At 38.8% G+C, this 72,089-nt stretch overlaps 2 protein-coding genes across 4 annotated transcripts in view; both read left to right on the top strand.

The window, feature by feature from the left end:
* The first annotated feature begins 28,626 nt into the window (after positions 1-28,626).
* LOC101732853 (uromodulin) lies at positions 28,627-55,460 on the top strand. 2 transcript variants are annotated; one of them, XM_004911597.2, is made up of 11 exons: positions 28,627-28,712; positions 34,687-34,707; positions 35,152-35,334; positions 36,424-36,531; positions 36,625-36,839; positions 43,284-43,441; positions 44,168-44,416; positions 45,457-45,616; positions 50,058-50,124; positions 54,969-54,998; positions 55,095-55,460. In XM_004911597.2, the coding sequence occupies exons 1-11, from the start codon at positions 28,664-28,666 to the stop codon at positions 55,154-55,156; spliced, it is 1,302 nt and encodes a 433-aa protein (XP_004911654.1). In that variant the 5' UTR covers positions 28,627-28,663; the 3' UTR covers positions 55,157-55,460. The 2 variants fall into 2 exon arrangements, with proteins under 2 accessions (XP_004911654.1, XP_031752739.1); XM_031896879.1 differs by lacking the exon at positions 28,627-28,712 and adding an exon at positions 33,442-33,493.
* A 13,178-nt stretch (positions 55,461-68,638) lies between these two features.
* pafah2 (platelet-activating factor acetylhydrolase 2) overlaps positions 68,639-72,089 on the top strand; it is a 20,092-nt gene continuing 16,641 nt past the window's right edge. Inside the window, exons 1-2 of one of the 2 annotated variants that reach the window (XM_018091125.2) lie at positions 68,639-68,944; positions 70,814-70,967. In XM_018091125.2, coding sequence (XP_017946614.1) covers positions 68,855-68,944; positions 70,814-70,967 — 244 coding nt within the window. In that variant the 5' untranslated portion in view covers positions 68,639-68,854. The remainder of the gene's footprint in view (positions 68,945-70,813; positions 70,968-72,089) is intronic. The other variant, NM_001199894.1, reaches the window with a different exon arrangement.

Genomic DNA, 72,089 nt, shown 5'->3' with positions numbered 1-72,089 from the left:
TCAGTGTCTGACTATTATGTGGTTCTCCATCTCTTTTTAACATTTTATTCACGTTTCTCCTTAAATCACTTCTGTTTATTTACACTGGTTTTCATGGTTACTGTAGCTCATTTTGGCACCATTTCTCCTATGTAGGGTGTATATTTTGTATATGGGTTTTCATTCTGTCGGTTTGTACCCATAGGCAGAAGGGGACTTTTGTCTGGGGACGCTGAAGATGGGCCATACATAGACTGACCTAAAGCTGATGTGAGACTTTGTGGATTCGCTGCTGGCGTAAAAAATGAACCTCCCAACTACCTTGCAGTTCCCACTGACTTCCAGTGCTAATAGTAACTCTGTGTGTCTTCTCCCTAACCCACTTGGCCCCCTCCCTTAGGAATCGACTGCCTCTTGGCTTACTGAGCATGCTCAGTTCTTCTCAACTTTGGTTACCAAACACACCCTGAAGTCTGTCAGCCAGGGAAGAGATGGCACTGCTGGTCTCCATAGAAACATTGCTCTTACTGTGAACTCTTCTGGATAAACATGTTTTTTTCTCCAAACCTCTTTTACTGAGTTCAGTTTAACAAGTACAAAGCACAATCCAAGCAGGATCAAAGTAAGTTCTGTCTGAGTAAGCCTGCATTCTTTATTGCATGAGCCTTATAGCACACATGAGGGCCGATTCACTAAAGTGCGTTAAAACGTGCGCTATTTATAGCATGCGTTAAAAATTTCATAGCGTCTAATTTTTCGCGTCTTAATGCACGATTCACTAAAAGTATACTTGCGTTAATTTAGACGCGATGCTGCTTGTGTTATTTAAGTTACTATTTTAATGCGGTAATTGACGGAATGCGTGCTAATCAATGCATCGCGCACAAATAGTCGCCACATGCGAAAAAACGCACAACATATTAGCAATACACGGCATTACTTTTTTTTTTAAATGACCATTTCCCTGCAAACTGGAGGCTACATCACTCTAGGGCCAACACATACTTGAATAAATAACACTGCAAAGTCCATATTTTATTGTCAAAAGCTCATTAACTGTACTTTTCTATAATTACCGCCTGCCCCAAGTAGGTGTTATTTTTTTGCACAGACAAATGCGATATTTAGTGCATCTAAGTGTTTGTGAATCATGTGTTAGTATTATTTCTGCCCGAAAAGTAACGCAAAGCGGTAAAATTAACGCATGCGGTAGCGCAAAATTTAACACATGCAATATGCGACTTATAATACTTTAGCGAATCGCGCGTTTTTTTCCACGTCAATTTTAAAGCAAAAAAGCATGTGATATGTGTTATCGCACTTTAGTGAATCAACCCTATGCTGTTTGCAGATGTAAAAGTCACTGAAGATGTGAGGGAAAATGGTTGCCAGGTGAAAGCTGTTGTGATCATGCTGGCGAGCGGAGGGGATATATGCAATACAAATGTTGTGATTTGGATGGAGCAGATGTGCCCATACATGGTAGGGAAATATAAGGTTTACATGTTCTTTAAGGTAGTAAATGTTAATATGGAGGTAAACTTCCCCTTTAAGCAGGCAGTATTTTTTTTTATGGGTGATATGGGGTTGGATAATTTTGTGATGTCTGTGACTGTACTACCATCAAGGGTTTAAATACCAGGGAATTCCCTACCATTTGAACTGAAGAAGCCACTCTAATGAGTGGTGAAACGTTTTCAAGAAAAACTTAGAAAAGTCCAGTTGTTTTAGACTTAATTCTACTAGATACTGTATATCATGACCTGGATGAATGCTGATCTTCATAGACATTTTCCTTAAAATAGTATTCTATCTATTTATGGAGATAGGATTCATTTAGATGCCAAATGCCTTTGGAGGCTGTTATCTGAAGTCTAGTCCCTGTGATAGGGGAGTGATCAGACCAAGTTTGAGATTCTATAGTAGAATTGCATAGAAATGGAAGGAAATTTCCTGAAATCAATAGAAAATCTATTCTGCTGTATGATTTATGTGGTCGAGAATAGAAAGTATAACCTTTTTGTTTTGGGTCCAGATATCTCCATGCATGAATGATTAGTGATGGGCGAAATCTTTCGTCAGGCATGGATTCGCGGCGAATTTCCGCATTTCACCATTCGTGGATTGTTTTGTGAAACGGATGAAAAAATTTGCCGCGGAAAGATTCGCCACGCGTCCAAAAATTGTCAAAAGAATAGTCGCGTGACGAAAGAATAGCCATGGGCGACAAAGGAATAGTTGCGGGCGACAAAAGAATAGCTGCACAACGAAAGTAATGATCTTTTAAAAATGGAATAAGGTTTCTATTGGCTCTGCCTGTGGTCCTCCCCTTTCTTTGTGCTGTGCTATCTAGTTTACAGTCTAGGATTCTATTATAATCTCCTGCAAACTCCCTTTTTAATACCGGTAAATTATTATGACTGTGATTTATACAGATGCAGCATGCTTAAATTGTGCATTATGTTGTGCATACATTGCAAAGGAAGGCAACAACAAAAAATGTTTCACAGTGATGAACCAAATGTCTATTTGTATACAGATTCTGTATAATCTTTGTGAGATTAAGGATTTTTATTAATACATTTAAAAAATATTTATTGTTTTTTTCTTGCAGCTGATCATAAACTAAGGATTTAGTGGTAGAAGAGAATGGAAAATCTCTTGAAGTTCTAATCAAAGTGAGCATGTTCATCTTCTAGAACAAAATCTACATCTTCTGTAATGCTACGCTATGCCCAGCTCAAGATGGAGCAATGCATAAGGTTTGTATTTTTATTCTAATTTTAAAATGCCAGTCAGATTATCTAGGAAACTACAACAAAGATAAGAGCTTCTTGTATATTAACCTTAGGACTGCAGAGAAAATGTTGTCAAATAGAAATTTATTTTCATTTGTAGTACAGTACGTAGGAATTCTGTGTGCAACATAGGAAAGTAAGACACATTTACAATTCATACAAGAAAAAATTAAAAGATTGGTACCTAAGGAGAGAGTCCTTGTCCTTGGCAATAAGCTATTGAATAGTCTCTTGTTTATACTTTTTAAGCTCTTAGCCCCTCTGCGAGAATAGTTATTCTTGTGCCAGATGAATAGTACATACCGTGGGTATGTATTATTCATCTGGCATACCACATACCGTGGGATCAGACAATCAGTTAATTGATTAGACAGGTTAGAAAATTTCGACCTACAATGGATTTCAGGGACATCACTTTCATATGATTGTTGTCTGCCAATTTTATGTTCGTAACATCTTCCAATTTGTTATTTTTAGGACTTTATCCTACAATCTCAGTCTGAATTTTAGTTTTTGATCATTGCATTTAAGCATATGATAGATATCCGAACATTCGTCGGAAGAAGACTAAAATCTGAACATGTGTATGGCCACCTTAAGTCACTGAGCAGGTTTTGGTGGTGGTGGTATCCATAGTTAGCCCCTACCTCAATTGCTTTTCCTTTCTTTCCCTCCTCTGAGTTGACTTTTCTTTCCCTCCCGTGAGTATGGGTGGTGTAGCAGAACGCAGGGCACAGCGACAGTCTGTCAGATGATAAAATATATACACTTATACTGCTGTGCCACTGCTGCATTGCTATTTACACAAGCACCCTAGGGTTTAGATATACAGCAACTTAAAAATGTGCAAGTGCAAATTCTGCTCACTTTCTCTTTTGTTCTTGCTTTTCTGTTATTTCTGTTTTATTTTTTTAGTTTTCTTGCCTGCTTTCCTTGCCTTCTTTGCCTTTGTCTTCTCTTCTTCTTCCAGCATTTAAGCCCTTATTTGCTTTTCTGACTTTTCTTTCACGTAACAGATGTTTTTTTTTTTTTTTTTAAATCCCATATTAATCCATATTTTACCCGCACTCTCACCTGAGGTTACCAGATTTTTGAAGCAGAATTCAAAGACAGTTACTATCCTGTGGCTGCAAAATTTCTACTAGGCTATGGCCACTTTTTGTCACATCCATTTAGCCCCACCCACTCAAGGTCACAGACACATTTCACTACATATTTTTACATAGAAGATGCAGCAAAATGCAATTTTATCCTCACAATAAAAAATGGAAAACTGATACCCAGTGAGCACCAAATTATGAGAAGGCTGTTTCTTTAAATAGATGCCTTCTCAATTTGATGACTGTGGTTATGTGATGGCACACATGCTGTGAAGCATTGCTGCAAGTGTACTGAAGAGAAGCTTCAGTTTAGCACTATTTTGGTAAGTTCTGACACTACCGCAACCTCTAGTGAGAGCACAACAACTCGCAATACTAGGTTTAAAGAAAAAAAATCAGCTAGCTGGGGGCATAGATGTTAATGTGCTTAATCCAAGAACATTTTTGAAACTGAACTCCTGTGGATGAGATATAAAAAAATGGAAGTCATTGAAGCAAGAGGTTGCTGACTGGGGAGAAGGTGAGTATAAGCCGATCCGAATATAAGCCGAGGTACCTAAATTTTACCTGGGAAAACTGGAAAAACTTATTGACTCGAGTATAAGCCTAGGGTGGGAAATGCAGCAGCTACTGCTAAGTTTCAATAATAAAATAATTAATAAAGGACACTCAGCGTGACCCCCTGTGAACTCTTCATAAATATATAATGATGGCAGCTGCAGATTAAGGAAAGGTGGATGGAGGACCCTTTGACCCTCCTGCCTTGAAGTTTATGCCACATTAACAGCCTTCTCGTAATCATGCCATTGATTAAAGGCAATTCTGATTAACCTCCTTTTATCTCAAAATAATCACTATCAAAAAGACTACTTTAGAATTGTTACTAGAAAAAAGCAGAGTCTACTGAAAGGCTGTTTTTTGGGGTGTAAGGCAAGGCCCCCCCCAACCTCAGAGGGCCCCATGGGCCCTCTGAGGCACACACAGTAAGAGGCATGTCAGCACTATTCTTATTGGCAGTTGGGAAAAGCAGGGAACAGGAACCACCTGCTGATTAAGTTCAGTGCTGATATGCACAGGCTGAAATTTTTATGACCCTCTTTTCATAGGCTTTTTCAATTCCTACCGATATAATGAAATGGCACATATCAAGATCCTTGTACAAAAGAAACTTTTTCCCCTTCTGCTGTTGAGTACTTCCCCTGATAGGAATTGTCTGATTACTAGAACAGCTGAAAAACTCGGCTTATACTCGAGTATATATGGTACATGCTTGTCAATGGAAGACATTAGGAATATGCCTCTCTGGAGGAAGTTGAAGATTTAGAGCTGTAGAGTTGATGATTTACAAGTTTGGTGTATGGGCAACAAAAGAGTATATTCTTTTATAGATAATGAATGTATATCACTACTGATAGAATAAGAATTCCGAATAGAATTTTCTATCTTGTGAGTAATTAATCCTTTGAAAAAGGGAGGTAATCCTTTTTAGCAAATGATACAGCTAATATGTGACCAAGCCTATAATTTGCAGCAGGGACATCATAAAAAGAAATCCACCCAGAAATAATGCAGGATATTTCCTGAAGCTCCACTGGACAACTTCAGTGCAAAGTGACCAGCTAAGAGAAAGAGTCATTGACCACCCAAATGAAGTGAGTGAAAGGATAGGTCAGAATAGCAAGGAGTGCAAGAGACCACATAAAAGGCAATATGAGCACTAGATTTACCAACATTAATACTAAATGTAGATTTTAGTATTACAACAGCCTTGGATATTATGCTTGTTCAATAACTCATCCAAGGCATTATTAAAGGCTTTAACAACCTGCCATTACAATGTCGCTCATAAGGGCATTCCACAACCTCACTGCCCTCACAGTAAAAAAAAAACACACTGCTTTAAATGAAAGTTCTGTTCCTCTAATCTAAAGGGATGGCCTCTGGTGCGCTGATCATTTGATGGGAAAAAATGAACACCCCCTATCTGTCTAGGGGCCCTCTAATGCAATTGTACAGAGTAATCATGTCCCCTCGCAAGAGCCTTTTTTTCTAGAAAAAACAACCCCAACCATGACAGTCTAACCTCATAGTTTAAATCTTCCATCCCCTTTACCAGTTTAGATACACAGAAAGAGGTTGTGGGAGCACTCCAAGGCTAAATAGAGTATACAAATACAATGGAAGTGCGACTGATCTGGCCAAATTAACTACAAGCATACAAAAAAAGAGGGGGATTGATCAGTGCACATTCCCTGGTCCCCTGTGTTTACAAAAACAGGGGTTTTTAGTTACAAAATTATGATCATAAGATTGGTAAGCCACCATACCACATCAAGGTAAACCCCGTATGGTGGTCCTATCTATTTACCTCTGGTCATACTTTTCAAAGGCTGGCACTCCCGTGCACTGTTGCCATTCTTGACCTGGGGGCTGGTTTGAGTCAGAGGGCTTAGTCACTCCCATGCCTTCAGCTTTTATAGAGAGAGATTGCCAGGACCACAGCTTGGTTCTACAGGCTTAATCTTCCCCCACTTGCGGCTTGTAAAGGAGAAGACTGCCAGTTAACACCCATTTTATTAAAGGCATAAGACCACCATTAAAGGAACGGGTGTGGGGGTGCTAACCCACATGGAAGTTTGGCCATTCTTCCTGCAGAATAACTCTGCTAAAATACATAGATACACAGATAGGGGTTGTGGGAGCACTCCAAGGCTAAATAGAGTATACAAATACAATGGAAGTGCGACTGATCTGGCCAAATTAACTACAAGCATACAAAAAGAGAGGGGGATTGATCAATGCACATTCCCTGGTCCCCTGTTTCATAAGTAAATTATCTATGCTAGTGATAACTAAAAACCCCTGTTTTTGTAAACACATGCACTAGCATAGATAATTTACTTATGAAACAGGGGACCAGGGAATGTGCATTGATCAATCCCCCTTTACCAGTTTAAATGCACATCTATGCACTTTCTCTAGCTTATTAATATCCTTCTAATGGACTGGAGCTGAAAACTGCACTGCATACTCCAGGTGAGGCTTTACTAGCAAGAGTAGACCAATCCTGTACTACTCTGTTAGGTAAAAGCCAATTCCTTGACCCAAGTTCATCCTCATTCCTCCAGTAATATTAAAGAAGGGGGAATCAAAAAGTTAAAGGCTGCTGTCTATTTCATGGTTGTGCATCCATACACCATACATACACCATGCTATAATCTTGATCCACCAACCACCCTAAACCACATGGGTAGCATTTTCTGCAACTGCACAGACTCCTTTTACTGTGTTACTATATCACTGAGATGGGGTGGCTTTGGGGGCTAGCTAGATTTTCGTGCAGTAACTCCTTAGTAATACATGACATGTTTCTATGGATTTTTACAGGATTGTCTAAGTATCCAATTAGGTCTACTAAAAATCATTTAAACATTTAATAAACCCAATAGGATTGTTTTGGCACCAATTTGGATCCATGCATCTAAGCTGGGATCAAGTGCAAAGTCCGTAAGTCAGTTTTTAGTAGCAAGTTAATTTCTGGAGCCCTTAGTATCATTTCTTGGCAGCCAAGTTAAAACAATTCCTGAATGTTGAATGCCTTGTTTTTTGTGGGTTTTTTTTGCTTTTTTTTAATTTATTTATTCATTTAATATTATGGGGTATAGAAGGAAAAGAGGGGGCGGAGAATATATCATTTACATCTTTGCCATCATTAACATACCTATTGCTCCTTGTTTTAATGATGGTCTCCATTTTACACCATATGTTATATTGTTAATCTTACCCTCTAAAGAAGTTGTCAGTCGCTCCTGCACTGTCCAATGGAAAAAAAAATAATTTGCAAGTTGTAAGTTTTGTAGCATCCCTGACAATTTCATTTTTTACATATCTGATTACATTCAGCCAAAATAAATAATAATTAGGGAATATGACCTAAATAACTTTCATTCAACAGAGAACAGAATTTGCCACTAGCAAGAAACCTAATACAATGGAATCTGCAGTAAAAGTAGGAGCCCTGAAACAAGAGAAATTGTCTAAAAGCAGTTCAGTCAGACTTCCAATGGAATACATCTATAAAACTTGCAAACAGCATTATTTTAAAAGGGTAATTTTTCTCTTATACATAGATCTGATCAGTAAAGCAGGAACAACTGTTCAAACCTTTATCCTCCTATCTTTTCTCATTTTCTAACTCCTATATTTCCTTATTTCTCCCAATTTACCTTGATTTTTAATTTCCCTTCTTTTTTGACATAAAGGAATTCCACCATAAGTTTAGGCAAATGCAAAAAAAGATAATCTTTATATTATGACCTTTTGCATGAAAAACTTAATCCCAGATCAGCCTTTCAAGTAATGATGGACAATCGCAATGGAAGAGAGAGTATTTATTTGGGACATGTCAACAAAACTTCATTTAACAAAAGTACAGATGGTCTCTGTTATTGTTACAATTATTACCCAGATCTACAGTACGTAAAGTGTCATATGAGCTTTGTTTGTGAATTTGTGTTGTTTTGTCCTTTAGTAAAATCATAAAAATAAACCACAATTCAAATAATTTCCATTATAAACAGTTTTTTATTTTTGAAAACATGCAGCATTGTCAGTGTTTATCTCTACTGTACGCTTAGAAGTTATCACGCATCTTGCACAAAAACTGATTTCTTTTTCCAAAAGCCAGCACTTCAGATTATGTTTATTCGTGTTTACGGCCTACAACTGTTTAGCATAGCAGTCTAATTAACCCTTTAAGTGCCAGCCGAATTCGTCATTTCGGTTCCCCCCAGTGCCAGACGTTTTTTAAGCATTTTGTACTCATTCACTTTAACAATGTTTTTTGGTAGGAAAACCTCCATGAAACTAGGGAAATTATATATCGTTTTTTTCGTCACTAATTGGGCTTCGACATACATACCAAATTTTATAACTTTTCTGGAGATATGATGTGTATTTTGGGTGAAATATGTAAAAAAAAAATAAAATTATGAAAAATTTCTGTATATTTTGAGTTTTTTTTCCATAGAAAAGTTAATTTTACACACTTTTTTTTGTTGTTTGTAAAAGCCCTGATACTCCCAAGTCCAACGATACCAAATATGTGGTGGTACCCCACAGTTCCTGTCCAGAAGTAACCCCCAAACTAAAGCAATACTTTGTACAATATCACACCAGAACAAAGCAGAAAAGCGCTTGTAACAGTTAATGCAGCAAAACTTATATGTAAATCTAAAATATCCCCTCATGTTTGGTATCTTTAGAAACTACAGACCTTCAGGTTTCTAGGTGCAATGTAGTTTTCACTCAAAAGCCAAATACCTTTTGTCAGTGCATTGTGAAATTTGGAACTTTTTATGACATTTTTTTTTTTTTTCTAAAACGTAAACTTGGACGCATGATCAAATGTGGATTTGACAAAAAAAAATCTCATAAAAATTTTCTAACAAAGGCATATTTGAAAGACAAACTTCTCCTGAATAAAATGATGCCCCATATGTATGGGTGCACATAAAGACATGGGCACCAAACACTCCAAAGCAGGGGCAATGCACAAGGGCAATTACAGCTAAAAATGTGGGGGCTGCGCTCTATGTGCACTTCCTGCAAATAATCCCCACAAACTATATATTTCTGAAAAGTGCACACCTTCAGCTATTCAGAGACACCACTCTTCTCTTTCTACATGGAAAATTGTGGCCGCAGTCCCTTGCAGAAGTCAGCGCTTTGGTCAGAAATCAAGGAAAAACCAGATAAAAAACCTAGATTTCTCCCCAAAATCTCCATGGCAACTACCAAAAACTTACTAAACATCAATCTGCAAGTTCCCCTGAATAAAACGATACCCCATATGTATGGGTGCACATAAAGACGTGGCCACTAAATGCCCCAAAACAGGGGCAATGCATAAGGGCAATTTCAGTTGAAATTTTGGGGGCTGCGCTCTATGTGCACTACCTGCAGTTTTTCAGTGTTAACCCCCCCTAATTGTGAAATAACCCTCACAAACTATATATTTCTGAAAAGTGCACACCTTCAGCTATTCAGAGACGCCACTCTCCTCTTTCTACATGGAAAATTGTGGCCGTAGTTCCTTGCAGAAGTCAGCGCTTTGGTCAGAAATCAAGGAAAAAACAGATACAAACCTAGATTTCTCCCCAAAATCTCTATGGCAACTACCAAAAACTTACTAAACATCAATCTGCAAGTTCCCCTGAATAAAACGATACCCCATATGTATGGGTGCACATAAAGACGTGGCCACCAAATGCCCCAAAACAGAGGCAATGCAAAAGGGCAATTTCAGTTGAAATTTTGGGGGCTGCGCTCTATGTGCACTACCTGCAGTTTTTCAGTGTTAACCCCCCCTAATTGTGAAATAACCCTCACAAACTATATATTTCTGAAAAGTGCACACCTTCAGCTATTCAGAGACACCACTCTTCTCTTTCTACATGGAAAATTGTGGCCGCAGTCCCTTGCAGAAGTCAGCGCTTTGGTCAGAAATCAAGGAAAAACCAGATAAAAAACCTAGATTTCTCCCCAAAATCTCCATGGCAACTACCAAAAACTTACTAAACATCAATCTGCAAGTTCCCTTGAATAAAACGATACCCCATATGTATGGGTGCACATAAAGACGTGGCCACCAAATGCCCCAAAACAGGGGCAATGCATAAGGGCAATTTCAGTTGAAATTTTGGGGGCTGCGCTCTATGTGCACTACCTGCAGTTTTTCAGTGTTAACCCCCCTTAATTGTGAAATAACCCTCACAAACTATATATTTCTGAAAAGTGCACACCTTCAGCTATTCAGAGACGCCACTCTCCTCTTTCTACATGGAAAATTGTGGCCGTAGTTCCTTGCAGAAGTCAGCGCTTTGGTCAGAAATCAAGGAAAAAACAGATACAAACCTAGATTTCTCCCCAAAATCTCTATGGCAACTACCAAAAACTTACTAAACATCAATCTGCAAGTTCCCCTGAATAAAACGATACCCCCTATGTATGGGTGCACATAAAGACGTGGCCACCAAATGCCCCAAAACAGGGGCAATGCAAAAGGGCAATTTCAGTTGAAATTTTGGGGGCTGCGCTCTATGTGCACTTCCTGCAGTTTTTCAGTGTTAACCCCCCATACCTGTAAAAAAACCCCCACAAACTCCCGTGCACTGTTGCCATTCTTGACCTGGGGGCTGGTTTGAGTCAGAGGGCTTAGTCACTCCCATGCCTTCAGCTTTTATAGAGAGAGATTGCCAGGACCACAGCTTGGTTCTACAGGCTTAATCTTCCCCCACTTGCGGCTTGTAAAGGAGAAGACTGCCAGTTAACATCCATTTTATTAAAGGCATAAGACCACCATTAAAGGAACGGGTGTGGGGGTGCTAACCCACATGGAAGTTTGGCCATTCTTCCTGCAGAATAACTCTGCTAAAATACATAGATACACAGATAGGGGTTGTGGGAGCACTCCAAGGCTAAATAGAGTATACAAATACAATGGAAGTGCGACTGATCTGGCCAAATTAACTACAAGCATACAAAAAGAGAGGGGGATTGATCAATGCACATTCCCTGGTCCCCTGTTTCATAAGTAAATTATCTATGCTAGTGATAACTAAAAACCCCTGTTTTTGTAAACACATGCACTAGCATAGATAATTTACTTATGAAACAGGGGACCAGGGAATGTGCATTGATCAATCCCCCTTTACCAGTTTAAATGCACATCTATGCACTTTCTCTAGCTTATTAATATCCTTCTAATGGACTGGAGCTGAAAACTGCACTGCATACTCCAGGTGAGGCTTTACTAGCAAGAGTAGACCAATCCTGTACTACTCTGTTAGGTAAAAGCCAATTCCTTGACCCAAGTTCATCCTCATTCCTCCAGTAATATTAAAGAAGGGGGAATCAAAAAGTTAAAGGCTGCTGTCTATTTCATGGTTGTGCATCCATACACCATACATACACCATGCTATAATCTTGATCCACCAACCACCCTAAACCACATGGGTAGCATTTTCTGCAACTGCACAGACTCCTTTTACTGTGTTACTATATCACTGAGATGGGGTGGCTTTGGGGGCTAGCTAGATTTTCGTGCAGTAACTCCTTAGTAATACATGACATGTTTCTATGGATTTTTACAGGATTGTCTAAGTATCCAATTAGGTCTACTAAAAATCATTTAAACATTTAATAAACCCAATAGGATTGTTTTGGCACCAATTTGGATCCATGCATCTAAGCTGGGATCAAGTGCAAAGTCCGTAAGTCAGTTTTTAGTAGCAAGTTAATTTCTGGAGCCCTTAGTATCATTTCTTGGCAGCCAAGTTAAAACAATTCCTGAATGTTGAATGCCTTGTTTTTTGTGGGTTTTTTTTGCTTTTTTTTAATTTATTTATTCATTTAATATTATGGGGTATAGAAGGAAAAGAGGGGGCGGAGAATATATCATTTACATCTTTGCCATCATTAACATACCTATTGCTCCTTGTTTTAATGATGGTCTCCATTTTACACCATATGTTATATTGTTAATCTTACCCTCTAAAGAAGTTGTCAGTCGCTCCTGCACTGTCCAATGGAAAAAAAAATAATTTGCAAGTTGTAAGTTTTGTAGCATCCCTGACAATTTCATTTTTTACATATCTGATTACATTCAGCCAAAATAAATAATAATTAGGGAATATGACCTAAATAACTTTCATTCAACAGAGAACAGAATTTGCCACTAGCAAGAAACCTAATACAATGGAATCTGCAGTAAAAGTAGGAGCCCTGAAACAAGAGAAATTGTCTAAAAGCAGTTCAGTCAGACTTCCAATGGAATACATCTATAAAACTTGCAAACAGCATTATTTTAAAAGGGTAATTTTTCTCTTATACATAGATCTGATCAGTAAAGCAGGAACAACTGTTCAAACCTTTATCCTCCTATCTTTTCTCATTTTCTAACTCCTATATTTCCTTATTTCTCCCAATTTACCTTGATTTTTAATTTCCCTTCTTTTTTGACATAAAGGAATTCCACCATAAGTTTAGGCAAATGCAAAAAAAGATAATCTTTATATTATGACCTTTTGCATGAAAAACTTAATCCCAGATCAGCCTTTCAAGTAATGATGGACAATCGCAATGGAAGAGAGAGTATTTATTTGGGACATGTCAACAAAACTTCATTTAACAAAAGTACAGATGGTCTCTGTTATTGTTACAATTATTACCCAGATCTACAGTACGTAAAGTGTCATATGAGCTTTGTTTGTGAATTTGTGTTGTTTTGTCCTTTAGTAAAATCATAAAAATAAACCACAATTCAAATAATTTCCATTATAAACAGTTTTTTATTTTTGAAAACATGCAGCATTGTCAGTGTTTATCTCTACTGTACGCTTAGAAGTTATCACGCATCTTGCACAAAAACTGATTTCTTTTTCCAAAAGCCAGCACTTCAGATTATGTTTATTCGTGTTTACGGCCTACAACTGTTTAGCATAGCAGTCTAATTAACCCTTTAAGTGCCAGCCGAATTCGTCATTTCGGTTCCCCCCAGTGCCAGACGTTTTTTAAGCATTTTGTACTCATTCACTTTAACAATGTTTTTTGGTAGGAAAACCTCCATGAAACTAGGGAAATTATATATCGTTTTTTTCGTCACTAATTGGGCTTCGACATACATACCAAATTTTATAACTTTTCTGGAGATATGATGTGTATTTTGGGTGAAATATGTAAAAAAAAATAAAATTATGAAAAATTTCTGTATATTTTGAGTTTTTTTTCCATAGAAAAGTTAATTTTACACACTTTTTTTTGTTGTTTGTAAAAGCCCTGATACTCCCAAGTCCAACGATACCAAATATGTGGTGGTACCCCACAGTTCCTGTCCAGAAGTAACCCCCAAACTAAAGCAATACTTTGTACAATATCACACCAGAACAAAGCAGAAAAGCGCTTGTAACAGTTAATGCAGCAAAACTTATATGTAAATCTAAAATATCCCCTCATGTTTGGTATCTTTAGAAACTACAGACCTTCAGGTTTCTAGGTGCAATGTAGTTTTCACTCAAAAGCCAAATACCTTTTGTCAGTGCATTGTGAAATTTGGAACTTTTTATGACATTTTTTTTTTTTTTCTAAAACGTAAACTTGGACGCATGATCAAATGTGGATTTGACAAAAAAAAATCTCATAAAAATTTTCTAACAAAGGCATATTTGAAAGACAAACTTCTCCTGAATAAAATGATGCCCCATATGTATGGGTGCACATAAAGACATGGGCACCAAACACTCCAAAGCAGGGGCAATGCACAAGGGCAATTACAGCTAAAAATGTGGGGGCTGCGCTCTATGTGCACTTCCTGCAAATAATCCCCACAAACTATATATTTCTGAAAAGTGCACACCTTCAGCTATTCAGAGACACCACTCTTCTCTTTCTACATGGAAAATTGTGGCCGCAGTCCCTTGCAGAAGTCAGCGCTTTGGTCAGAAATCAAGGAAAAACCAGATAAAAAACCTAGATTTCTCCCCAAAATCTCCATGGCAACTACCAAAAACTTACTAAACATCAATCTGCAAGTTCCCCTGAATAAAACGATACCCCATATGTATGGGTGCACATAAAGACGTGGCCACTAAATGCCCCAAAACAGGGGCAATGCATAAGGGCAATTTCAGTTGAAATTTTGGGGGCTGCGCTCTATGTGCACTACCTGCAGTTTTTCAGTGTTAACCCCCCCTAATTGTGAAATAACCCTCACAAACTATATATTTCTGAAAAGTGCACACCTTCAGCTATTCAGAGACGCCACTCTCCTCTTTCTACATGGAAAATTGTGGCCGTAGTTCCTTGCAGAAGTCAGCGCTTTGGTCAGAAATCAAGGAAAAAACAGATACAAACCTAGATTTCTCCCCAAAATCTCTATGGCAACTACCAAAAACTTACTAAACATCAATCTGCAAGTTCCCCTGAATAAAACGATACCCCATATGTATGGGTGCACATAAAGACGTGGCCACCAAATGCCCCAAAACAGAGGCAATGCAAAAGGGCAATTTCAGTTGAAATTTTGGGGGCTGCGCTCTATGTGCACTACCTGCAGTTTTTCAGTGTTAACCCCCCCTAATTGTGAAATAACCCTCACAAACTATATATTTCTGAAAAGTGCACACCTTCAGCTATTCAGAGACACCACTCTTCTCTTTCTACATGGAAAATTGTGGCCGCAGTCCCTTGCAGAAGTCAGCGCTTTGGTCAGAAATCAAGGAAAAACCAGATAAAAAACCTAGATTTCTCCCCAAAATCTCCATGGCAACTACCAAAAACTTACTAAACATCAATCTGCAAGTTCCCTTGAATAAAACGATACCCCATATGTATGGGTGCACATAAAGACGTGGCCACCAAATGCCCCAAAACAGGGGCAATGCATAAGGGCAATTTCAGTTGAAATTTTGGGGGCTGCGCTCTATGTGCACTACCTGCAGTTTTTCAGTGTTAACCCCCCTTAATTGTGAAATAACCCTCACAAACTATATATTTCTGAAAAGTGCACACCTTCAGCTATTCAGAGACGCCACTCTCCTCTTTCTACATGGAAAATTGTGGCCGTAGTTCCTTGCAGAAGTCAGCGCTTTGGTCAGAAATCAAGGAAAAAACAGATACAAACCTAGATTTCTCCCCAAAATCTCTATGGCAACTACCAAAAACTTACTAAACATCAATCTGCAAGTTCCCCTGAATAAAACGATACCCCCTATGTATGGGTGCACATAAAGACGTGGCCACCAAATGCCCCAAAACAGGGGCAATGCAAAAGGGCAATTTCAGTTGAAATTTTGGGGGCTGCGCTCTATGTGCACTTCCTGCAGTTTTTCAGTGTTAACCCCCCATACCTGTAAAAAAACCCCCACAAACTATATATTTCTGAAAAGTGCACACCATTAGCTATTCAGAGACACCACTCTCCTCTTTCTACATGGAAAATTGCGGCCGCAGTCCCTTGCAGAAGTCAGCGCTTTGGTCAGAAATCAAGGAAAAAACAGATACAAACCTAGATTTCTCCCCAAAATCTCTATGGCAACTACCAAAAACTTACTAAACATCAATCTGCAAGTTCCCCTGAATAAAACGATACCCCCTATGTATGGGTGCACATAAAGACGTGGCCACCAAATGCCCCAAAACAGGGGCAATGCAAAAGGGCAATTTCAGTTGAAATTTTGGGGGCTGCGCTCTATGTGCACTTCCTGCAGTTTTTCAGTGTTAACCCCCCATACCTGTAAAAAAAACCCCACAAACTATATATTTCTGAAAAGTGCACACCATTAGCTATTCAGAGACGCCACTCTCCTCTTTCTACATGGAAAATTGCAGCCGCAGTCCCTTGCAGAAGTCAGCGCTTTGGTCAGAAATCAAGGAAAAAACAGATACAAACCTAGATTTCTCCCCAAAATCTCTATGGCAACTACCAAAAACTTACTAAACATCAATCTGCAAGTTCCCCTGAATAAAACGATACCCCCTATGTATGGGTGCACATAAAGACGTGGCCACCAAATGCCCCAAAACAGGGGCAATGCAAAAGGGCAATTTCAGTTGAAATTTTGGGGGCTGCGCTCTATGTGCACTTCCTGCAGTTTTTCAGTGTTAACCCCCATACCTGTAAAAAAACCCCCACAAACTATATATTTCTGAAAAGTGCACACCATTAGCTATTCAGAGACGCCACTCTCCTCTTTCTACATGGAAAATTGCGGCCGCAGTCCCTTGCAGAAGTCAGCGCTTTGGTCAGAAATCAAGGAAAAAACAGATACAAACCTAGATTTCTCCCCAAAATCTCTATGGCAACTACCAAAAACTTACTAAACATCAATCTGCAAGTTCCCCTGAATAAAACGATACCCCCTATGTATGGGTGCACATAAAGACGTGGCCACCAAATGCCCCAAAACAGGGGCAATGCAAAAGGGCAATTTCAGTTGAAATTTTGGGGGCTGCGCTCTATGTGCACTTCCTGCAGTTTTTCAGTGTTAACCCCCCATACCTGTAAAAAAACCCCCACAAACTATATATTTCTGAAAAGTGCACACCATTAGCTATTCAGAGACGCCACTCTCCTCTTTCTACATGGAAAATTGCGGCCGCAGTACCTTGCAGAAGTCAGCGCTTTGGTCAGAAATCAAGGAAAAAACAGATACAAACCTAGATTTCTCCCCAAAATCTCTATAGCAACTACCAAAAACTTACTAAACATCAATTTGCAAGTTCCCCTGAAAAAAACGATACCCCATATGTATGGGTGCACATAAAGACGTGGCCACCAAATGCCCCAAAACAGGGGCAATGCAAAAGGGCAATTTCACTGAGCTCTATGTGCACTTCCTGCAGTTTTTCAGTGTTAACCCCCCATACCTGTAAAATAACCCCCACAAACTATATATTTCTGAAAAGTGCACACCATCAGCTATTCAGAGACGCCACTCTCCTCTTTCTACATGGAAAATTGCGGCCGCAGTCCCTTGCAGAAGTCGGTGCTTTGGTCAGAAATCAAGGAAAAAACAGATACAAACCTAGATTTCTCCCCAAAATCTCTATGGCAACTACCAAAAACTTACTAAACATCAATCTGCAAGTTCCCCTGAATAAAACGATACCCCATATGTATGGGTGCACATAAAGACGTGGCCACCAAATGCCCCAAAACAGGGGCAATGCATAATAATGGGGCTGCAATTTATGTGCACATCTCAAAGTTTTTCAGACAAAATTGCCCCTTAACTGTAAAAAAACCCATATAAACTATACATTGATTAAAAATAGACAACTTCAGCTATTTAGAGACACCATTCTTGGTCTGAAAAAAAATATAAAGTTAGATTTCTCCCCAAAATCTCAACGGCAACTATCAAAAAACTTGCTCAGTATCAATTAGCAAGTTACCCTGAATAAAATTACACCCCATATGTCTGGTTGCACATAAGTACATGGCCGCCAAACCTGAAAATGCACTCTATGCACCCCTTGCAGTTTTTTACTTTACCCCCCCCCCCAAATAAACCCCTAAATTGTACTTTACTCACCTATTTCTGTTTTGTGGAGCATCTTTGATTTGAGTTCCATCTTTCCTGTGGTGTTATGATACCAGTTTTTTGCTTCTTCCTACACTACTTTAGTAATGACAAAATCTGCACCACATTTAGAAGGATATTTGCCAAAAAATCCATAGTAATTTGGCCCATAAATGATGCAAATGTCCTTAGAAGTTGCACTAAAGGTTAGGAATTTAGGTGCCAACAATAAAGCTTGGGGCATTAGCATCAGAGATAAAATTATGTGCACCATTACGTGCCGTGCAGCAGTCACCAGTGGCACACCAGTATTACGCAAAGTTTTTATATTTAGAGAGCCACTGCAACTTGTGTAACCTAACCAGAACATACAGTTGATATTCAATTTGTACTACAAGCACAAAAAACCATAATGTATCTGTCATCCTGTGCTCAAGAACCTTTGCAAAAAACTCAAGGCCTACACTTACAGTAGTTAAATGCTGCCCAGAAATACAAAGTAATATACAAAACTATGCACAGATAACTGCGCTGACAGGCAAGCTTTTGAGGTGCCAGTAAAAGGACTTGTGGCATCAGCTTTAGAGATAAAAACATCTCATTGATTCATCACACACCACAAGTTTTATCATGCGCCCTGTCAGTCACCCAGCACCTCAGTTCGCTATACCAACAGCACAATATAAGTCCTACCCCATAACCAAAGAAACACTGCAACTAGCCTGAATAACCATAGCTCAAACACAAAAATCTGAATGCCCAAGAACAAGTCTAAACAACCACAAGCTACAAGCACACTTTGTTTTTCTGACAACCTGTGCAAAAAACAAAATCACACACCATAAATCCCTACTTTACTAAAAAAAAAACAACACTTTTGCCAATATGACACACCTTACCAAACTTTTCATCACATATATCTATAACCTAGTTATAAGTAAAGTACGGACCTGCCAGAATAGATAAACTCAATAAATAAAAAACAGCGTCACTTTGCCAGCACAGCTAAGTTTGGAGTCCTGAAACCTTGTGCATAAAAACCTAGAACATGCCAAGTTCACTATTCTGATATGCTAAATCCTTATTCCACCAACAAACCCAGAGAACCATAACCTACCTATAAAAACACAAAATTCAAGTCCTCTCATAGTGTACCACAGTATGGTACACTTCAAAACATGGGTGGAAACACAAAGCAGGCTTGCTAGGACACTTGGGACAATAATACCGGACATCTCGCCTAACACCCTTGGAACGGCAAACCTTACATTTTCTCTGGGCATATGTTTTTTTAGGTGTTGGTGGAATTTGTGCTATAAAATGCTTACCCACCATTCGGGCAACATTGTCGTTACCTGGCATGTCAGGAACCTCCTCTACATCACCAAACAACAAGGCAGGGAGCAACTGCAGCAAATAATTGTAATAAGACAATCTGGGGCCTGGTACTGCCGCCTTGTAAACGACATAAGAATTATAAAGGGCCATTTGGATCATATAAATTGCTGCTTTTTTGTACCAGGCCCTGGTTTTTCGGGTGGCATTATAATAATGTTGTATTTGGTCGGATTTATCAACACCACCCATATGCTTACTATATTCTTTACTACACAGTGGCTTTGTTTTTGAGGGCCTACCGCCACTTCTGTGTTGGACAATCATGGTCTCATCGTGGATAGTAGTAAGCATAAAAACAACTTTGGTGTCTGAATATTTTATGGCCAAGAGCTCATTGCTTCTTAGAGCATGTACTTCTCCACGCTTCAGTTTCTTATCCAGCAATTCCCTGGGCAGTCCTTTGCGGTTACGGTTGACTGTGCCGCAGGCTGGGGTGTCCAAAGAATTTAGGGCTCTAAATAAAGGGATGCTTGTGTAAAAGTTATCCACGTATAAGTGGTAACCTCGGCCCAGCAGTGGAGTTATGAGCTCCCAAACAATTTTACCACTGGTAGTCAAGTCAGTGGGACAACCGGGGGGGTCCAAATTAGTGTCCTTTCCCTCATACAGCATGAAATAACTAGTGTAGCCCGTGCTGCTTTCACAGAGTTTGTAAAATTTCATCCCATAGCGAGAACGCTTACTTGGGATATATTGGCGAAATTTTAGGCGCCCTTTGAAGAGCAAAAGGGACTCATCAACACAGACATTTTGGGAGGGGGTGTAAACCTCTGCGAAGCGCTGAGACAGGCTATCTATAAGGGGCCTCAATTTATAAAGCCTGTCATAACCGGGCTCATTAGGGGCAACAGCCGTTGTGTTGTCGTTAAAGTGAAGAAACCGCAATAAAATTTGATAACGGTTTCTTGGCATAACGGCTGAAAAAAGAGGGATGGAAAGGACTGTATTGGTATCCCAGTAGGAAGCTAAAGAATTACGTTCTACGAGTCCCATTGCCAATGTAAGAGCCAGGAATCTTTTTATTTCGTTTATATTTGTGGGATACCATGCCTGGGCTCTTGAAAAACCCGGTAAAGGGTTGCTGACAAGATACTGCTCAGCATACAAATTTGTGTAACGGACCATGTCCTGTAGGATGGCCTCTGTAATATAGAGATTAAAAAAATCTATAATTTCAAATTAGTGTCCACACTGATGCCAGGGACTGCAGTGAAAGGGGGAATTTCAGGGACATAATTACAGGGAGGCCCCCACGCAGGCTCTCCAACTGCTGCATCAGTGCTACCCTCACCATCTTCTACTTCCATGGGTACATCTTGGGCACTACCACCAGCCTCTGCCTCTTCAGCAGTAAGCGTGCCACCACTACTAACCTCTGCGCTAACCGTGTCACTATCGTCTATCTCTGATTCCTCAGTAGAGTGGTCAGATGGTACATACTCAGACCCAGAATCGCTAAATTCTTCTGAGCTGGAGTCCATGCAATACCTAGCAGCTTCCTCGGTGCTGTAAAACCGTTTGGCCATTGTGCCAGAAATATACCGACAACTGCAAATCTAGCAATCAGCAGGCAAAGTGAAAACAAGCAAGCAAAAAAAAAAAAAAAAAAAAAAAGCAGCAAGCAAGACAACACTTGTAATAGGAGAAGCTAGAAAAAAAAAACCTCACTGTAACCTTTTGATAAACTCAAGCCAGCAAGGGATGACCAGGAGTTAACCTTTGGCAATAGAAACTACTAGAACAATCTGAACTTAGCACCTCTGGATCTTTCTAGAACAACTGAAACCAAATGGAATAAAACCACTAAAAGCAATCAAAGAACAATAATTACAATGAAATCGGTGGTCAGAGCCCTGGATCCACCAATGTCACTGCAAAAGCAACCTTTTAGGGGCACTAAATACACAATAAAGAACAATGCAAAGATAAAACACCATAAAATCAGTAAATTCCAATAAAACCACCCAAACCAACAAAAGAACAATAATTGCAATGAAATCGGTGGTCAGAGCCCTGGATCCACCAATGTCACTGCAAAAGCAACCTTTTAGGGGCACTAAATACACAATAAAGAACAATGCAAAGATAAAACACCATAAAATCAATAAATTCAAATAAAACCACCCAAACCTACAAAAGAACAATAATTGCAATGAAATTGGTGGTCAGAGCCCTGGATCCACCAATGTCACTACAAAAGCAACCTTTTAGGGGCACTAAATACACAATAAAGAACAATGCAAAGATAAAACACCATAAAATCAGTAAATTCAAATAAAACCACCCAAACCTACAAAAGAACAATAATTGCAATGAAATCGGTGGTCAGAGCCCTGGATCCACCAATGTCACTGCAAAAGCAACCTTTTAGGGGCACTAAATACACAATAAAGAACAATGCAAAGATAAAACACCATAAAATCAGTAAATTCAAATAAAACCACCCAAACCTACAAAAGAACAATAATTGCAATGAAATCGGTGGTCAGAGCCCTGGATCCACCAATGTCACTGCAAAAGCAACCTTTTAGGGGCACTAAATACACAATAAAGAACAATGCAAAGATAAAACACCATAAAATCAGTAAATTCAAATAAAACCACCCAAACCTACAAAAGAACAATAATTGCAATGAAATCGGTGGTCAGAGCCCTGGATCCACCAATGTCACTGCAAAAGCAACCTTTTAGGGGCACTAAATACACAATAAAGAACAATGCAAAGATAAAACACCATAAAATCAGTAAATTCAAATAAAACCACTCAAACCAACAGAAGAACAATTATTGCAATGAAATCAGTGGCCAGAGCCCTGGATCCACCAACGTCACTGCAAATTCAGCACCCAATAGCAATAAAAAAGTTACAGTGCAATAGAATAATTCAAAAACAGAAATCAATTATGAAAATGCAAAAAAAACACTAAAATGCAACCAAATAAATCAGATAATTATAGAGCAAGATCAGAAATAAAGTTTTAGTAAAAAAAAAGACTGCCAAAGAAAGCAAAGAAAGAAAGAAAAGAAAAGAAAGAAAGATTTTTTTTTTTTTTTTTCTAAGTGTAAGTGTGTGTGTAAGTGTCTGTGTGTGCTTGGGAAAGTTGTAAATAAGTGTGTATGTGTGTAAAAGTGTAATAATGACAAAGATAGAAGAAGAAATGGGAAAAAAAAAAAAAAAATTTTTAGACAGTTGAGATAGAAATAAGCAAAATAAACAGTGGTTAGAGAGTTGTAGTTCAGCTCACACAATGCAGGCAGGCAATCAAGGCGACCAATCCAGCAGGAAGGCAGCAGGAAGGCAGCAGGGGGGCTCCAGCAGTCACATGTGCGCAGCAGGAGTGAAGAAGCGACGCGGGGGCGGCGATATTTAAAGGGACAGCAGTGGACACGTCATCAATGCGTGTCCACTGCTGTCATTGGCTGAGGGACCGGATCGGTGCGGCTGGGCGACCGGATCGGTATGTATGTCTTCATTCGCTCGTTGCCTAGGGGGTTGTGAAGGCTTTACAAGCGCTGCGCTGCTTTAAAAGCGAGCGCAGCGCTTGTAAACCCGACAGTGCCATTGGACGTAGATTCTACGTCCCATGGCACTTTGGTCCCTTGGTACCTAGGACGTAGAATCTACGTCCCTTGGCACTTAAAGGGTTAAAGGATAACCTTTACCTACTCTAATAAATAAAAGTCCTTTATAGAATGCTACATGCTGAACAAGCATGGTAAGTTACATACAGTGTTGCAAAGGACAGGGCCTTATGGTGGGACTTATTTTTTCACCTTAAAAAATCTATCCCTCCACTTTTGCACCAATTTTAGCTACAGTTGTGATTATATTGTATTATACCAGGGAATTATTGTATCAACTTAAAAAAATCCAGTTATGAAAGGGTTCATAATGTTAAGCAGGCCATACAGATTAAGATCCACTCATTTGGAATGGTTGCAATTTGGCTACCTATGCGGAGGGCTAAATCAGGCTGATCGACTCATTTAGCCAAAGAGGGGATCATAATGGAAGTCTGTCAGGAGATATTAATTTTTGCTGATAAAAGTGACTGGCATAATAGTATGGATAAAGGCAAAAAGCCTAGCTGGTAAAGTATTTTTTAAAAGTTTTTGTATACTGAATAGTTTATATAGAGTGTTTATATAGAGTGGGGTTTTTTTTTGCACACAAAGTGACATAAAGTAACAACGTGTTTGAAGGACTTTATACAAAATAGAAATGTTAAAGGGCAACTAAAGCCTAAAAAGGATATGGCTAAAAATGCTGAATTTATATAATGAACTTAGTATACCAGCCCATAGGTTCAGTAACACTATAACATTAATGAAGCTGACCTTCACAGTCATCTTCTGACCTTGTTAGGGCCTCTTTTATGTGTCAGTGACATCGTCAGATCCGCCACACACCGTCAGGGCTGAAACAGCAGATAAGGAGGTAGAAACAATAGGATTTCAGCCCTGACGGCAGATTTTGGTCAGATGCCTTGTATGACGCCCGATCAAAATCTTTTAACTGGTCCGATCGGCGAGTCGACCGATATCAGCAGCTTCCCGCAATATCGGTCGACTCGCCGACATGCCATACACGCACCGAATATCGTACGAAACGAGGTTTCTTACGATAGTATCGGTGTGTGTGTGGCCAGCTTTAGGGGCCAAATTATCACAACATTAGCAGAAAGTGAGCGCTGATTATTAATCATGTGCTATGTAATGTAAATCTGAATGAATTATTAATTAGTGTTGGACTGTGAATTTTACTTTCTATATAGACTCAGGAAACTGACAGCAGTCCAGATCATATGTTGAGAATCAGCAGAATGGAACTATTGGGGGGGTATATTAAGAAGCACAGATCTGTTCTACTTTGGTGCTGTGGTTGCCTTGGGCGGGTACAGAAGCCCAAAACATTATGTGCAGCATTTCTTACTTATGTTTTTACTAAGTTTTAGTTATTCTTTAAAGGATTTTTTCATCAAACATAAGCTTACAAGTGGCCTTTATGAACATACCCCTCTAAGTGCGGGTTGCAGTTCAATTGCCTTCAAAAATTGGAACAAGGGATCGATCCATAATTTGATGAAGAGAGGCACCCCACCCACCCTCCACCACCACCCAAATCATTGTACACTGTGATTTACTGGCATAAAAACAGTTAAATCTCTGAGTACTTTTGCTTATTTTCTCTACTTAATACATACATTTATAGGGGTTGTTTTATGTGTTATTACAATTTTGCTAATGAAGGTGAAATTGCCCTTTAAGCTGCAAGTCTCAGTTCCCCCAAGAGACCTGTTTAGCTTATTAGTTAAAATTGTATCTCAGTGCAGGTGTGGCTTGTTAACTTTCTGGGCTCTCTGCCAAAAGCCCACTTATGTAATTAAGTCTGAGAAACAATAGGGCCGATTCACTAAAGTTTAAAACGTGTGCTATTTATAGCATGCGGTAAAAATGTTATTGTGTCTAATTTTTCGCGTCTTAACGCACGATTCACTAAAAGCATACTTGCGTTAATTTAGACGGAATGCTGCATGCGTTATTTAAGTCGCAAAGACTATTTTCGTGCGGTATTTGACGGAACGTGCGCTAATCGACGCATCGTGTACAAATAGTCGCCGCATGTGAAAAAACGCACGCCATATTAGCCATACACTGCATTACTTTCGTAATACTACTTTTATGAAAATAACCATTTCCCTGCAAACTGGCAGCTGCATCACTCTGGGGCCAACACATACTTGAATAAATCACACTACAAAGTCCTTATTGTGTTGCCAAAAGCTCATGAACTGTACTTTTCTATAATTACTGCCTGCCTCAAGTAGGTGTTATTTTTTGCACAGACAAATGTGATATTTAGCGCGTTTAAGTGTTTGTGAATCATGCGTTAGTATTATTTCTGCGTACTAATTAATGCAATGCGGTGAAAGTAACGCATGCGGTTGCGCGTAAATTACCGCACGCGATATGCGACTTAATGCATGCGATAATACTTTAGCGAATTGCACGCTTTTTTCGGGTCAATTTTAAGGTAAAAAACGTGCGATAAAACTTATCGACCTTTAGTGAATCAACCCTAATGTATCTAAGTGCAGGTAAAGCTTGTTAAGATTTCTGGGCTCTCTGCCAAAAGCTACTTTTTAATTAAATGTGAGAAACAATGTATCTAAGTGCATGTGGAGCTTATTAATTTTCTGGGCTCTCTGCCAAAAGCTACTTTTTAATTAAGTTTGTATCTTTTTTTAGCATTCTGTAAGGGACTGTCTCGTGAAAATTGGGACAGTTGGGAGGCATGAAGAAATGTTCACTATGAAACACTGCTGAAAAATGTAAAGAATTTGACTTTTTGAAATCCAAAATTCATCATGTTTTCTGTTCTAGTTAGCTGATATGAAAAGCTTTTAAGTTTTTAGTACTTGACAGATTTGGGTCGAAGGGATAATGCTGGTAGCATCATAATCTTTCTGTTCAGACAAAAAACACATATACACTATATTATGTAATATGCTGTCCTATATACTGGGCCAGATTTAAAGGAACAGTAACACCAAAAAATGAAAGAGCTTTAAAGTAATAAAAATATAATGCACTGTTGCCCTGCACTGGTAAAACTGGTGTGTTTGCTACAGTAACACTACTATAATTTATATAATAAGCTGCTGTGTAGCCACGGGGGCAGCCATTCAAGCTGGAAAAAAGGAGAAAAGGCACAGGTTACATAGCAGATAACAGGTAAGTTCTGTAGAATACAATAGTGTTTTATCTGTTATCTGCTATGTGCCTGTGCCTTTTCTCCTTTGAATGGCTGCCTCCATGGCTACACAGCAGCTTATTTATATAAATTATAGTAGACTTTCTGAAGTAAACACACAACTTTTACCAGTGCAGGGCAGCAGCACATTATATTTTAGTTACTTTTATACACTTTCATTTTTTGGTGTTACTGTTCCTTTAATTTGATGGAAAAAGCTTATCTCCTATATCAATTCCAGATTTGTTCTATAGAGCAAGATGCAATTTACTAAGAAAAACAGAAAAACTTCTCACTGTTTATCACATGAAAACTGTATTGAAGTTTATGAGAAAAACTGGACTGGAGAAAAACTTACATAAATATTATCATACAACATAATATACATATTAAGGCACAGATCCACCAATAAAGTGTACATTCCTAGATGAGCCCTGGAGTGTAGCACTAGCCTTATTCTTTAGTTTTACGTAGCTTTCAAAATATGCAATGTCTGGGGTGGGGAAATAGAGACATAGCCCTAAAAGTGATAAGTTGCAAAATTGGCGACACATGCTAATGTGTTAGGCACCCCCAGTGAATATAATAACTTACTTAAGACTGAAAAGTTAATAGCAAACATCTTATTGGGTGCAATGACTGCTGGGCTACCTATGTGCTTAAAGGAAAAAGAAAGTCAAAGTCACTTGGGGGTGCCAAAATGTTAGGCACCCCCAAGTGACTTTGACCACCTACCTTTTAACATTTTGGCACCCCCAAGTGATTTTGCCTTTCGTTTTCCTTTAATGAAAAAAGTGTCTGCAGTCAGGTGGCGTCATTTTTTAAAGGAGAAGGAAAGTCATTTTGGCATTTTACTGCCAATAGATTAGCCAGATTAGTGCAAGCTAGAGCAATATATTTATTCTGCAAAAAGCTTTACCATACCTGAGTAATTAGCCCTAGACGCTCCCTCCATTTGTTTAAGATAGCAGCTGATTTTAGCTTGGTCTCCGTAGCTTACTGCTGAAGCTCTAGCCATTGGTAGCTCAGATCACACATTCTGATGGGAGGGGGAGTGCATTCTTATGAATTCTTATGGAAGGGGGGAGCAGGAGAGAGGAGAGAGCTGCGCAGACTCTGGCCCCGGGAATGAAGGATTTTTCTGAGAGAGTCAGATACCAAAGTACATGTATACATAAAAAAGGCCAGAATTCCTATGGTTTTTTTTTGACAGAGAACTCAGTGCAGCTTTTCTGTGAGTGCTTATGGCTGTATTTACATAAACATTTCTTACTTCGTTTTTACTTTTCCTTCTCCTTTAAACTGGTTTTTGTCATACTGGTACTCCACAGGGAGATCGTGACCCAAGAGTCCTCATGTAGATGAAAGTCATGGTTCTATTTTTCATATGCTTAGTGAAAGGGGGAAGGAGTTTCAGTTAAAAGGTCTGTGTAGATGGCCTTGGTAAGCTCTTTTTGTGGGGGCATGGTGGGCACATAGAAAAGCATAGAATTGTGCAAAATATGCATGCTTAAATAGCATTTCACTAGTTATGCTCTAGATGTTCCTTGCTGATAAACTTATTGTCAGAAACAGCAGAGGGAACAAATCGGGAGACATTGTTGTCGATAGGTAATATACTGACACACCTAGATAGAGAGAATGGTTTAGATATAATGTCATTGACATTATAATCTGCATAACTGGGGCCTACTATAGAAGTTTGACCAAAATGATAAAATTCTCCACAAGGCCAAATTATACTACCCCTTGGCTTCTAGAGTTGGTGTGTGTTAGCAGGTTGGTGTACAACCAGCAAATATTTATGTCTGTGTAGCTGGCATAAAGCCGGATTGATCAGAGTGGATAAGTTCTGTTATAACATGGTTGTGCCCATGAACTAGTATATTCGCATATATTTTGGCATTCATAGATGGTGGGTCCCGTAAGATTTTTTGTGGGGACAGCTCCCATAAAGCCAATCTATAAGAAAGTTTTCTTTTTTAGAAATGTATTTTTTTAGAAATTTTAGAATTTATATATCAAGATTTACAATACAAAAGGATGGCAAAAGCCACCCAAGATTCACTGTGATATTGACAGTAAGTGCAGCATTAAGTATTTTAGAGAACCATAGAAGCCAAACAGTGAATATAAAGTAGTTAATAAAAGAACAACATGTTCAAGGAGTGTTGTCTAGTTGTTAGGAAATTTCACTTGTAGCAGTGGTAAGTATATACTGCAGTAGTAAAAGTATCCTCCAAAGAAGTGCAGTTCAGTGGTGGTTGTGGAGTTGAAGAGTAGCCTACCCATAGTGCTAACCCTTTTTTAAATCAACAAATTTGAATTTAGATCCACGCAATTACCATCCTTCCATTTACTTCTCATTCCCCTATTTTGTCCAGTCCCCAGCTTCTCAGCATACATGTGTTACTTAATGCACATGTAATGTGTTGTAAAATGTTATAACATGTCATGGTGACAGACTTTTTGAGTCCCCTCCCCGTTGTGGAATGCCCTGAATAAGGATCAAGCAGTTGTCACTTTGTTGTACTGGACTCATTTCACCCAGAGATGTGGCTGCTGGGCACTGCAGTGTTACTGGCTCTGTTAGTGGCTGCAGGTATGTAACTAGAAGGTTTGCAAGACTGAAAAGCAATCATTATATATATTATATATTTGTGTCTTTAATATTCTGACTATTCTCTGCTTTTACCATGAACTTTGTTCTTTGTTAAAGGTCTCCCTTCTTAAAGCTTCCTCTTATGTCTACTACCAAAGTATTAATAATATAACTTATATATATATAATATATCCTATATACAATATGTTTTAAAATGATATTACAGTCCAAAGTATCTCTTGACATTGTTTATATTTCATTTGCCACACTTTTCAGTCCTTATCTGAATCGCCAACCTAAATCCTCTTAAAGGAGAACTTAGCCCTTATATGGCTAGAAGTGCCATATTTTATACACTGAGCTTCACCACCTTAATTGTTCAGCACCTCTATAACAGTAGTGTTCCAGACCTTCAAATATGTCACAGGGGGTCACCATCTTGGATTTTGTCAGGAGTATTTGTGATACTCACATGCTTAGTGCGCTCTGGGCAGCTGTTGAGAAACTAAGCTTAGGGGTCTTTACAGATCAACAGGCAAAAATGTTGTTTTCCTGTTATTTCAGCTGATGCTACAGGACTTATTTTTAAATTATGGTACTAATTGTGCTGGTTTCAGAGCTGCCATTTAATCTGAATAAATTACATGTCAGCCTTATAGTGTGACTTTTATATTCTTTATACACAGTATATTGTGAGTCAGCCCCTAAGCTCAGGCAATTAACAGCATCCCAGATCATGTGCTGCAGAAGTAAAGAAGATGTGAAGCTACTGGGGGAATATTCCAATGCACAGATCTTCACTGTTAAAGTACCGTGTCTTGGGCTGGTACAGAAGCCCAAATACAGAGTACCATTTCTAGCCTAGTTCTTTGATAAGTTTTAGTTCTCCTTTAAGTTACTGGTTGCATCTAAAATAGTATGGACCTATATGTGGCCTTTATGAACATGCCACCCCCCTAAGGTTTGGTCAATTAAAGGCAATTCAACTACAGACACCCCCCCCCCCCTCCTAGAAACAATGGAAACATTGTACTGGTAATTGCTTTACTGGCATGAAAAATAACATACTTTGCTGCATTATCTGTAATTGTTTTTGCTACTTTGCTCTATTTATATATTTAAAGGGCTCCTCTACCCAACAACTGACTTTTGCAGGGTTTTTTTTGCAGAAGTTACTTATTCTAAATAATTCCAGTATACGTTAAAATGGTTTTTAACTTATTTGTAAATGTAATCGCAGGTGAAATGCACTGTTTATCTGGTTATTTTAAGCCAGTTCTTTTAATCAGTTTTTATCAGTTGGTTTGCAAGATTGATTCAGGAGTCAGGGCCAATGGTACAAAACTGTAAATGCAAATAGAAGAAAGCAATGGCGAACGGGACTAGCCCTTTAGATACTTTATTACGGAAGGCACTTCCGTAATAAAGTATCTAAAGGGCTAGTCCCGTTCGCAGCTCTTGAGTGCCATTGCTTTCTTCTATTTGGATTTTTTGGGAGGGTGCCGATCCCCCCGCAGTGAGCACCGAGCGCAAATTTTTGAGGAGAGTTAAGGGTGTGCGTATAAGGTCCTTTGTTCGTTTACAAAACTGTAAATGGCCAGATAGATACCGCCATTAATAGCGATTACATTTACAAATAACTTAACCACTAAAATAAATGTAATTAATAAATGTTGAAAAGTTACTTAGAATTGCAATTTCTTTCACTAAGCAAAAAGTAGGTTTTTTTGGTGAAGGATCCCTTTAAGGTGGCCAGCTATGTAAAAATGGTAAAGAGCACAGAGCATGTGCAGCGAATTGGGGAGCTACTGGGGGCATCTTGTTGCCTTGGGCAGGTACAAAACACCATAACATCATGTTGCATGACACAATTGCTGATTCCTTATAGAAAGAAAGGGTAATAACCCATTTGACATATATATAGTAACACATGTTACTATACAAGTAAAAAAAAACAAAAGTGAGTTTTTAAAAATACATTTTCCCAAACTACTGTACAGGTATGGGATGCAATATCTGGAAACCTGCTATTCAATTTTTTGAAAAATGGCACAAAGCCATTTCTCATAGTGTTTAAATGAAACAAATAAATCTTGATTTCTGACTAAATTTGCTTTTTCCCTGACAGCTACTTTGATTTGATTTAAATGTTTTTGGTAGTTTATAAGGAAACTTGTCTGGAAAACCCAGATCCCAAATAGAGTTGTCTTAGCTTACCCAATGATTATTGCTTTTTAGCCATAAAAAATACAGGTATGGGATCCCTTATTCGAAAAAAAAAACCTGTTATCCAAAAAGTTCCGAATCACGGAAAGGCCATCTCTCATAGACTCCATTATGAGCAAATTTTTAAAAATGATTTCCTTTTTCTCTGTAATAATAAAACAGTTCCTTGTACTTGATCCCAACTAAGATATAATTGATCCTTATTGGAGGCAAAACAATCCTACTGGGTTTATTCAATATTTAAATTATTTTTAGCAGACTTAAGTTATGGAGATCCAAATTACGGAAAGATCCCTTATCTGGAAAACCCCAGGTCCCAAACATTCTGGATAATAGGTCCCATACCTGTACCTATAAAGAATGTTGTCTAGGTTTGGAAAATTTGATTTGCTCCAGTAGTAAGTATCTACTGCAGTGGTAAAAGTATGGTTCAAAGAAGATTTATTATTCTGCAGTTCTGTGGTGGTTGTGTAGTTACAATTTAATTATCCACAGTACTGAACCTTTTTCAAAAACTTTTTCCTACTGCAAACAACACACTAGTATGTTTGTAAGGAATGCATTGCAAATTCCTGACTCATGCTGGAATCAGCATGTTGCAACTGCAGAAAAAACATTGAGGAATTCACAATTAACCCATTAAATATATATTTAAAAAAAAAAACACCAAGGGGGTAATTTATCAGCATTTGAGTTTGATCTTTTTTCACAATTCAAGTTTTCTGGGGCTAAATAAACTCAAATTTGAATGTCTGATATTTATTAAAGTCAAAAACCGAAAACCCAAATGTAAAACTTTGCTATCTAAAAGCTTGCAAGATTGTATAGAAGTCAATGGGAGTTGGCAAAAGTCAAGCCATATTTTCAATTTTAGTTTTTAGAATTTTTTGAGTTTGTAAATTCAAGGCATATGAGTTTTTCTTGTTAATAAATAAATGAGCATTCGATATGCATGTTTATTTAAAAACAAAAAAAAATCACAAATTGTAGATATGAAGTAAATCTGCTTCACAAGTCGTCACAAGCCGTACTTTTTCTTACAATTGTTTTTTATTAATAATATTATTTAAAAAACGCTATTTGTGAATGACGTTTAGGCCACAGGCACATGGGGCATACTGACTACTTCTCTCCAACTGCCTACAAAACACAGGCGGAGAGAAGAAGACAGTGCAGTAAAACATTACCGGTGTCAGATGCTTTACTTTGGTTTTCTAACTGTTGAATCTAATTGCTGATTGGTTGCCCTGGGTAACATCACCGGAAAGGCTTCACTCCACTTTTTACACAGCATGATAAATATACCCTCATGTGTGTGACTGTGGCCTAATTTCACATCCACTACAATTAAGTGGATTGTGTTTAAATAGTAACAGTTTCCCTTTTAAAATAGCCACGTTTCCTTTCACATCTATCAGCATGCCTTCCTTTCCCATATACAATGTAACTGTTGCTGCTAAGGATTAAATCTTTAAGTTGTTAAGCAGCTTAAAAAGTAGCAAAGCAGTGTGAGGATGATATACACATAAATTTAAGTAAAATGTTTTCTAATGTCTTTTTTGCTCAAATTGTCATTATTCATTTTGATTAGCATTAACAATCAGAAAAAGGAATTATGGGTGAGCTCACCTTCCTAAATAGGTAAGGCGTTAAACATTGCTTAAGGCTCAGAGTCAAATAACCTGGCGCTTTGCTCGGCCAATCTGCCTTTCTTACATAGAACAAGTGTGTTGGGGATTAAGTTGGCCATACCCTTAAAAAATAAAAAACAGCAGATCTTTGCATAAATCTGTGATATTACATTTACTTTAGATTTAATCTTCACTGTAACATAGTAACAAGTTAGGTTGAAAAAAGACATCAATGTCAAGTTCAACCTCAGTGTCTATATATAACCTGCCTAACTGCTAGTTGATCCAGAGGAAGGCAAAAAAAAACCTTCTGAAGCCTTTCTAATTTGCCACAGAGGGGAAAAAAATCTTCCTGACTCCAAGATGGCAATCGGAATCAAAGAATTCCACAACTTCAGGGCTCTCGCTGTAATAAACTCTTTTAATCTAAATGGGTGCCCTCATGTCTACTGGAAGAACCTACTGGTAAATAAAGGATTAAAGATATTATTATATGATCCCCTTAAATATTTATACATAGTTATCATATCACCTCTTAAGTGCCTCTTCTCTAGCATAAACAACACCAACTTGGCCAGTCTTTCTGAGACTTTCCATACCTTTTACCAGCTTAGTTGCCCTTCTTTGGACCCTCTCTAACTCAATAATGTCCCGTTTGAGGACTGGAGACTGCACAGTATGCATGGCATGTTCTGCGCTGTGTTTAGTGGAAGAATAACCCCCTCCTCCTGTGAATATTGCCCCTTTAAATACAGTTCAAAACCTTGTTTGCCCTAGCAGTGTCACAATCTCCCTGAGGAGACGCCATGAAGTACCAGGAAGTTGGGAGCCTGTAGACTGGGTAACCCGGAGTGTAACCATATACCACAGAACTGGTGTCAGAGGCCATGATGATTAGTGAAAGGAACTTTAATGAACGTAGAAGTAGGTAACTATGCACACAATGGATATATACATACTTCAATAGTTGAAATGGCAGGCAGAGATGTAATCTAATTCAGGCCAGAGGTGAGGGCTAGCAGCAAACAAGCGAAGTCAAGGACAGGCCAAGGTCAGAACCAGGGAATCAGAACAGAACAAGGAAGGGCACCAGAGAACAGGAACAGGGCAAGGGCAGGAACAAGACTCAGAATCTGGAGCTTGGAACCAGAAGGGGGTAACAAGAATAAACACGGGAACAAGGAACACAGCGGCAGGGTCACAGGAAACAACTTAATGACCAAGCAAGGGTCAATGGTCAGGGACAGGCTTATAAAGGGTCAAGATTAGAAGATGGGAAACACATGAGGATAATGAGGTGGGCGGAGGAAAGGGAGCAGACAGAAAAGTAGAAGACAGACAAGAGAATCGGACAGAATCAGCCCAAAATGCCTCCAGTGGCTCAGGAGGCAAGTGCATGTTGCCAGGAACATGTCAAGCCAACTGATCCTGACATGCAGTTGCTGCATTGTATGCTACAGCCAAGTTTATTATCTACAAGGACTCCAAGGTCCTTCTCCATTATGGATTTGCCTAGTGCAGTCCCATTAAGGGTAAACTGTAAATGGCACGCATATTTATATGTACCAGGTGCATGACCTTACATTTATCAATATTGAATCTCATCTGCCACTTACCTGCCCAGATTGCCAGTGGAGATCCTGCTAAAAGGATGCCACATACTGGATGGAATTGGGCTTTATAGCTTTGTGTCATCTGCTAAACTATAAAGGACCAGAAATGGCTATTACCCCACACTTATGGTTCTGTGAGTCACAGTCATGTAAAGATGTGGGTGTTTGGTTCTGTGATGGTGAGTATTTTTCAAGATTTCTTCCTTTTTAAAGGGGTTCTGTCAACACAATGGTTAAAGTAATTAAACAACAGCAAACAAAAATGGGGCTTCTATGTGTTCTAATGTTGTGTTGAGACTGTGCTTCACCTTTTCCACTCAAGTAAAAGATTAGGTGTTCTGCATCTGTTTATTAATAGAGCAGTAAAGTGTCCTTTGTGTTACTAAGTGGTCTCTGCTATTAAAGACTGTTACAGTTACAGAAACACTGAGTTTATGGTTCAGTAGCTATGTTTATTGTAAATTTTCACTTGCTGTAAATATTGTTCAATTTCTGTTTCTACAGGTTCCGATCCATCCTGTTATGGTAAGTCATGAAAAGAAATCACTATCTTTTTAAAAGCCTTTACTTATAGATTCTATATATTTACAATACATTATTGGTATAATTTACAAATAAAATTAGCAATACAAGAAATGTACTGGTCTATATATCTAAAATTGGCCTTTCAATAGGGGTGACCTCAGACTCTTGTAAACTTTTTGAAAATGTTAGACATATATTCATAAAGTTTTTTTTGTATAATTATTTAAGCATCTACAACCTTCTGTAAAATATGCTTGTATTTATGCTCAGAGTATTTAGGCTTGTCCTAAAGAGTCATATATTGTTCTTGGTCAGTCTGAGCATTTCAGCTACACAAGTCGTTATTTAACAACACACATTGTCCCCTTGTCCTTCTTGGTATTATGTTAGGTAACATATGTCAGAATCATAATTAACTAACTGGCAAATGTTTGCATCTTTCAGGAGGTGTTAAAGGAGATCCCCCATTCTGTTCCAAATGTGATGGAGTCTGTTCTGTTGGTACTGGGTGCATGTGCAACAATTCCTCTAAACTTTGTCTTCCTGATATCAATACCTGTTCCATGAATTCTTCAGCCTGCTGTTTACCAGATCTTTCTTGGTACCCAGAGTTGACCTGTTGCATAGGTACGGATTATTTAGATGCAAGGCAAAAGTATCTGACAGATCAGTACAAAAAAAATGCAGTAGAGAATATTCAAAAATAAAGCTTGGAAAAATGATCAAACTTAAGTAAAGTTACATTTTTAGTAAACAAGGTGGAATGAAACAAAATGTAAGAGGCTGCAAAGAAACTTATGTAGGAGAAGTAAGGGTCACAATCCATGGCATCTAATAAGTTAAGGGCAACTGATCTGGGTCTAAAGAAACAACTTAAGGATAACTGGTCTGGGTCGAAAAAGAAATAAAGCATAAATAAGTAAATGTTTTTACATTGTTTTAATTGTTTTGCACTATTCTGCACTGAATTACACTAATGTATTTTATTGTGTGTGATGTTTTAACATAGTGGCTATAATATTCACTATAGTAGTTAGAAAAAATGAAAAAGTTAAAGTTTTTCACTGAAAAGATTTTTTCTAAAATAGACAAGTTCTATGAAGTTTTTTTATGTGGTTTTGTATAATTTATGCTGAATACAGGGCGAGTTTAGACCCTGGAACATGTATTTTTTAAGAATTGTTATAGATTATGCTGAATACAGGGTAAGTTTAAACCCTGAAATATGTATATTTTAAGCATTATTGTAATATATGCTCACTATAAGGTACAACATTAACCCTGCACACTGTATATGAAATATGCTGTTTGGTATAAAAGGGAAGTGACATCAGCACACAATACCTCCTCTGATGAAGCACTTTGTGCGAAACGCGTTAGGAGAGGCACTAGGATGTACCCTGTCACTGTGTGGTATAGTATACATTTAAATTTGTTATGTACTATGTCTTGAAAAAATCTTTGAGCCATTAAAATGTGGTTTTATTTTCACTGAATTTTCTGTAGTTAAAAGAAAAGGCCATATAACAAGTGGATGAACCCTGGATATCAAAAAGATTAATACAAATAGAAAAAAAGTGAAAAGTCATGGTTTAAAAGTGTTTAGAAACAGAGGAACGTGAACAGACATAGTAGAAGGAACAAAATGAGATGTTGTTGCTTTATATTTGCACCTCTACATCATTTAATGTTTTAATTTTTGTTATTTTTTTGCAGCGGATCCTTACTGTTTCCCTTCTTGTTTGCCAGATGAAGTTTGTGAATATGTAATCCACAGACCCACCTGTATTGCTAATAAAACCTTCTACAACTCACAGAACTCTAGTAAGTACATACTACAGAGCTCCAGTTATTACAATCCACCAAACAAGGGTTATGGAATGTTCAATAATATGATGAACTTTTGTCCAATGACAGAACTGACAAATGTAACCAGAATAATTGAGTGCAGAGGCTCCAATATGACAGTGTCTGTAAGTAAGAACTTACTGGAATTTCTAAACTACAAACCATCAATGTCAAGCCTGTTGCAACCCAACTGTACCAAAGCTGTTGAGGACATTGTGCAAGGACAACGTGTTTACTCATTCACAGTGCCATGTAGTAATGGGGAATGTGGAGACACAATGGTGGTGAGTATTTATCTATCCTTAGACCTAAGTGGATAACATTACTTCAGAAAACAAGTATTTGTGGTGTTGTTTTTCATCACACTACAATATGGGTCACAGGGGCAGGTATAAAGAGGTCAGGATATTTACCACCATAGCAACAGACTCCAAGTATTTCTGAGATTCATAAGCATTCCCAAGCCAAATGAGAGCTATTAGAGGGCATTCGCAATGCTCCACTTGTTGTGCAAATGCCTCTATCAGCCATAGGCAGGCAGCAAGGAAAGGACTGAGATGCACCTCCTGGGGTGATGGGCTTTGCAAGAGCACACTCCTTAGTGCAAAAAGCTTCAAAACATCCACCTTACATCATATCCTGTGTCATTAAGTAATCAGATAAAGCATCATAAATATGAATGCCAGTGATTGGTATCACAGCCCTCTTGACTTGATGCTGAGGGGTTTGTTAACTATTCTAGCTATTAGGTTCTTGGCCTTTTCTTGCCAGTCAGGGGTGTAACTTCTGGATCCCCGGTCCCACAATTTCACATCTCCATGGGCAACTCCCTTCACTGCCATGGGGTCTGGTATGTTCATAGTTGCACCTCTTTAACCACATATTGTGAAAGACACCATGGATAACAGAAGAGGATGTTATTCTTTTAATTTCCTTATTCCTTAAATAAAACATTAAGTGTGTACCACTTTATCTAAAATTTACATTTGGCATAATGCTTAATCTTTTTAAATTGCTGTAGTGAATGTTGTTATTACAGGGGCAGGGTAAGAAGGGGTGATTTAATGCATTTTGTCTGCTGTGTTTTTTCCTTTATTAAAATGCCAAAATTGCTCTCCATTGACTTATCTTTCCAAAACATAGTCACATAGGGTTGAAAAAAGACCAGAGTCCATCAAGTAAACCCAGCACACACACATCTATGCTGACCTATCTATACACTCTCATATATAAACCATATACTGTATACCAACTTCAATACTAACTGTAGATTTTAGTATCACAATAGCTTTGGATAATTTGCTTGTTCAAGAAATCATCCAGGCCCCTCTTAACCCTTTAACTGCCAGCCAATTTGGACAAAGTGGAACTACCGCCAGACTGTTTTCGAACATTTTGCATTCTTTCCAAACTGATTCAATATCTCTTGAAAGCGTCAATACCAAATATATATAGTTTTATGGAGGTTTCTCTCTTGTATTGGTCCCTGCCGTACATTGGTAACTGCTCCAGAAAGCTGCATACTTTAGATTTCAAGGCCAAATATTCTGCTTAGAGCAGGTTTACCCTATAAAGCTATACATTTTTAGAAATAACAGATTCTGATGGATCCAGAATAGGCACAACTGTCTTTCGACTCCAAATTACCAAGTTGCAATGCTTTCCTAAATGTTCCAAATTGTTTCAAAGCTTACAATCTACAGCGTCTTTTCTCCCAGATATCATTAGGTACCAAGATAAAACACCTTAAAATACAAATGCCAGGGGTTCACTTAACAGTTTGATGCACAGGTTTACCTAAGTATGTGGCATGTAGGGGCCCCAAAATCAAAATACCCCCATATGCTGTATTTCTGTTGTTTCAGTTACTGCAAAATCAACACATTTACTGCATTTTATGGTGGGTAAAGCCACAAAAAACGAAGTTTACCCAAAAAAAACATATATTTTTGAGGTATACATTCCTTTGAATCTAAAATGGGTACCCGTGTCTTTCTACTTCAAAGTACCAAGCAACAGGGGTCCACTGAACAGTTTGATGCCCAATGTGCATAGGTTTACCTAAGTATGTAGGGGCCCCAAGGTGAAGATACCCCCTTTAATCTATCATTTCTGTCATTTTAGCTATTGCAAAACCAACACATTTGCTGCATTAAAGCTAGAAAAAAGTAAATTCACCCGGAATCTAAAATGGGTACCCATGTCTTTCTACTCCAAAGTATGAAGCTGTAAAGCTTTTCTAAAATTGGCAATTTTTCATGGAACCTACGAAAATCACCTCAATACTTCCACTTTGCACCATCTTTTCTCTCACAAGTCATTAGGTAACCATATAAAACACCCTCAATATGAACACCAGGGGTCTACCTAACAGTTTGATGTCCAATATACATAGGTTTTTCAATGTACATGGCACTTACAGACCCCAAAATATATATACACAGCAATTTCATGGCTTGCATTTACCTAATTAAAAAACACACAGGCAGTTTTGTGTGTGGTAAAAGAGGCAAAAATTTAGGGTGATCCCTGAAAATCATATATTTTTGGAAAGCAGAGATTCAGACAAATCCAACATAGGTAAGGACGCCTTTCTACACAAAATTTAGCGTTTTTTATGTCATTTCTGAAAATCACCTAGAAACGTTTGAAAATGATTTGCATCATTTATCTCACAAAATGTTTTACATACAATGATAAATCACCCTAAATGTAAATGCCAGAGGTCTACTGAACAGTTTGATGCCAAGTATGCATAGATGTACCAACATATGGGGTATTTACGGACCCCAAATTAAAGTAATGCAGGTGAATTTTCTAGCCTGCCAGATCAGTGCCGTTACACCCCATAGCTGTACAGAGACCCCCAGAAAACCATATACTGTATCTTGGAAAGTACACATTTTGACAAATCAAACATGGGTAAGGACATCTTTATACACCAAACTACCAAACAACAAAGCTTTCCTAAACTTAACGGTTTTGATGACATTTCTGAAAATCACCTAAAAATGTTCCGATTTGCCGTTTTTATCTCACAATTTTTTAAATGCAATGGCAAATCACCCCAAATATGAATGCCAGAGGTCTACTGAACAGTTTGATGGCCAATTTGCATAGATATACCAAAATATGTAGTTATGTACCGATCCCAAATAAAAGTAGTGCATGTGAATTTTTTCACCTGCCAACATAGCTTCTGCAAAGTCACAGACTGCAAATTATGTGCCATAAGACCCCCTAACTGTACAGAGCCCCACAGACAACCATATATTTTTGGAAAGTACATATTCTGGCAAATCAAACATGGGTAAGGATATCTTTCTACACCAAACTGCAAAGCTACGCTAAAAGAAATGCAACAAATAACAATGCAAGTGTAAAACTGCGTTCCATGGTGAAGCGCATTTGCACCCATTATCACCTGGGAACGGAAGCATAAGTCATGCTCCTAAGTGACTTCCACTGTTCCCTCCCTGTGCGCCTTTCCTTTTCCGCTCGGCATCTGAATGCATTGGATTGCTCTCCATCCTGATTCACCACTCACCATCCGACCTAGATCAAGGCATATTTAAGGAAGGCTGAAATTCAAATCTCCATCTTGTCTCTGGGGTGTACGTAGTGGTGACCATGCACAGCTTCCATGGATTGAAGCAGGCTCTGAGAAGGGGAACAGGCATGCTTTTAATTTTGCATAAAAGCTGCCTATATACTGCACTGTATTGTATTTTCTGTTTATTAGTACTCTGCTACAGGGGTTCTTGCATACTGATTATCTGTATTGATAATTGCATTTAGTCCAGCACACTCATGGCAAAAGGCAATTAGGAGGGGCCCTTTTCTAGGGGGACTCAGGCACCCTCTGAGGTTAAATATCTAGTGTGTGCCAGATGCTGCAAATACCTTCCCTCTGGCAGAAAGGATCAGTATTCTTCTCTTCAGGGGAGAGCTTATGACCAGTTTCCTCCGTCTGGGTCACCAGAGCCATGCAATCATGGCTTAGCTCCTTAACTGATGGAATCAACTTCAGAGCCATGAGACAAGAGTTGCTACTGCTGGCAATTGAACTCAAAGCCACCAATGAATATGAGTGAATGTGATGTGTCCCGTGATGCCACTCAAGCCATTAGCCACATGTCCGCCTTGTCGGTCACAGCCCGCTTCTTACTTTGGTTAAAGCTCTAGTCAGCAGATCTGTCCTCAAAGTCCCTCACTGCTCTTCTATTTAAGTGTAAAAAAATTTTGGTCCAGAACTAGACAAAATTATCTGTCAGGTGACAGGAGGAAAAAGTAACTCAGCCAAAGCCACGCACCTCTTTCTGAGGCGGATGCTTTTTTGTCCCAGAAGCTCCAGACCATCCTACAACACGGATTACTCCTCACAAAACTCCAGCCCCAAGAACCATTCTTAGAACTGTTCCAAATTCTCAAGGCAGGAAAAGTGTTCCCAGTCCAAACCTTCTGACAAAACCACTTCAACTTGACTATTCTGGGATGACAGAACTCCTTTCAGTGGGGAAAAAGCTCACTTTTAGGAGGCCTGGCTCCACTAAATCCAGGATTCCTGGGTAAACAATATAGTCTATCGCTTGGAGTTTCATTCCGACCCCCCAAATCAGTTCTTCATGTCCGAGTTCCAAAAGAACCTCAAAAACATTTCTATCTCTAGTACAAAATTTGTTCAAAGAAAGGGTCATAATTCCCGCCCCTCCAAGGGACAGATTCTGGGGTTTGTATTCCAAACTTGGCCTGTCCTAGACCTCAAGCAGTTTAACTTATTCACTAGTTTTTCTAGGTCTAAAATGTAGTCCCTTCGAACCGTCATTGCAGCTATGAACTTGAGTTCCTGGTAGCATTAGACATCAAAAATGTGTAACTTTGCATTCCCATTTTTTTTTCGCATCAAAAATTCCTCCGATTTGCCTACCAAAACTGACACTTTCAATTTACTGCTCTACCCTCTGGCCTCATTTCTGCCCCCTGGGTATTAACAAAAGTGATGGCAGCAGCTGTGGCACTCAGACCCCAAGGCGTTTCCATAACACCTTATTTAGACAACATCTTGCTCAAAGCACAATCCTTCACAGGCGCCAAATCCCAGCTGACCATAGTCACGGAAACCCTGTTTCGTCTGGACAATCAACAGGTCCAAATTCCACCTGACCCCCACACGTCGAATGCCCTTTCTAGGGATGATACTCAAGACCGCCATTTAAACGGTGTATCTTCCCTTCCGACTTCAGTCACTAATTCGAAAGCTTAATCGCGAACATTGGCCATCAGTCCAGTTTGCGATGCGAATACTAGGACCAATGTAACCAATCCCCTCTTTCCCAGAGGATGCCTCCTGCTAGTGGATGCTATACCCTATGATCCCTGTGTCCCACAGACATCAAAATAGAAAAGGATTTAATGGTAAGTATCAAAAAATCTCCTTCTATTAGCAATCCCCTGTAAAGCTTAACTTTTTACTGGTCTTTTATATTCTCTCTTTTTACACATTTAGGCCATTTATGCTCTTCTTGTTTATACACTTTATAATCATTATTTAAATGTATACAGGCACACTGGGTGGACAAGCACATATAATCAGTTTGGGTGCTGGTTGAATGATTAAGATACTTCCATGTACCCATTGCACAAGTATGTGTGATGACATGCATGCGAGTGGTGTAATGACATGCGTTGCTACACACGCGTTATGGTGGCATGTCATTCGCACATGTGAATTATCACTAATAGGTGCTCCAAACCACCTAACCACATAATTAGGGGGACTCTTGAAAAGGGAGAAAATAATTTTTATACATTATGCATTTGTTCCCAAGGGAGCATGGCATTAACCACATGAAACACGCTGAAGTACTGACATTCTTATATGTCCGGTATCTAATGTTTGGAAGCAGCCTGGATGCTATTTTAACTCCTTTAATAAATTTGCTATATTTGCTCTTGTTTCTTATAGTACAGATTTGGTATTTTATTGAAAAGCTGGGGCATCCCCTTAAATATTGGAAGTGACTTATGAGCTATGATAGCTATTTTAATCTGACTAGTAGACTAGCTCACTGTCTGACTGGTAGAGGACATTTATAATAGATTCTTATGAGGCACACATTTATCGCTGGCACACTCAGTGTGGTCACCTATTCACTGACATACAGTCATTTTTTTGGAGCCCAGACAGAGGGGGGAAAGAATGCAAAATTGAGGATACTTTTTTGCAGCAATTTTGTCAAATCATGTTAAAAAACTTGATCTCAAATATTGGTAAATGAGCCCCTAATTTGGCCTAATCCAAATCCTGCAGATTAAATGCACCCTTAATTAATAGCATGGAGAGTTTGATGCACACAGTTCATCAGTACATCGGTTCTGTGAGAAGGGTTAGTCTCTGATGAAAATACTAACTTCCAATGCATGCATTGAATGGATCTCTCTAAAGGGCAGATGAGATGATTCTTCTCAACATTTTTTTTTCTCTTTTAATGTACATTTTGGGTTGTCCTGGGAGCATTGTCTTTTCTGTCATCAATAAAGAAGATTTGAAGTATCAAGCTGAAAGCCAGTTTGTTATGCTCTCAAAGTATGAGCTCAAGGTTAAGGCATTTACGCTTGTACAATTTATTTTCTGCAAGTACATGCTATTTATTTCCATATTTGCAGCTAATTAGCTTTTAATCCCACATTTTTTAGTTCCTTCATTTTGTTCTTATATTTTCGTGCAGAAAAACACAAGTCATGTGACATTCTGGAACACACTGCTCATTCCTGCTTCTACTGATTTTGGGATTGTGACTGTGAACAATTTAAGCCTTGATTTCTCTTGCACATATGCTCTAAACATGCAAAGTTCCCTGTTAACAGTCTTCAAACCAGTTATGAGGTACATATAATGTTATTCTTCTCTACGTTATTTCTTATGCATCAAAAGTGCCATTCTTTGTCATCGTTTGTCCACTGACTGTAATTTCACACTACTCAGCACACTATATTTTAGTAGAACTGTATAACTTGTGGTGCTGATACAACAATATGGATGTGCCTAGTGATGGTATGATGTGATGACTCCACACAAAGTGATAGGCGGCAGATCCCTAAATAGTCTCACACATTTCTTTTATCATCATTATTTTAAACCAAGTGTAATTTGTATTTCTAGCAGCCATACACTCATTTCACCCACCTACTAAGCAATAATAGCATAAAGAATAAGGTCCTGATAAGACTGAATTAGGATAATTTGTAATCTGGTGCACAGAATTACTTAACAGGTGCATTGAAAATAAATGGTAAAATGTGATTTCACTGGCAAGTTATTTTTACATATTTTTACACAACTAAGTTTCAAGTTTTAAGCTCACATTCAAATGTGGTGAGTTTTTGGTTATTTTTTTATCACATGAAAAAAAAACTTGGAAATTCAATTTTTGATAAATCAGCCTCCCTGTTTGTTCAGATGCAATAACTCATAGCAAGCAATCAAAAGCAAACATTTTATTAGTTGTCATGGGTTACTGCAAATGGGCAAACTAATACATATAGGAGTTAATATTATAGGTAGATTGTTACAATTTAAAGAAATATTTTTCATTCTTTTCATTTCTTTCAGTTCAGCTAGCCTAAACACTGGGAATTCAGCAAGTGCAGCCAGCACAACCATAGCAGCATATGTTGACCCCTCATACACTTCGCCTCTGCAGCAAGATGGCCAGGAGCAGCTTCAAATGGGCTCTACTTTATATTTTGGGGTGTACACCAATTTCTCTGATCCGAATGTTGTTCTACGTGTAGATACATGCTTTGCATCCCCTACACCTGATAGTACAAGCCCTATAAAAGTGATGCTGCTTGATAATGGGTAAGAAACCCTCCTGAATTTTGGAAAACTCTGATTGCTAACCTGTGCTTACCTTTGCTTTGCTTGCATACTTGCAATGCTGGCAGAATAAGATATTTTTTCCTAACTTGGTTGATTGACCTCATGGAATGACGTCACTCATTGTACACTTTGATATCACTCTTGAATTACATGGTTCCGGGCTCAGGGTAAAGTTAACACACCACAAGTAGAGTTAAAAAATGGGCCTGAAAGATGGTGTGACTGGTTGTGGGTCAGGCATGGGTCTCAATGGACCTGCGCAGGACTCTAGTTAGTGCTCTTTGGCACCTGTTTTGCTTTTTCCTACTCCTCTATTTTACCATCCTTCTAGTGTTTGTAAGTGAAGATGTATCTCTGTGGGTGATGTTGCAGAGCCCATTATATTAAAATTTTATATATACATATTATATTTGGTTTTCATTATTTTAAGAGATCATTGACTCCCCTCTCCTATTTATCTTCTGGTTACTCTTTTAAATCTTTACTTGCTCAGAAGAAGCAATAAGTACTGTAATCTTATATGTAGATAGGTCATAGAGTGAAGTGCTTCCACCAGTATAAAACACTCATTGGTGACAGGTGCCTCCAATGTGTAGGGCCCCAAACTACCATGGGCCAATCAGTAATTTGAAGACAAAAGCACAAATGGCACTTCTGATGCTGTAAAACTGTTAATAAATGTTTTATTATCTCACAATACAGTGGCAATGTTTCGGGCCTATACAGGGCCCTTTGTCAAGGATTGAACCAGCGCAGATGCCTTGTGTATTAAATAAAGAGAATAGGCAAGCCAAATATCAAGGCAGCAATTGCATATCTGGGGCAGCTAAAGCGTAAACACAGTTGGATAGAGGAGTACAGAAGTAAGACAGTGCACTTCTAGAACTTTGGGGAAATATAATATATATAATATATTATATTCTGAAAGGTCTGCATCACAAGAGATGTGTGCTTAAATCTCTACCACTAATGAAGTGACTGAACATTGATCCCAGCATATTTACCTTCTCTTGTTGCAGGTGTTCAAGTGACCAGGGGCAGTATATCCAGGTAATTGACAATGGAAAATCCAAGGAAGTCAGATTCAGTTTTGTTTCCTTTGCCATTCAGGGTTATGACAGTGTCTACATCTTCTGTGTTGCACGACTGTGTTTAACTTCAACAGGGACTTGCAGTGGGGTGAGTGTGGCAAGCTTTCTGGCATTATTATTTTCTAAACAATGCATTTCACCTACTCATCTCTTGTGGAAATTCTCTCCAGTCATAATGGCTGATACATTATATAGCTTCAAGAAGGGGTTAGATGGCTTTTTAGCAAGTGAGGGAATGCAGGGTTATGGGAGATAGCTCTCAGTACAAGTGAGGGCATACAGGGTTATGGGAGATAGCTCTCAGTACAAGTGAGGGAATACAGGGTTATGGGAGATAGCTCTCAGTACAAGTGAGGGAATACAGGGTTATGGGAGATAGCTCTCAGTACAAGTGAGGGAATGCAGGGTTATGGGAGATAGCTCTCAGTACAAGTGAGGGAATACAGGGTTATGGGAGATAGCTCTCAGTACAAGTGAGGGAATACAGGGTTATGGGAGATAGCTCTCAGTACAAGTGAGGGAATACAGGGTTATGGGAGATAGCTCTCAGTACAAGTGAGGGAATACAGGGTTATGGGAGATAGCTCTCAGTACAAGTGAGGGAATACAGGGTTATGGGAGATAGCTCTCAGTACAAGTGAGGGAATACAGGGTTATGGGAGATAGCTCTCAGTACAAGTGAGGGAATACAGGGGTAGGGGAGATAGCTCTCAGTACAAGTGAGGGAATACAGGGTTATGGGAGATAGCTCTCAGTACAAGTGAGGCAATACAGGGTTATGGGAGATAGCTCTTAGTACAAGTTGATCCAGGGACTGGTCTGATTGCCATTTTGGAGTCAGGAAGGATTTTTTTCCCCTCTGCTGCAAATTAGAGAGGCTCCATGGGTTTTTTTTTACCTTCCTCTGGATCATCTAGGAGTTTGGCAGGTTATGTATAGAAATTAAGGTTGAACTTTATGGATATATGTCTTTTTTTCAACCTAACTTACTATGTTACCATGTTACATCCAGTGTATAAAGGGCATAATACTTAAGTTAAAAAGCTATTTGTGATAAGTTTCATACTCACTGATATATCTTGTTATAGACACAAGAAAAAAGAAAAAGACACTGGCACACCTATAATATAATTAAAATTTAATTATTTTTATTAAACTTACTTTAAAAATTAGATTAAAATCACATACAAGGAAAAATGGGGAAGGTTAAGATCACAATGACCCTGTGCTTGTTAGACTTAAGTTACAATAGCAGTAACCTATTTAGATTCAATGCAGTTACAAATTCCAGTAACAGCAACGGGTTCACATATTACAGGGACCGAAACAGAGTGGCGATTTATTGTATCTAAAATTAGCCACTATGTAAGTTACTCTAAAGTCAATTTGTCATGTTACAGAGACCGAAACAAAGTAGCGATTTGTTATATCTGGATTTAGCTACTATGCGAGTTACTCAAATAGCCAGCACTTACATATGTTTTTCCACAAGGGGTCAGGCTTAATACTCTAAATCCCCTATTAATAGCTGCATCTAATACGTACTGCCGATGAGAGATCTTTTGGTTAAAACGCCTACACATCAATCGCCCGAATTATAGATCGGGTACGGTTAGTATCAATTAGCGAAGGTTTATCTTACTAGGTATACTGAAGGTGAGTATTACAGGCACAAAATATAATACCAATAAGTCCTATCAGATGAAATTCGTATAGTCTTACCCACTGGTCTGGCTGATTGTATTGGAGGCGCCAATCAAGCCGATTATATCAAAGACAAGTCTGTTAACCCTTACTCCTACTACTAGGGCTTCGTATAAGAAAAATATATATAAGAGGAGAATAGCGGGCCCTCATCAGTTCCTATTCGAGTGGACTCGTGGATTTGTCCATATTAAAAATTGGCACTCAAATTCTCCAACTGCACTCCGCGCCTATCCTTACCAGTGTTAATATTCAAGTACCCTGCGTTTGTGTTAGACGTCTCTGCTTTTACAGAGTGTTTACACAAATACCCCCGCCGGGGTCGATTCACGAACAATGCCGGCAGTTATATAGAACAGCGCATTTGCCTATTGGAATACAATCGTACAATTCTCCAACTGCAAGAGTACACTCCGCGCCTATCCTTACCAATGTTAATGTTCAGATGCCCTGCGTTTGTGTTAGGCGTCTCTGCTTTTTTTACAGAGTATACACATATACCCCCACCGGGGTCGGTTCACAAACAATGCCGGCAGTTATATAGAACAGCGTATTTGCCTATTGAAATACAATCGTACACGGGGGCGGGAGAGTGCTTTTGCTGCACGTCAGAAGCTATAGGAAAGCCTTATTCAATTTAGCGGAGATCTATTGCAATAACAATCTCCCCGCGATTTCACTAACTCCAAAGTAACTACAGATCTTGTAATTACCCCTTGGCAATGTAGCTTGCCGTAACCCCCACCTTAAAATCGATGTGACAATGTAGGGCTAAATCCAGCGCATACCTGTTTGCATACTAATGCTTGACAACTAGAAATAATCGAGCAATAGTACCTTATCTTTCCCTAGCAACCATAGGTTGGTGCTTTCAACATTACGTGTCCCTGACCACTCTCGTGCCTACAATCTTATCAATTTCATCTCGGCACGGGATTCTAACAAACACAAGGTCAAAACGCCGACGCGCGTTTCGCAAAGAGCTTTATCAAGGCGAAATTTCGGTCATTTCCGTAGAGGTAGTTTTAAACCCCTTGCGACCAATCAAATTACTCGTACTTTTGTTGACATCATTAATTTGTATTAGCCCGGCCCCCTTAAGCTTGCTATCTTTATTTTAACTGCATTACCTTATTGTTGGGCGGATAAATTGAATAAATTCGTTGGACAGATTCATAGAATAAATTCTTTGTGTACCTAATTATTAATATTGTAGGAATCTTAAAACGTTCAATAAATATCGATGTTTATTAATCATATTTTTGTTTGTGTGTCACTTACTCATTTGTTTTTATTTCTTATGTAATGATGTTCGTTTTGTAAAAATGTGGTATTAATTCTTATTATTCACAGAGCCAAAATAGTGGCAGTATTATGTTTATATATGTGGATGATCTTCAGTATTAATTATATCATACTTAGATTATGAATGGGTATCGTCCTTCTTTTATCTCTACTCATAGTGGGGGTTGAGTTGGTAATAGGCGCGGAGTGCAGTTGGAGAATTTGAGTGCCAATTTTTAATATGGCCAAATCCACGAGTCCACTCGAATAGGAACTGATGAGGGCCCGCTATTCTCCTCTTATATATATTTTTCTTATACGAAGCCCTAGTAGTAGGAGTAAGGGTTAACAGACTTGTCTTTGATATAATCGGCGTGATTGGCGCCTCCAATACAATCAGCCAGACCAGTGGGTAAGACTATACGAATTTCATCTGATAGGACTTATTGGTATTATATTTTGTGCCTGTAATACTCACCTTCAGTATACCTAGTAAGATAAACCTTCGCTAATTGATACTAACCGTACCCGATCTATAATTCGGGCGATTGATGTGTAGGCGTTTTAACCAAAAGATCTCTCATCGGCAGTACGTATTAGATGCAGCTATTAATAGGGGATTTAGAGTATTAAGCCTGACCCCTTGTGGAAAAACATATGTAAGTGCGGGCTATTTGAGTAGCTCGCATAGTAGCTAAATCCAGATACAACAAATCGCTACTTTGTTTCGGTCTCTGTAATATGACAAATTGACTTTAGAGTAGCTTACATAGTGGCTAATTTTAGATACAATAAATCGCCACTCTGTTTCGGTCCCTGTAATATGTGAACCCGTTGCTGTTACTGGAATTTGTAACTGCATTGAATCTAAATAGGTTACTGCTATTGTAACTTAAGTCTAACAAGCACAGGGTCATTGTGATCTTAACCTTCCCCATTTTTCCTTGTATGTGATTTTAATCTAATTTTTAAAGTAAGTTTAATAAAAATAATAAAATTTTAATTATATTATAGGTGTGCCAGTGTCTTTTTCTTTTTTCTTGTGTCTATAACAAGATATATCATACCAGTATATCCTTACACTGTGCACCCTAACACAAATACTGTAGTGCGAGGTTCCTGCTATTTAGTATACAAGTTTCATACTCACAACTTAATAAAAACAAAGTTGTGGCCTTGCTATTTGTTGTTCCAAATAGAGTGGTGATACCAGCTTTAAATAAAATAAGTAATATAATGTATAATTTAAGTAATAAATAATTTAAGTAATTGACTCAACATCTCCTATAGTTTTTGTAAATAAAAACACAACAAATGTTATTACTTACTACACACTAACCTGATACATACTGTACAACTGTACTAGGTTATTCACAATTCAGTAAGTTTCAGTTAAATATTCCTAAAGTGTGTCTCTTCAATATCATGACATTTTCTGTTGAATAATAAGATGACTTATAGATACTTATATTTTATAGAATTCTCTAAAAAATATATTTTTTATCTGCTTTGTTTATGTTAACTAACTTCTATTGTGACAGTGCTTAAATACCCGTGCCACCACTGAAGGTACAGCACAGCTGGGACTTGGACCTTTCACATTTATAGGTAACTAAAATATAATGTATGTATGACTTTGGTTCTGTGGGGCAGATCTATTATTATTTAAGCATTTTTACCCAACAATCCTGTTTTTTCAAGAAGTAAAAAACTTGCCACCTAAAACCTGGTGGACTCTCTGCTAGGATATTTTTGTATAAAATAAATAGTATTTTTTTCATTCATTTAGGAGTGTGAGTAAGGTGTTTAGTAGAGTCAATAACATACATTCTTCATAATGCTTTCTATTAAGAGTTTTGAGTTAGAATTTTGAAGGCCTTAAGATCTCTTTAAGGATAATATAAATATAGGAAATGTTATGATATGCTGATAAAGGTTACACACAGGCATATAAAAGGTAAGTTGATTTATTTTTGCACAAACAGTAGCAGCCTTATGCGTTTCATGTTCTTAGTAATAGAGCCTATAAGTGAAAAACATAAAGCTGCTACTGTTGGTGCAAAAATAAATCATGTTATGTTTCGTACATTTATTAAATATTATAAGTGCAAAAATGAGAAATTAGGTCATATGTGACCTTTCCCAAGGATGTTGCACAGCTACTTAATCCCTCAGCAGAAAAATAAATTCCATACATAGGGTGCCTGCTACCTAGCTGGAACTTTTTCCTTCGGAGGTTTAAGAAACTATGTTACTGCAACAAAGTCTGTTTGTTTGCTGCTTAAAACTTTCTTGAGAAAGGCCATCTGTGTCACAGTGACCGAAATGTTGAAAAGTGAAGAAATTTCTCTAGTGAGACCTGAGGTCTTTTTTTCACCTTTTGATTAATATTGTCGGTAGTATTTGCTTCCATTCAGCTGCAAGAGCATAGTAAGGTTTGTCACTGATGTTGGGGTTCAGGCAGGGGCGGGCCAAGCCGACCGGGCGCCCTAGGCAACCCGGTCGGCCACCTCGCCCCTGCACCCCCCCTCACGTTTCAGCGCGCATGCGCAGTTCCGGGGGAGGGGGGGCGGCGGCTAAGCGATAGTTCATTGCCCCCACCACGTATTGACAAGTGGCGGGGGCAATGAAAAAGGAGCTAGGGGTAGGCAGGAGAGGCTCCTGCTTGGCGCCCCCCAGTTTTTGTGCCCTAGGCAGCTGCCTCTTCTGCCTACCCCTAGTTCCAGCCTTGGGTTCAGGACTGGTTTACAGTCACCGTTCTGATTCATTCCATAGAAGCCAGGCCTTTGTGCACGCTATTTTACCTTCATTTGATAAAAGCCCATTCTATACAAACTTTGCTTTATGGCAAGTTTGACATAACAAAGAGCTTTTAGGTAGGTAGGCTTCATCTGGCATCTGCAAAACCCAGACTTTGTAGTATCAAGATGGTAAAATGCAATCTATCACTCCAAAAGTTATGTTTCCAATACTTCCAATGGTGATGATTCTCTGATCATGCACAAAACACGCACACTGCCAACAAGAAGTTCATGCCCAGAAAGTGTTTGAAACTCAGCAGTAAGTGTTCCTACTGTGGACATATAATTTTAGAACAGAGTGTCCTAATACTTTTGTCCATAGAGACTGGGAGGCACAGGTCTTTGCTTGGCTGTTTGTGCTGGATTTTTGTGTTTGTTTTTTTGCACACTTAAACTTTGCTCCCGGCTTATACATCTAAAATGAACCATGTAGTTTATATATATATATATATATATATATATATATATATATATATATAGCCAACATCTCGTGGAAAAAAACGCACTCTCAGGACTTATATAACATATAGGTTGGTAATGAAACCAGAAACATCAAGTCATAATACTTAATTCACTATATACAAAAAGAACGAACTAGTAGATAGTTAGATAAAGGAAAAGAAAGTAAGTATTAGATGGGAGCGTTCCGATAGCGTGCCGAAGGAGATTAGCATCGCGCACTGATGAAGCTTGCCGCTCATTACCCTAGTTGAATGAGGAAAATAAAGGTGAATATTGGTGATGCTACAATAAGTCCAGACCATCAAGATTATATGCTTCCGGTATAGATAAAAGTAGTATGTCTGAGTGAAAACGAGCCTGAGGCCAAAGCCGTTGTAGATTCTAGGCAGGATAGATACTCATTAAGGGACTATCTAGGTCCCAATACAATTGTGTCCATACAGACATCCGGTTACAAACTAAAGGGTGACGGAGGGGACTGGTCAGCTTGGGTGGCACAAGTACCAAACCATTATGGTCGGACAAAAACCAACCCGCGTTCCGATTTTATCCCCACAGGGTCTCCCTATAGTGGTATATCACAGCATTTACTGAAGGGCAACACTCTGGGTGGGTGCACAGAGACAGGTAGTTTTTTTTTGTGTCATTGAGGGGCATCCCCCGGAATGGCGACACAATAAAGGCGGTCTTTTCTAGCTTAGGGACTGGTTCGACAGGGTGGCACAAGAACCCAAAATCTGTAGTAGTATGTCATGCGCTGGGAACCCCGCGTTCCAATTATGTCCCGAGCCAAGTAATCGTAGTTTGATTGTGGTGAAAAGAGGCTGGAAGGCATGGACTGGATTACTGTAGACTAGAGAGTGAAAGGAAAATAGGGAAGAAAGACAGTGATGAACCGACCGAGTGAATAAGGTAAGTGTGGGTGTGTGGGGCACCAAACATCAAAGGAATATTATAGCGAGAGACATAAAATGAATAAAAGGAATGAATCAAAAACCACGTGGGTTCAACAAACAATAGACAACAAGCAGACAAACAATAAACGGAGGAGCGACCAATAAATCTTGGAACATACATCCTAAGCAGAGCATAGGAAATTAAAGTAATTAAAGTAGAATCATGGGTCCGTAGGGATCTTACAGAGATCAGACAAAGACAATCAAATTATGTACTCAAACTGACAAAAAACTCAGCTTAATCAATGTGTGTGTAGTTCAAAAAAGTCAAGTTGAGGATTAACTCGTATCCCGGAGTGATGACATAAAAGAGAGAGAACCCGTCAAACTTTGGATTCGATTATACCGGTAAATAGAACGGGGCATACGACACTAATTCATTTAGTCCCATCGGGCTCAGGGTATTGAGCCTATGTATCCATTGGAGTTCTCGTTGGAGTAGAACACGTTCACGATTGCCACCCCTAGTAGGGGGAGGTATGAAATTGATGATCATGCTCCGTAGGCTAGCAAGGGAGTGATGTGCAGTCAAAAAATGTAAGGCCAGGGGAGTGTCTGCCTTACCCGTATCCAATGCTGCTCTGATGGCAGATCTGTGATTAGCCTTTCTGTCTATATATACCCAGTTTCTAGAAAACATTTAAGAGTCCATTACATTTCTAATTTTTAAAGTGTTTACTTTTTTCAATAATAATAATAAAACAGTACCTTATTTGATGGTAACTAAGCTGCATAACATCCCTGTTGGGTTTATTTAATGTTTAAATGATTTTAGCAGACTTAAGGTATGTTGTGACCAAATTATGGAAAGAGCCCTTATCTGGTCTTGTCTATTACGCCAGCTATAATTGGAGCTTAATGATGTCATTTCTGTCACATACTGATGCAAGTTCAAAGAAAAAAAACTGTGCATTATACAGGAGTAAAAAGATTTTGGGGTATGGGGGTACCTGATATCTCAATTACCCCAGTTGGATTACCTCAGACCTGGTCAAACTGGTCTCAACTCCTGGCAACTCCTTTTAGGCTCATGTGTTAGATACAACTCTTTTCTCAGGTGGGCCCTTGCTGTACTGTTGGAGGAAGGATTAATACACTGTATTCCACCATAAACACAAACCTTTCAAATAACTTAGGAACTAGTGGTTCATTAAAAAGATGAACTTCTTTATTGGGCAGATGATACACAATTTAGAAGAGTGGGTGCTGATTTAGATATTACATCAGATTTTATCCAACACAAATGCAGGCACAGTGTTTGTAGCATCCAGGGGTAGTGCTTACTGCATTGGTGAGTACTAGGCTCACAGTCGTATTTTCCTCCAGGAATCTAACTATTCTTGAGCCTGACCACTTATACCCTATACTTGTTCGGCCTGTTCTTACTACCCTGATTGTTCCTCTCACTCCGAGAGTGAGCTATTGCAAATCTTTCCTGGCACTTACATCACCTATTTGTTGGGTCTCTGACTCCTGTACATACTACCCTGATCCTTCCTCTCGCTCCTAGAGTGAGCTATTACAAATCTTTCCTGGCACTTACATCACCTACTAGAACCTACCTCTGTTTCCGGCCCTTTAGCACACACCACACCTCCTTCAGCAAGTGGTGCAACTAAAAGAGGCTGAGCACATGTTGGCTTCTTTTTTTATAAACTAGGAAAATTCTGACACCTCGTGGCAAATACTAAACTGTCAAGGGAGCTACTCCATCTAACTGTAATACAGACACAATTTTGCTGGCCAAACCTCTACTGGGAAAACTAAAGGAATTAAAGGTTGGAAAAACCTTTACTCTCCTATACATGGATATACTAACAATCTGTGTTGGGCTAAAGCTTAGCTAAAGATTCATCTTTCAACAGGCAATGATCCACAAACAAGGCATAAGTAAAATTGAGTTGGCTTATGAACTAAAAAGTTGTGCTACACCCAAATAAAAATCTGCAGCACTATTGGGGTACAAAGATGCCATACAACTAACCTGAACAACCTTGAGCAAATCTTCCTGGATTAATTTTCCAAAATGGCTCCCAAGAACTGTTTAAAGCAAAATATTTTTCACTCAAAATATATATATATCAATTTGGAGAGCTTTCATATTTGTTTTAATTATTCATATATAAGTACAGGCATATTTTCATTTAAAATGAACAGTATATAATGTCTATATTTGTATAGGATTTATACAGTGGAAGAATTCTAAGCATGTTTTCTTCCTCCTATTTTTCAGGTGACTTCAGCAGCTCTGCTTCTTGCACAGGTAAATCAGACACAGTTCACTGGTTTCTTCAAAATCTTCACTTTTTGACCACACAGTTTAACTTGTATTTCGATATTTGTCCTCTGTCTTTTTTAGTTATGCCTGTTGCTTGGCTGGTGGGAACCATGTTGACTTTTATCATATTTGAAATCCAATAGACCATCTGAAGAAAATCCCCTGCATCTGAATTTATTAGAAAGTCACTGGAACGTGCCAGACTCTGTGATAACTGATCACAATATTATGATCGGAAATCATTTAATCCAAAAAACATTTGACTTTTAAATAAATTGTAAATATCTGTAAATATGATTCTTTATTCTGTATTCTAGATTTGTTGCAAACAAGCAGATGAACAAAGCTGCATCCATTCTCTTACATGCATATAACTGGTTATCAAAGTACAGAGATAGACTGGAAAGGGAAGTTTGAGAATAAACTTCATGTTGGGTTGAAATCTGATCTGTTGTTGGCTCTGCCCACTTTTTCTAACCTTGGACCACAGTTATATAGTAAAAACCACTGTGCAAAGTTTGGGGACCCTGGTTTTAATAGTGTCTGAATGGCAGCAATTTAAATTTCCCCACTGTCAGTGACATCTGATTGGCGGTTGGTGGCTGCAAAGTTTAGGGACCCTAGGATTAATAGTTAAAGAACGGCAGCAGATTAAATTTAAACCAATAAAAGTCAATTGGTAAATTGTGATTGGTGGTTGGTGACTCCACCCACTTTTTCTAACCTTGAGTGGAAGTCACCCAAAGACAAACAGTGGGCACCCTGGCATAAATAGTGTGAGAATGACAGCAATTTTAAAATCAATTTTAAATTTAAACCAATGAAATCTCATTGGCCCCTTTTCCTATTTTTGAAGTGCACTCCCCCAGTGACCAGCTTTGCAAAAAACACTTTGCATAAAAATTGTGGGACTGACAGCATTTTACACTTCACCACTGAAAGTAAATAGGTGAAATGTGAACCCTGGAATTAATACTTACATAATGGCATCAGTTTAAATATAAACCAATTAAATTTAATGGGTGGAAATGGATCGGCTCCGCCCAGTTGTTCTATCCCTGAATATGTAGTCAGCCAGTGACTGATTGTGTAATGTTTGTGTGAGAAAGGCAGAATTTTAAATTTAAACCAAAAAAAAATCAATAGGTCAAGTCTGATTGGTTGTTGGTGGCTCCACCCACTTTTTAAAACCTAAAAATGCAGTCCCCTAGGACCCTGGTGCTAGTACTGTAAGAATGGCAGCAGGTAGAATTTCCCCATTGAAAATCAATAGTTCAAATCTGATTGGCTGTTGGTGGCTCCACCCACTTTTTCTAACTCTGAACCGCAGTTACCTGGTGACTAGCTCTGCAAAGTGTGGGGACCTTAGTATTAATATTTAATGAATGGCAGCAGTTTAAATTTAAACATATGAAGTCTATAGGTGAAATCTGATTGGCTGTTGTTGGCCCCACCCACTTTTCCAAACTTGTAACATAGTCACCCAGTGACTGACTGTGCAAAGTTTGGGAACCCTGGCATCAAACCAATAAAATTCAATAGGTGAAATTTGATTGGCTGTTGGTGGCTCCGCCCACTTTTTAAAAACTAAAACTGCAGTCCCTTGTGACTAACTGTGAAAAGTTTGGGGACCCTGGGGTTAATACTGTGAGAATGGCAGCAGGTTGAATTTACCGAGTAAAAGACAATAGGTAAAATCTGATTGGCTGTTGGAGGCTCCGCCCACTTTTTCTAACCTTGAACCGCAGTTACCTGGTGCCTAACTCTGCAAATTTGGGGACCCCGTCGTTATTACTGTGAGAATGGCAGCAGGTTGGATTTCCCCCAAGTCAATAGGTAAAATCTGATTGGCTGTTCACAGCTCCGCCCACTTTTGTGCATCCAACAATCATCATATTGTCATTCATGCTGACCCCATGACTATGTGATTCAAGTTTGGGGGGAGTAGCCTCAAAGCTGTAAGATTGGCAGCAGTTTCAATTTTCCCACTGAAGTCAATGGGTGAAATGTGATTGGCTGTTGTTGGTCCCTCCCACTTTGCTATTTTAAAAGAAACTTGAATGCGTAGTCACCCAGTGACCAATTGTGAGAAGTTTGGGGACCCTGGGGTTAATACTGTGAGAATGGCAGCAGGCTGAATTTCCCCATTGAAAGTCAATAGGTAAAATTTGATTGGCTGTTGGTGTCTCCACCCACTTTTCCTAACCTTGAACTGCAGTTACCTGGTGCCTGACTCTGCAAAGTTTGGGGACCCCGGTGTTATTACTTTGAGAATGGCAGCAGGCTGAATAGGTAAAAGTCAATAGGTAAAACCTGATTGGCTGTTCAATCATCATATTTTCATTCAGGCTGACCCCATGACTATGTGATTCAAGTTTGGGGAGTGAAGCCTCAAAGCTGTAAGATTGGCAGCAGTTCCAATTTCCCCATAAAAGTCAATGGGTGAAATTTTATTGGCTGTTGTTGGCCCCTCCCACTCACCCCCTCCCCTCCAACAAAGTCGCTGTTTCATTAGGGGTGACCCCATGATTATGTTATTCAAGTTTGGGAGCTGTAGCTTCAAAGCTGTAAGTGTGGCAGCAGTTTGAAAATCTTCCCTGTCAAAGTCAATGGGAAAATTGGGGGGTTCGGAGCAGCGCCACAAAACAACGGGGGGCAGGATCCCTTGGAAAAGCACAAGCAACCTGCTCCACTACAGGGCGAAGGGGGAGCTTGGGTGTTGTACCCCTAAAACTGTAGGAGGAGTAGTGTTTAGAAAATGGGGGGCGCTAAGAATAAGAAGCGGAAGAATAAGCCAAAGTCGAAGAACAGTATGTTGGGGTTTTCAACCCAACACAATTACAGTACCCCCTTTGAACATGTTACAATAGGTATCATACATATACCACAGTGTGGCCATAGTAAAGAAGTACCACCCAAACCAAAATAGATAATGTCAGTGGTTGGGCTGATTAATGGCAGGAAGCCAGAGATAGGTATCGGCTACCCTAGAAAAGTCCATGTACTATGCACTAAGTGCTGTATGCCACAGATATATAATGGAGAAAAAGCTAAGGTGGAAAGTGTGGGAAGTAAATATATGGGGTGGAAACAAGAGATTAATGCAGACACTGACAGACTCAAAGAAGCAATGTTTAGACTTTTCTTTTGGCTATTTAAGATATACTTGTTATAAGTTTGTTTTGTGTTTTAAACTTATTTTTACCATTTATGAGTGAACTTGTTAACATTGTGCATAGAGCCTACTACTTAGGCTTGAAAAATGTACAAAATGCTTTACTTGTTTGGGAATCAGTGAGCAGCATTTAACAAACCTAGTAAGTCTAAAACAACCAGACTTTTCTGAGTTTTTTCTTGAAAACATTTCACCACTCATCCAAGTGGCTTCTTCATTTCAAATGACTGGTAGGGAATTCCCTGGCATTTAAAAAAACAAAACAGAAAAGTCCAGTTGTTTTAGAGTTAATTCTACTAGATACTGTATATCATGAACTGGATGAATGAGAATCTTTATAGACAGCATTTAACAAAGAATTTTAGTCACAGTTTTATTAGAGTTTAAATCCTTTTTAATGGAGTCAACTGTACTGGAAATGCATTAATGTTGTTTACCAATAATACACATCTATAGCTATTCTGTTATGTGGACATTTAGATCCACCATGCATTTATAGCACTACATCTTTACGGAGATTCTAATTTAATGTTAAAATATGTAAGACTTAACCATAATCCAAATAGTTCTCTGGGTATTTAGGAATTTATACTGAATGTCTTACAGAATAACTCTGCTATTTTATTATAAGTCTGGCTACCCATTAAATATATTCTGTTGATATTTAATGACAATAAATTGCTTTATTGATTTTAACGCAGAATGTTTTTTTTGGTCTGAACTGCAAGAACAATAAGTGTCACATGATACACATGTATCACTTAATTTTTAATAATGGCATCAATAGAAAGAATATCTGAAAAGGAGACATAATACTGCTACAGGGACAATCATACTTCTCTTGGTATATACTGTACATACATGCGTATACATTGCTGGTGAAACATCCATCCTTGTGAAATACTGCACAGACATAAATACTGCCGTATGGTTATACATTGTTGATAGAACATGCATACATGGGAAATATCAAATAGGCTACTTCTGCAAGGCTATACATACTGCTGGTTGAACATGTATTCACTAATACACTAATAGCTCATACATATTGCTATAGGAAAGCATACGTTCCAGAAAAGACTAAGAGAGAAATTTACAATGAGTGGGCAGGGTGCAAAGTAAAAAAAAAGGCACAATTCTTTATATGTTTTGCATTATGCCCCCTGCCCTGTACGTAGATGAATTGCTGTAGGTCTTTGTGCTCAGTTTAGTCTTCATTCCCCAGTGAATACAGAGCTACCTGTGTTTGGTATCACTGTATTCTTGCCGGGTGGGAGGAGGCACACAGGTGCACAGCTTCTAACTTGCGCATCATTCAGACAAGCAATGTAGTGAGCACTGGTGGGAGCAGGCTGCACCAGTATGGCAGACAGTAAGGACTGGGCAATTTTGTGCCTGCAGGTGCCAACAGGAAGTTTTATCCAGGACAAAGTGTAGAGTGAAACCAGAACCGGACAGAAGTGCATTTTGAATGAGCTTTAAGGGGCGCACTTTAGTGCTATTATGCTTCCACCTACTGTTTAGGTAAATTAACCCGTATACAGTATGTGCTACTGAGTTAGCGGCCAGTTTACTTTTCCTGTAGTTACAGATTAATAATGGAGCTACTACTTTTTAATTTTAAAAAACTTTTGGACAATGTGTTTATGGTGCCACTGAGTTTAGTATGTTGCCAGGCTGCCTTTCAGTGCTGGGGCCCTAAATTCCAGCAAGGGCACCAAATCAGTGTCAGACTGGCCTGCCGGAGTACCAAGAGTTTTCCTAGAATCAGTTAACATGTGCTTACACAATGAAAATAGCTTCTTGCAGCCCCAGGTGCACGCTGTACCCACTGCCCGGGCAGATAAATTCAAAAATGAAGAAAAAAGAGTTTTCCTAGTGCACCCTATAACTTTTCTGGTGCACAAAGCATGAACTCTTTTCTACTTTATCCTGCTTATGCTTGTGTATGACAAGAGGAGAGTCTGTTATAAGTATACAAGGCAAAAACACACATCCATAGCAACTCATTAAAGGAGAAGGAAAGGCTAATAAAGAGTTAATCTCAAGCTGCAGGCATACATTTAGTTCTCCCCGAGGCCGCCCCTGTTGGTCGCCCCCCCTCCACCCGTGCACATGCACGAATGCGCCCCCCCCCGCGCCAGCTATGAGTGCGCATGCGTGACCCCCCCCCCCGCATGCCAGACGCGAGTGCGCATGCGCTCCTTAAAACTCCCATACAGAGCAGTGGGGAGAGGTCCCGACTGCTCCGTATGGGAGCCAAATTTAAAAATTTTGTTGCGGCGGGGCTGCATGCCACCCCTAAACTTCTGCTGCCCTAGGCCCGGGCCTTTGTGGCCTCTCCACAAATCCGGGCCTGCATATTTCTCCTGTTCAAATGATCAGAAGCCTCATAAAAAAAAACGCTGCGCTGTGTAAAGAAAGTTCTCATAATACCTCGCTCCTGCACCAAGACCCATGTACATGCTCAGTTTGTAAGACTATGAGAAAGCTTCCTGCTGATTGGCGCAGATCCCCATTCCTAAGGGGGGAGTGAGTTCTTAGCATTCTTGAGCAGGGGGAGCAGGAGAGGGGAGAGAGGAGAGAGCTGTGTGTCTCTGGCACAGGAAAACAGAGACAACAAATCTTTTGACAGAGGACTCAGTGCAGCGTTTCTGTGAGTGCTTATGGCTGTATTTATATAGACCTTTCTGATAAAGCTTACTTAGTTTTTACCTTTCCTTATCCTTTAACAACCGCAATAAATGCATATTAAAAAATGCAATCAGCATGTTTCTTTCTAATATACATAGAAATATATCCAGTTTTATATTCAATAACATTTTGAACATTCGTATACATTTTGTATGAATGAGTCACCCTGACAGCACTATAGTGATACAGCACTTGATGGCATTTAATACTAGACACTAAGAATACACACAAATATTGCAAATGGCAATTATTCACATCTACTACTGCTAGCAAAATTTGTAATACAAAGTCAATATAGCATACCAGTGTACATCTTCTCAAAATACAGCAAGTTTTGACACCACTTTAATAGTTATGAGCAGAAACAAAGGCAAGGAGTCATCTCATATTACAGTGAATGAGCAATGTATACAAAATTATTTTTTTCTTTCAATTATAAGTCACAAATACTTTTATGTACAGAGTTTTTAAAGTTTTAATAGTAAGAAGGATCTATTTAGCCAAACAAGATATAATCTCCCCAAACTGTCAATATTATATCATACATTATTCAAGTGTGGCTTTATGGACAAAAAACCCTACCAAAGACCTATAATATCTTATCAGCCTAAATTTACATGGACACATAACACAAACATTATAACAGAATATCTGTAAGGTTACATATCATTCATTACAACACCCAATCTACACTAGCCTGAGGTTGCAGTTCATAACCAGTTGTATAAATAAAGCTGTAAACACAACTTACCAGAAACTCCTAAAATCCTAAAAGAACAAGGATAACTTATTTTCTACATTTAGACCCCCAGGTAAATGGTACAAAGCCTGTATATCGAATCTAGTACCTACTTTTTAAGGATCAATTTCCCATTGCCTACTTTTTCGTAGTTTTACCTTCTCTATGCCCATTTATCTTGGCAATTGTCTTATAAAATGTCAAAATAAAATTTGTAAAAATGAGTGGCATAACCTTACTAATACAGAGGTCACTCCTGTGTTCCTATTGTGTGCCTATTGGTTTATCCTAAGTATAATTTACCAAAAGAATATTTCAGTATGCATAGCATGTATTCTGTTTAATCATTCTCCCTTAACTGTTTGCCAGAATTTATTGGAAACTATTAACTTGTATTATAAAGTTACAGTTAATGTATCTACCACACTTATACACAATGTACAAGCTACAGTTAATGTATCTACAACACTTATACACATATACAAGCACAGGGTCGGACTGGGAAAAAAAATCACGGTGGGCCCCATCGGCCCAGTCCGACCTTTGCCGGCGCTCCCCCTACTGACTGTTCCTCCCCGACGCGTTCAATTTATACGCGCTTGGGGAGGACGTCAGGCGGGGGCCCTGCGCGGGGGTCCTGGGGGGGGGTTAGGGGACGCGGCTGGGGCACCTGCAGGGCTCCTGGGGCGGGAGCCCCGGTGGGCCCTGCACCCCCCAGTCCGACCCTGTACATGCATAACCTTGTTTTACTTAGCCAGGTATCAAGTTTTTGGTGGTTTGTTCAACATATACCAATAGGTTTCTCAAGTTTGGACCCCTTGTATGTAATGATTGAATGTTCAGAGACCAAAGATTTCAGTTTATTATCCATCTGTAATAAATGTCAGTTTATTTTTTCAAGATGTTTTTTACCAAACCATTCTCTAAAGAAAAAGTGCAAACTGACGTCAATCTATTACAATGTATTTTTCTTAGATAGTAAAGATTATCTGCTGGTCTGTATAAGTGTATCCATAGTAATTGTAACTGTATCCATAGTAATTGAAAGGACATCATTCTTATACCTTCGACTCTTGATATTGTCAATCATTGCAAGGGCTTTTTCTGTTAAATCTATCCTCATCACTGACATAACATTTTAACATACCCTCAGCAACTGGCTATATGGTAAGCTATTAATCAATGCCCTTGGATGAAGTGGTTGTTTGTGATAAATCCCAGTATCAAGTTTTGCTTCAAAGAAACAGACACATTCAGAAAATGTATTGGTTAGATGTTAAGGATAAATTCTATAGTGGCCATGTTGAAGTCCAAAGAATCCTTGAACTCAAGATCTTCAATGCCCTGCCAAATGAGAAACATGTCAGTGTAACTAGTCCATCTTGAAATATGTGACCAGTAGCATGTGTTTTAATATACAAACCTTGCTCAAAGTGGGGCATAAATAGGATGGCATGGACCCATATCACAAAATGCCGTCACATCTCAGGTAACCCCTCAGGGCGGTCCATGTTGGTACACGAGTACACCTTCAATTATGATGCTTTGAGCATGTGGGTAATGGGCATGATAGTGTAAACTGTTGAAACATCCATTGCACACAGTAAAACTGGGTACTACAACATTTTTAATGAAATCTGTAGCGTTCCAAACATATGATCATCTGTGATTTGATACATTTTTTCAGGAATGCCCCAGAAACATTGTTGGATTTTGTCTGACTTAATAAATCACAGGGACTAGTTGCCATTTTGCATTGCCTTTAAAGTGTAGGTACCATTCATTGTTTAATAGGGAGTGCCATCTCTCTATAGTACCAAACACCAGATATATCTACTATCTCATCAACAGCTAGATCATGCTTTAAGCAGTAATTGTGATTTTTTTTTCAACAAAACAAACAGTCACAGCAGTCCATGAATCCTTTTAAAATGCATTGACGTCAGAACTGGGGGGTGCCTGGGTGCCCTCCAAATCTTTATGCCAGTTCAGATTTTTATTGCAGTGGAACTCAATTAAAGTTTCTCTTACACACCCACCACGAGCAGGCACACCTTTCATGGCCCATGTCTAAAACCCATTGCTTGCATCACTGCATGGTGCTACTCATTTTTATTTTTTGGTGAGCTTGCACACCTTCACACCTGTACTAACTGTACTTAATTTCAATTCAATCAAGCAACTTTTTGTAGTGTCTTTGTTAATAATGTAGCTACTTGAGTTTGCAAAACTACAGCTATATAATAATAGATAGGCATAGATGGTGGCCATTTTTCGAGATTGGCTGCCAACCCAGGCAGCTTAAGTCATACAGTGGTATTTTGTGTATTAAACCTATGTGAAAATCTAATTTTTGTTACTAATTTCTGTTATACTAGTTATGTGTGTACATTTACATATTGACCACTAGATGTCACATGTTGTCATACTCAAAATTGCAATTTAGGCCATGACATCTTTTTATAAAATAAAATGTAAAGCTACAATAACCAAAACAATTAGAATAAATCATTCTAAAACAAAGATGTCCCCCACACCCCCAACAGATGCACCCGCTTCACCCCCCTAACCCACCCCCCGCAGGGGCACCCGCCCATTGTCTTCCACTGAGCACGAAACATAGTTTCAATGCATCAGAGGAGGGACACTGGCAGCCACGGGAGCCCACCGGGTTTTTTCCTGGTGCAACAGCGGCCCAGTCCAACCCTGGTAGTGTTGTATATAAAGTAAAACCATAGAATGGCATGGGTTGCATCTGCAGGTGCACACCAGACAGCAGCTATTGGGTATGCAATGTGCCCCCATAGCAGAAACAATAATGAAATCCCACAATTCTCACTGCCAACCTGGATAAGCACCCTCCATGTGGATGAGAAAATTAATGTCATGAAATTATTAGCAAAGTATTGTATTTCTAGCTTCTTGGTGGAACAATTTTACATAGCTGTTTTAAACTAAAAATCCCAGGCTAGGGCCACAAAATTCATACAGACAAAGCCGAGAAATCATCTGCACTCACCTATTATCAATATATATAGATAGAACATTAAGTCACTGTAAACAGTGTAATTCGGTTAGGGTTGCCACCTGCCTGGTTTTGACCCAGACAGCTTGGTTTTCGGGAGGGTTGTCCTGGTCAAAACTCCCTACCTGGTTTTCCAAATTAGGGAACCCAGGCAGGGCTCTCTCCCCCCAATGTCATCAACCACACCTCCGATATCATCCACCATCTATAAATTTGGTCATAAAAGGTCATTTCTTCCATCATCCTCATTCTGGCAAAAAATATATATGAAAAAGAATTATTAGACTTGTGAATCAACATATGTGATTTATTTACTGAAATGTCCATGTGGCATTATTTTATGTGGGAGAAACCACGCCAAAGATACATGATCACACTTCTAAACATATATCCACTATACCATGGGAGCTAACAGCACTGCCAATCCCACACTTTCATGTAGCAACATACTCTATACAGGTAACTAGCTCTGTAAATAGCCAAGAAGGGGTCTAAAAGGCTGTTGGAAAGAGTTTGGATTTACAACTCATTGTAACGGGCACTGCCAGGCGCTTTGGCACCTAATTTAAAGTAAAAGGATGCTCAGTACCCAGGTTCAATGCCCGGTTCTGGGTGTTTTTGACTCTCTGCTCTAGACTACGCTGATTGCTGCCTACCACAAACTTTTGCCTGAATTTGACCGGAGACTTGATTAACCCCTTTGGATACAGCGTATTGGACATTCTGAACCCAGCTTTCTCCTTGGTCCTGACCTCAACCCTGGTAAAGGCCATCGGACCTTGACACTCATGTGGTTTAAAGGAACAGTAACACCAAAAAAAATGAAAGTGTTTTAAAGTAATTAAAATATAATGTACTATTGCCCTGCACTGGTAAAACTTGTGTTTTTGCTTCAGTAACACTACTATAGTTTATATAAATTAGGTGCTGTGTAGTCATGGAGGTAGCCATTTAAGCTGAAAAAAGGAGAAAGGGCACAGGTTACATAGCAGATAAAAGATAAAAGATATACAATATCATGGACTTTATCTATTATCTGCTAAGTAATCTGTGCCTTTTCTCCTTTGAATGGCTGCCCCCAGTTTTCTATAAACTATAGTAGTGTTTCTGAGGCAAACACACCAGGTGTACCAGTGCAGGCAACAGTGCATTATACTGCAATCACTTTTATACATAGTAAAATCAGGTATACAGTATTTATTAATGCAACTTGTTGGACCAGCTTAGTAACTATTGTGAATGAACCCACCTTAAGGCATGCTGTTACACAGACAAAGCTTGCCACTGTGGAATCTCTGACATGTTAAAACTAAAGGCATCTCCAATAATACTCTACTTTAATCTACTTTTCAGAGAGCCTAACAAACGCAGAACAAAAAGGATGTTATCACAGACTGAGTTTTACATACAATATGGACATGAATATATACCTTCATTATATATTACTCAGCTTTTTAATGCCATGGCATAGTTACCTACATTATAAAAGCAATGAAAGGACAGCTAATATTTAAAAGTGAGTGGTTTAATAGCATGTACCAGTGCTGTAAACTTGCTAAACCCGTCTTTGCTGTTAAAGTCATAAGTCAAGTTGATCTGGTCACATACTATTTCAGCAGCAATCTTTGCTTCACATTCGTTCCTGCAGGCTCCTTAGGGTGAGCATGTGGAAAAAGGATTTTTCATGTTTCACAAAAGTAATTCAGTACACAAAGAAGGGTTGTAGGGAAGAGCACAATTAAAATACAAGTCAAGTACAATGGATCACTGGTGGAAAGGCCTACGCATTGCTTCAGTTGTTCAAAGTTTCCTTCTGCAGGCAACTTTGCGCAACTTCAGAAAACCAAAACGATGCATAGACCTTTCCACCAGCGATTTGTATTGTTGCTGGTGGAAAGACATTTTAGAGAGATTGCTTACCCACAACTAAATCCCTCCATGGGACATCGTGGTGTAGTTAGAAAACACAGGAGTGTGATTAGCTGATCTAAATATTTTAAAGTTATTATTTTTGTGAGAAATTACTATACAAAAACTGTCACCCTAATGAACATGGACAAAAGACAGAAGGTGTTCACTGAAAGTGTTAATACTGATAGCTGCTCATTGCATAACCCAAGAGAGTTGGAGTTGGCATTATGAACATCTCCATATCAAACAGTCAATGGTGCTCATTTTCAATGCCCCATGTAGTAAGCAAAATAGGGTGCTACCAGCCATTTCTCCATTTCAGAGCACAGAGACCTTGGACTGTGATTTTTAATTGAATGCAGCCTGCATCAGGCTGCACTCGATTCAAAAGGGGCCGGCGGAGGGAGGCTCGTATGGGTGCTCCTCTCCCAACCTATACCTTGCATGTCATTTTGAATCTCGAGGTAGAAGCAGTAGGACACGCTGCCTGTATTCAGGCCTTGTCCTTACGGTCTACCTTAGCGCTAGCTGTACATTCGGAGGCTGTGCTCAGCACAAAGCACAGCACGCAGGGGGACTGTGTTTTTCCAAATGAGCACTATGGGGGTGCACTCTTGCCCCCTGGGGACATAAATGACCCCTATATAGTGCATGCAGATGTGTTTTTTAATAACCTTAGTTATTGATAATAGTTTAATTATTGCAATGATTAAATATTAATAAACTACTTGCCCATATTGTTGGACTCCATATTGTTCAAAAGCATGATTGGTTTCTGAACAAAACCTCAAAGCCTCTGCATTCTTATAGCAAATCAAGGAAGTCTGAACTCCCTTGGTTGCTTGTCACCTCTTCCAACTGAAAGAAAAGATCTGCCTATAACAGCACATGACAGTGATAGGCAACACCAAGCCACTGTTCTGCTGGACTTGTGCCCTCATTCCTTATTATAGCCATCAAATTCATTTTGATGTCCTATATCCTTATAATACACAAGAGCCATGAATATCCTGTAAATGATATCCTTATAAATGGTGTTTAGGGATGTCATCAGTTGTAATTGGTACTTAGTGATATAATTTCTGCAACATGACTCATTGAAACTTGTTTATTATTTTAAGCAAAGTATCTCTTGTTGAAAATGAGGGTATTAAAAGTCACAAAAAGGGGTATAGTGGGAGCATTTCAAGGCTAAGTAAAAATATATAAGAACAATGAATTGCAACTCATCTGGCCAAATTAGCTGCAAGCATACAAAAAAGGATTGATCAATGCATATTCCCTGGTCCTGTTATACTAGTAATTAGGTATCTGTGCAAGTGCATATACATTCAAAAACAGGTGGTTTAAGTTTCAAAATTGTGTAGCTACTAATCTTCTAGTGAAACAGGGGACCAGGGAACATGTATTGATCAATCCACTTTTGTATTGTGGATATTAAAAAGATACTGACACCAGAAATTAACCCTTTTTTACATCTATCATAACATTGTCCTTGCATGCTATTTATAATTTTGCCTTAAAAGTATTTGCCCAATGTTTGTATATTGCCTATCTGATCCCCCATGTTCCTCTATGAGGGGGCTGCCATATTTGTGCAACAGTAGTTCGTTAGCATTAGAAGCTATAACTGACAGGCTGAAAAAGGACAGTCAGGTTGGCAAAACAGTCAGGTTTAGGAACTCAAGTAATAATTACTTATAATAGTAAACTTTGCAACAAAAAACAATCAACATCAGCTATAGGTAACGTTTCATGTACATTCATATTTTGATGAGTAGAGTTTTGGTGTCAGTATCCCTTTAAAATTTACCTTGGAGTTCCATGACCTATATATAAATCACTTGGCCTTCAATATTGTGGTTATATGGTCATAGAACCCCTTTGTGATTTATAATATCCTATTTGACAAAAGGGAGTTCTTTATTCGCTCTATATTTTACAATAGGCTATACATGTAATTTTTAGCACAGCAGCATTTATATACACTAATATATATACACACAGTTTTTCCTGAATACAAGCTAGAAGCACACAATAACAATAAGCTCTGCTGGCTGACTCTACCTCCAAGTGACTCCTAACACAGGAAGTCCTTACCCCTCCCTGTCTCTCTTGCTTTCCATGTGTCTTCCTCCTATATCGGAAGCTGCACTAACATGACAGAATTCACTCCAATGCTGCTTCTTCCCCTCCCCACTAATATTTTGGACTTTGGTACTTGGTTTTGTAACTTGCCACGGAACCTGCCCGGCAGCAGAGTCTGTATTGTTCTATGAAGCATTTTTTTAACACTAATGGGGGTTAAGTTGTCTTTAAAGTTGCCCCCGGTGACTGGGCCGCACTTTGTGAGTTGCACAGATATCATGGTGGGACACAGCAAGGAGGTAATATGCTCAAAGGGTCACTGTTCAGCTGAATATTATTACCCTTATCTGTCTTTACTAAACACAGAGCTCTATTGTGTGAAGTTAACGCTCTATAATTATATAGAGATTGGTGCACAAGCTGTGGCAGGAATTCCCAGGGCATATATATATGTTTGCATTAACATATATGTGACAGTTTCATCTCTGGGAATAGCTTGTTCTATTGTTAGTAGGTTATTCTTTAATAAAGAGCTCTTACTGAAATATGCATAGTTCAATGCTGCATTTGTTTCTAACCAGCTAGCAGCATGTATTCTGATTCTGTTTTGATCTGTGGTTCACCTTTAAATTTACTTTTAGTATTATAGTTATAGAATGGCCAGTTCTAAGCACCTTTCCGATTGATCTTTGTTATTTGTTTTTTTTTATAGTTTTTGAATTAATTGCCTTCTACTAAGATTTTCCAGCTTTCAAATGGGGGTCACTGACCCTGGCAGCCAAAAAAACTATTGCTCCGCTAGGCTACAATTTTATTGTTACTGTTACATTTTATTACTTATCTTTCTATTAAGGACTTACTAAGGTAATTTGGACCATAGCAACCAGATAGCTATTGTAATTCCAAACTGAAGAGTTGCTGAACAAAAATTTAAATAATTAAAAAGCCGCAAATAATAAAAAATGAAGAGCAATTGTAAATTTGTGTCAGAATATCACTCTCTACATCATACTTAAAGTTAAGTCAATGGTGAACAACCCTTTTAATGCTGAAAATGCAAGATATACATCTCCTGATATGCTAGCAAGTGGTTAGTGTTCCAGGTTCCTGGCAGTTAACAGGTATTTTTACCATAGAATGTGGAACTTAGGAAGGATCAAAAGCAGCGTGTGTATAACGCATGCAGGCTGATTAAAAATAACTGATGTGACTGATACATCACTGTCTTCATTACCCAAAGGTCTGTGTAAACATAGCACAATGGAAAATGGTCAGTTCTAACACAATCAGAACTCCCATAACACTTCTTTCAAAACAATGTAAAGCTCTGCCTTATGGCTGAAACTCTTGGCCAGCAGGCAACATTAGGTGACATTAACTTGAGCATTCTCAAGCAGTGCCCATCTGTCACTCCAGCATATGATATATAAATAAGGCACCTCTTATTTATTCATTTATACTGGGTGACATAGTAGCTATGTTATATGAATCTATGCTATAAAGAATATTCACTGCCATTTCTGCTTTTTAGTGGAAAAACTGAACATTTAAAAAAAAGGGGTGTGACTATAAAAGAAGCAGGCCCTGTGACTGCTGGGGGCCCAGAAAATATACAGGTTCTATTGGGTTAGTGAATTATAAGTAGTTTCACTATAAGTTTTTGAAAAATGTTATTCCTAAAGTTTAGGAGAGCCCTACAATGAATTTCCTGTGGGCCTCAGTAACTTCTACTTACACAACTTTATGGATACCCATGACATGAACACAACAGAAAGTCAGATTAGCTGTTACAGTAAAAACACTGCCTACTTAAGTTGTTTTCCCTAGGGTAGGCCTCTACTTACTGAGAAACTGTAACCATGCAGTTCTGGTATGATCTTTGTAAAGCTCTTTAAAGGAATAGTGTCATGATTTTACATAACAAATCATTCATTCTATCATTTAAAATTGTATTAAATGATTACTAGCACTATGAAACCTTCTTTTCCCTAAACACTTCCTACTGTTTACATCACAAATGAAGGTTCTGTATAGTATTGCATTTCCTGTTCAAATGTGCATATTTTGCAAAAGTAACATACTGTATATCATTTAGTCCTTGGTGTGAGAGAGCATATATGTAGCTCCATGTTCTTCATTACATAGTAACATTTCTTCGTTTTTCCAAGCAGGGCAGTTTTTTCCGTCTCTTTTACCCATGTAGCTCTTCAGATACTGTGCAACATCCAACGTGGTTACCAGATTCTGAGTATGTCACAGCTTTGGCCAAGTATTTAGGCTGGGATAGCAGAATTACACCGTATATTTCTTCGCTAATTCTTGGTAAGCAAGCGTTTAACTGATGTCATAGTTTTTGATATAAAAAGTAACAAAACTTAGAAACTTCACATGACAGGGTTTTCCAGCTAGATAAGTTGATCACAACACAATATTTACGTGTTTACTGTTATATATTTAGCACCGACACAGTTCCGCAGCGCGCAATACAGGCATTATTCATCAGTGGCTGCCCCAGAGGAGCTTACAATCTATGTTCCCTATCACATTCACACATACTATGGTCAGTTTACTTATGTTTTGGAGTGTGGGAGGAAACCAAAGTACAAAGCAAGTAGTGCCCTGGCTGTGATTGAACTCACAGAGTCACTGAGCCACAGTAAGCAATATTATAAGCATCACAAGGCTGTACATTGCTTGTCTATAACAAGTAGCAGTATATAGGATAAACCCATGAAAATGAGATTTTTCTAAGAGCCTTAAGGAATTAGTTCCCAGACTTATTCGCATACGTATGAGGCATCTCCTCAACCCTTTTAGCTTGTTTGTGAATCCCCACTCCTGGCTCTACCTAAGCTGATCAGAAAACCCTGCACTAAACTGATGAGCCCCAAGAAGGGCAAAACCGGTCTGTAGTTGGGAATCTGATCAGCTATTATCCTGGCTATTCTTTCTGGGAATTTGTTCCCAGAATCCCTTTGACTTTAAGGCTTACCTCAAAATCTTACAAAATGACGATTCCAACCAGTGCATACAACAAACATGCATGGCTTTGTTGCATGTATATTGGTAGAATGAGCTTTCTACTTCATCAGATGGGTTGTGTGTTATTCAACTGTAGTACACAGATGTTAGGAGTTGCTAAGTTTCAAAATAGCTAATATTCATACACAGGTTTTTAAGATGGGGAAAAGACCAAAAACAATGTACCTCAGGGCCACTTTAGGTCTCTTGTTGTTAAGTTACATATTACAGGTATTGCTGATGAGGAGAGACCCCGTAAACACGCATTTTCATGAGCATGCTATTAACTATCCAGAATGCTTTCAGGATAAGGGGTCTTTCATAATAACAAATTTAAACCCTTAAAAGTCCTGTACAATTGTTTTGAACCTGACAAAGGGAGGTGGCTACTGTCCCAAATGTTGTTAGAATTGGAATGACATA

The sequence above is a fragment of the Xenopus tropicalis genome, chromosome 2 (genome assembly GCF_000004195.4).
Source record: "Xenopus tropicalis strain Nigerian chromosome 2, UCB_Xtro_10.0, whole genome shotgun sequence".
NCBI lineage: Eukaryota > Metazoa > Chordata > Amphibia > Anura > Pipidae > Xenopus > Xenopus tropicalis.
Note: the sequence above shows the minus strand (reverse complement) of the source record. Positions and strands in the feature narration are given on the sequence as shown.

Coding starts and splice junctions, on each gene's coding strand:
- LOC101732853 (XM_004911597.2), top strand. CDS start 28,664: ATGTGGCTGCTGGGCACTGCAGTGTTACTGGCTCTGTTAGTGGCTGCA. Junction 44,417..45,456: donor GTGATGCTGCTTGATAATGG/GTAAGAAACCCT, acceptor CTCTTGTTGCAG/GTGTTCAAGTGACCAGGGGC. Junction 54,999..55,094: donor CAGCTCTGCTTCTTGCACAG/GTAAATCAGACA, acceptor TGTCTTTTTTAG/TTATGCCTGTTGCTTGGCTG.